At 52.9% G+C, this 60,948-nt stretch overlaps 2 protein-coding genes across 2 annotated transcripts; both read left to right on the forward strand.

The window, feature by feature from the left end:
- Positions 1-23,348: 23,348 nt before the first annotated feature.
- SPON2 (spondin 2) lies at positions 23,349-27,962 on the forward strand. Its single transcript, XM_028090303.2, has 6 exons — positions 23,349-23,566; positions 23,973-24,198; positions 24,422-24,645; positions 24,727-24,918; positions 25,986-26,166; positions 27,231-27,962. The coding sequence occupies exons 2-6, from the start codon at positions 23,976-23,978 to the stop codon at positions 27,413-27,415; spliced, it is 1,005 nt and encodes a 334-aa protein (XP_027946104.1). The 5' UTR covers positions 23,349-23,566; positions 23,973-23,975; the 3' UTR covers positions 27,416-27,962.
- Positions 27,963-37,718: 9,756 nt separating this feature from the next.
- On the forward strand, positions 37,719-60,429 carry LOC114198701 (transmembrane emp24 domain-containing protein 11). Its single transcript, XM_028090316.2, has 5 exons — positions 37,719-37,842; positions 52,294-52,394; positions 58,103-58,228; positions 58,941-59,087; positions 60,280-60,429. The coding sequence occupies exons 1-5, from the start codon at positions 37,719-37,721 to the stop codon at positions 60,427-60,429; spliced, it is 648 nt and encodes a 215-aa protein (XP_027946117.1).
- The last annotated feature ends 519 nt before the right edge of the window (positions 60,430-60,948 follow it).

Below are 60,948 nucleotides of genomic sequence, written 5' to 3' on the forward strand. Positions count from 1 at the left end.
TGAATGCCGGCTGGGCCCTGGGCAGGACGTGGGGGGACACTGTCCTGGGGGTGACCTGAGCAGGGATCGGGCAGGGAGGCAGCCTCCCTGCCTGTGACCTCAGCCCCACCCAGGCTGGCCCCCTCGTGCCCCTGCTTCCCCCCCTGCTCAGGCCCAGAGAGGCTCAGGGAGGACAGGAAGGGGGTGTCGGTCCACATCTGCCCAAACATCCGCTGCACCGCCCCCAGCTGCTCTCAGCCCACACCAGCTGGGTTTGCAGAATTGATTTTTCAGCAAAAAGTGTCAGGGAGAAAAACTGAGACAAGGGCCAGCTGTATGGCTCTTCCGGGCTCGCTGCCCTGGCGGCCAGTGCTCTCTGCATAAAGAAAAGCATCTGGTCCACTGAGGGGCTGGTGCCAAGCACTTGGAGGGGACCTTGGGTCCCCGTGACCAGCACCTCTCCCCATGCTACCCTGCAGACCTCTCCCCTTGGCACGGGGCATTCAGACAAGCCGGGGTCATGGGCATCGAGTCCTTTCTGCCTCACCTGGCAGCCGTGGCCCAGCCAGGGGCCACCACCCTGGTCTAACCCTGAGCACTCACCGGGACAGCGTGACCACCTGCTGCCAGTCCACCCGCCCAGGAGCAGCCAGAGGGGTGCCATGGGCACAAATGACTCGGAATGACAAGAGACACAAAAAGATGGGGTGACATTACAAGACCCTTCAGCGGCTGCCCTCAGTGGCCAGTGGGTTCTTTGTCTCCCTGCGTTCTTACACTTGGGAGCAGTAAGCATCAGGGTCTTCCACTCCCCACGGGCAGCACCGGGGTGTCTGTGTGGGATTCCGGTGCGGGGATGAGTCACTGCTCATTCTCCCAGGCCCTCCTCACGCCTCCCCATTTTTGGTGTTACGAACCGCGGTCCAGCCCGTGGCTTGTCCTTGGGTGGTTGTCATGGCTGAACACATTCATCCTCAGGTGGATTCCAGGAGTGGAGTCGCTAACCAAGGCATGTACCTGTGCAGTCTGGGGAGATATTCCTGGATTAACCAGTGTGTTCTCCCACAGCCACCCAGGCACTGCGAGATCAAACCATATAATTCATGCCAGTGGGGCAGGCGAGAAGTGGTGCCTCTATGTGGTTTTATTTGCTTTTCTCCTGGTACTGGTGAGATTGCACACTGCCCATGTCTCCATGTCCTACGAATTACCTCTTTCAAACTATTTTCTATTTGGGAAATTATGACTGGTCTTTTTCTTATTGATTTGCAAGCACTTTTTATTTATTAAGGAAATTCAAGTTTTAACTATAATATGAGTTATAAATACAGTTTCCTCATTTGTTGTTTGTTTAACTGTTACATACACATTTATTATCTTTCTCTGCCACTGGATGACCAGCCCCAGGAGGGCAAGGAATGTCTGTCTGCCCAAGCATACTGTCCCCTTCACCCAGGAGCCTGCCCTGGGCTCTCAGCTAATTTTGTGTCTCCCAGGGCATGGGCAGCCCCATGGCAGCCAGGCCAGCTCTGGGCTCTGGTCCAGCCCGTGTACCCCCCCCCCCATTTTGTGCCACCTGGCTGTTCCAATGTGTCCTCCCAAACCCCCCCCACACACAGCTCCCCGCCATGTGAGAGGGGAAGGTTCCCCCTCCCTGGCCATGTGTTCCTCATGGCTCTACTCAAAGAGGTGGCTTCTCCCTCCCAGATCCCCCTCCTCACCTGCCTCTGGCCCAGGGCTGACCATGCGTCCAGTGCCCCAGCTCAATGTGAGCCAGACTGGAGCTGGTCCAGCCCCCTCCCACCCACCTGCCCAGGTACAGGAAGGCCTCCATTATCTCGGGCTCCTGACAAGGCCCCCACGGCCTCGGGGCCCGGCTCTGGCGCGGTGGGGGGCCGGGGACTGCATCTTCCAGAGCCAGAATTCCATTCCTCAGAAAGCCCGTGCCTACGAAGTGGCCTCAACCAGGGGCCTGGCCACCTCTGTCCCCGCCAAGGCCATCTGGGGAGTCCAGGGGGCTGAGGGTTACTGCTCCCCTCCTGGGTCTTCCTGGCCAAGCCTGGCCAAGCCACGGACTATTTTTGTCCTTAGCCATTTCCAGGACCCTCCATTTGCTAAAACATCTACCACTTTTATTGGAAGGCTGCCCCCCAGCCCTGAGCATGGGCTACTGCTAATGGGCCTCCTCCTACCCGGTTCCCAGGCCCCGAGGGCAGCTACAGGGGCTGGTGCACTGAGCAGATAGCAATGGCCCTGAGGGCAGTGACTGCCCCCCACACGATGGGGACACTGAGGCTGGAAGCCAGGAAACTTGTAGGGGGCAGGGACAGAACCCTCGATCCCACCAACAGGATGGAGGGCGTCTCTGCCCCCTCAACGGCTCAGCCTGGACCACCCCCACGGGGCCCCCTCTGCTTGCCCCCGGCCTGCACAGACCCCTTACGTTCCCCACTCAGGCCAGGGTGGCCTCTGCAGCCACCCTCACCTGCCCCAGCAGTGGCTCCAGACTCCCGTGCCACCCCCTCAACACACATCCCAGGTCGGGCTTGGGGGGTTTGTGCTCCAGGCATGGGGGGCCTGGCTCTTTCACCCCCCGACTGGGACCCCCAGGCAAGGCCTGCTCCCCCTCAGGGAACCCCTCCCCCTTGTTTCCCCCAGAGCCAGGCCGAGCCCTGAGTCGGGGAGAGTTCTCTTCGGAGGGCACCATGAATGCTTGCTGGCCTTGTTGATGCTCCTGGGGGCCCATCTCAGGGGAGACCCCTCTTGCTCGGGGATCCTGTTAGCACCAGGGCACCTTCTCCACGAGGAGGCTTGCTGGGTCCCCGTGTCCCGGCTGAGCCCACTGCCCTGGGCCGGGCAGACCTGCAGCAGAGGGGCGTGGAGGCTTGCCTGGGGCTGGGGGTGTTTGCTGTGGGTCAGCGCCCATGCTCTGCCTCCCCATCCACTTCCTTCCGCAGCGGCTGTCACCTCCAGCCCTCATGGGGGGGGTCTCTGCCCCTGAGACGGGGTTCCCACGGCGGGGCGGGGCAGGGGCAGCCCTGTGTGGTCGTGGCTGCAGTCACTCTTGGTGGCAAAAGCAAATGGAAGGCTGAGTGGGGCCAGCAGCCCGTGGGGGTGGGGATGGCCACATGACCCAGGGCCGGGGTGCACACAAGCCAGGTGACCTTGCCCGCCGGCCTCCGCCTGTCCTGGCAGAGCCGTGGCAACCCTGCGTGGGCCCAGGGGTCAAACCAGGGAAGCAGGGCCTGGGTGGCGTGGACGCACCGGGGGTCTGCAGCTGGGGCCCTCAGCGGGGGAGGGGGGACAGTGCCAGTCCACCCTGTGCTCGGCTTTTTCTAGTTCCAGAGGCAGGGCTGGGCCGACCCCCAGCCCGAGACACCCTGTGAGGTGGCCAAGGCTGGGCTGCTGCCCAGGGCTCAAGTGGTGAGGCACCCTCCTGCTCAGGGCTGTGTGCTGGCCCCGGGCAGGGCACGGTAACCCTGGTGACCCCCGGCCCGGGGATGGAGGACGAAGGATCCAGCGGGAGGGGCCATCACACCCAAAATGAGAACCACATGCTGGGTCCTGGCCACTCTCCAGCCCCAGGCTCGTCAGCAGGCCAGGGCCTGGCCCCGGCTCCCACTCCCTGCTCTCGCTCCCAGCCCTTCCCTGTCTGGGCTGTCCCTGGGAGAACTCAAGGTAGGAGGTCAGGGACCAGGTCGCTTCCCACTGCCCTGCCCCCCTTGGGGCCCAGAACTTTGGAGACCCCCAAAACCTGCTGGTCACTGAGGCCTGAGCCTCCCCACCCCCCACCCCATCGAAGCCTGCCCAGTGTCAGAGCCGGGGGCCTGCGGGGTGGGGGCAACTTGTGGGGGCCTGGGCAGTGGGCAGCCTGGGGCTTTGGGGTGTAGTGTCCGGGTGAGTGAGGACAGGCGTGCCTGGGAGGGCCTGGACAACACCAGATAGTGGTCAGCCACTCTGTAGCCACCACCCCCCAGGCCACCATCCCCACAGGTGCCACTGGTAAATATATCAGGACATTGGCTGAGCAGGGTGAACCCAGCAGGTGTCCAGTGGGAGTGGCTGGAGACAGTCGGTGCTGGATTGCAGCCTGACCTTCCCGAGGGAGACTCGTGACTCAGGGGAGTGACCCTATTTCCTAACGGCCATCCCGTACCTCCAGCTGCCTGGCACTGCCCCTCTCGGCAAAGCACACAGCTCCGTGGGCACAAACTGCAACTCGGTAAAGACAGGGAAATGCGACGTGGGGCAGACAGGCATTTGCCCCAGGGTGAGGTACCTCCCGGTGACGCCAGCACCGGCACCAGCCTCTCCCGACCCCAGGCAGCCTCCTGTGGCCACAGCTGTGCCGGGCCTCCAGATGGTCCAGTGCCCCCCACACGGCGGTTTGTCCAGGGCCCAGCCTGGCAGCCCCGAGGGGCACAGATGGGGGCTGACCATCTCTCCTGCCTCAGCCACAGAGCCTCACCCGGCCAGGAGCTCCAGAGAGCTGACCCTGTGCAGGCCTAGAAACTGCCAGAAACAGTTCAGGAAGGTGGCCAACCCTAACCAGTATCTTCCCAATTCAAGCGGCTTCCAAGAAGAGACGGTAGAAGCAGTGTTTACAGCCGCCATCAGAATGATGGATTGTCCGGCGCCTGGGTGGCTCATTTGGTTGGGCGACTGCCTTCGGCTCAGGTCATGATCCTGGAGTCCCGGGATCGAGTCCCGCGTTGGGCTCCCTGCTCAGCGGGGAGACTGCTTCTCCCTCTGACCCTCCCCCCTCTCATGTGCTCTCTTTCTGTCTCTCATTCTCGCTCTCTCAAATAAATGAATAAATAAAATCTTAAAAAAAAAAAAAAAGAATGATGGATTGTCCAGGCATGATCTGGAACCACCTCTTGTCTATACAGGACAATCCTGCCGGACGTGGGACGCCTGAGCCCCACGGTGGCGTCACTTCCTCCCGAGCGAATCTGAGCGTGACGCGGGCTGGAGAACGTCCCTACCTAGGCACACTGATTCCAAGGTTAATACTGAGCAACAAACATGGACAAATAACTAAGACGTTCTGGAGGGGAAAAGGCAATAAGGAGAAACCACGTGTACCTGAAGCTAACAAACATCCTCCGGCTGCAACCAGTTGGTGCCGCGTGACGCTGGTGTGTGCAGGCACTGGCCACAGTCACCCGAGGGCGTGATGTGGGCACAGGCACAGGCGACTGACTTCACGGGGGACAGGACGCGGCTCAACCGTGTGCAGCTGTGGCGGGAACGGAGCTCGGGCGCGTGGCTGAACACAGATGAAGCTTGACAACATCATGTGAAGGAAAGAAGAAAATACACAGGCCACTTTGGTGTGACTCTGTTTACAGACACATCTGGGCTGGGGAAGTCCCCAGGCACAGAAGGCAGCGGAGTGGTGGCCAGGAGCTGGGAGGGGCGGCTAGGGGACAGTTCCCCTTTGGGAGTGATGGAACGTTCTGGAAGCAGATATAGACACGATGGTTGCACAACCTTGTGAATAAACTAAAAACCACTGAAGTAAACACTCTAGAAGGTGAATTTTATGTCATGTGAGTTGTATCTTAATAAAGCTTTTTTTTTTTTTTTTTAAGCCGGTGCTCTTCCTCCATCTGTCCTTTGGTGGCAACCATGAGCGCCCACAGTGGGATGGCGGCACGTGCCAAGGCCCTGCCCTGGTACGCTGTGGTGGAGCGCAGTTTCTCCAGGATATAAGGTTCCCTCTGACCTCCCTCCCGTAGGGACTCCGACCTCCCACGCGGTTTTGCAGGGCTGCCCCCACAAACATTCTCTCCATGCACACCCCCTGGACTGCTGGGCACAGGCCTGGCCCACTGGAGGACCCCACAACCCTGTCCAGGGAGTGGGCTTCGGGAGCTGCCCAGGCCTTTGCTGGGGCCCATGGAGGGGAAGCTTTGGGCTGGAAAGGGCCACCCCAGGGTGTCCACTGGGGTAGTCAGGGACCCCCCAGCTCATCCCAGCTAGAGTCGGCACGGCCCCTTGCCTGGCGGGAGCCCCACCATTTGTGCATAGAGCACATCCCAAGCGCGGTGGGGCTCAGGGAGCAGTGGGCTCACCAGCAGGGACTGGGGCTCAGCCAGATGGGGGAGGTAGGGGTGCCTCGGGCGGGTGCACCCACACGGCCCCCTGGGGGCAGATCTCACAGGGTTGGGAGGGGGTAAGGGGCGCAGGCTTAAACACAAGGGCCTAGTCCTGGGCTTGTGCAGAAGGAAATGAAGAACCAGGGAGGGACCAGGCCACACAGGGGCCTCTGAGCCATCCAGAACCTTCTGGCCGGTAGATGTGACTGGTGGAACCACCAGGAAGCCAAGATGCTTGGGCTGGGGAGGAACCCCACCTGGAGGTCCGATCAGTGGACTGCGATCATGGGGGTCCGTCCACCAGCAAGGGCTCAAGCTGCATCCCGCCCTGGGGGGCTGAGGGTCCCCAGTGCAGTGCCCTCCACAGCAGGTGCCCGAAGGGGACACAGAGCCCCACCTCCTCGCTCTCTCTTCGCCCCCCACCCTTCCCCCAGCTCCAGCCCGGGGCTGTGATGTCCACGAAGGTGGAAGGGCCCATATGTCCAGCCTCGCCCTCTGCCTGCCCAGGCCCTAACTGCCTTCCCCATGCATCTGGAGCTGGAGCCGGTCCTGAACAAGGGTGGCAACGGGAGGGGTATCCACACCTGGCCTGCAGTTGTGCAGCCTCGAGCTTCCTGCTGGAAGACAAGGGGCATCTAGAGCCTGGCGGCCGGCGCTGTCCTGATGGGGACCAGCTGTCAGCTGCGGGGCAGCCAGCGGAAACCACATTCCCCGAGCCTTTACGTCATGGTTTACATTCTCGGCAGACGGAGGACATGCCATGAGAGCTGGATGATCGTGGCGCTGAGCCAGCCGGCCCACCCACAACCTCCTCACAGTGGCCGCGGCCCCTCATCCTGGGCAGCATCCCGCAGCCCTGGCCCCAGCTGTCCCAGCACGCCCTCCCCTCTCCGCGCAGGAAACCCAGCCCGGGGCCTGGGGGCTGCTCCTAGCCCACTACTCCGCGGCACCACTCATTATGACTCAAGCCAAGTTTTTCCCCAGTGATGTTGACCTTTGGCGTTGTCATTCAGGACCCTCTCACATGTTCCCGAATCCAATTATGGACTCCGTTCCCGGTGCGCTGATCCGTGGATGGCACACAGATGGGCTTTGGGTGGGCTTCAGGGATGTTCTGACACCTGCAAACACCACTCAGGTGAGCAGACACTTATTCAGGGCAGGCACGTCTCACATGTTCACTCCCTCCCCAGCACAACTCCCATTTAGCAGGTGATGAAACTGAGGCACAGGGAGGCTAAGGCATCACGCCCCAGCCACGCACCTGACAACTGGCAGAGCCAGGACCGGAACCAGGGTCCACACCGGTCCTTTCCTTCGTGCAGGCCAGGCACAAACCCTTCCAGAGCCATCTTAAAGTAGCTTCATCCCATTTGAAAAGCTGGGATCCAACCGGGAGGGCGCGCCCACGGACTCTAGGCCCCAAGCCTCTTCCCAAGCTGTGTCTCTGCGTTCACTCAGGGCCCGTCTGCTCTGCACGGAGCTTGCATGGTGCTGCTCCTCTCCCTCGCCAAGTATCGGACGGTTCCTGTCGTCCTGAGAACACCACTGCTCACCAGGCTCGTCCTGCCCTCGAGGGGGTGCCCCTCTGTGACGCGCCGCCAGGCAACAGCCTGCCACGTGAGGGCCACGAGAATGCAAACGGGAAAGTGGGCCTTGGAGAAGGTGGCAGCGGCGTCCCCACACTCCGCCGCGCCGCGGGCAGCCCAGCCTGGAGACGGAAGCAGCCAGTGGCTCGCCGCCCTCCGGGGGCTCATCCCGCACCTTCACCTCGGCGCCCAAGTTCCGCCTGGAACCAAACGTCTCTTGCTCTCACGCTTAGGTGCTCACTGCTGAGAAGTGACAAGTTACTCGTTTCCATGTATTTATCTTTATCAATGTTAGGGTATAGTGTCTTGCGGTCATACACTACTCACACAAATAATTTTATCCATCTTTTTCAAATGTTTACATCATTTCTTTGATTTTCTTAATTACGTTTGCTAGAACCTCCACAAAAATGTTGAACCGTGGGCACCTGGGTGGCTCAGTTTGTTAAGAGACTGCCTTCGGCTCAGGTCACGATCCTGGTCCTGCATCGGGCTCCCTGCTCAGCAGGGAGGCTGCTTCTCCCTCTGACCCTCCCCCCCCACGCTCTTTCTCACTCTCTCTCTCTCTAAAGTAAATAAATACAATCTTTAAAAAAAGTTTGAACAGTAATGGCAGTGGGAAGAATCACTGTTCATACCTGTGTTTGTTGGAGGTTTTGTGTTTTCTAGGCAGAATGATCTCGGCCAGTGTTGTGTGCAAAGATTGTAATTTCTTTTTCTATTTTATTATATTATGAATAATGATTACTATTACATTATACTATAGTAGATTACACAGATTAATAATATTGTAATCAGTTATTATATAGGTTGATAATCTGTATTAATGATGATTGCTGAACTTTGTCACATTCACTTTCAGGATTTATTTTTTGGTTCTATGAATTTTCTGTGCTATTTTGTCAATGAACTTATTGAACTCAATCACTGAGCCACCCTTGGAAGCCTGGACCAGACCTACCAAGTCACAGTGTATAATTCTGCAGATTCTTTATTGGATTCTTCTTGCTATTCTCATATTTAGATTTTTTTCTCATCTTCATTTATAAGTGATATTTGTCTGTAGTCTCTTTTTTTTACATAAGGTTTTCATATTAAATTTTACTAGTTTTATGAGATGAATTACAGAGTTTTCCATCTTTTTATGTGTCTTGGAAAAGTTAGAATACAACTGGAACGACTTTTCCTCTGACTTAAGGTTAGAGCATACTCCGCTGTGGATGTCTCTTCCCGCTGCTTTCCTTCATTCCTTCATTTTTAATCACCTTTCCACTGTCTTACATTCATCTGTCCATGTTTCCCCCTATATTTTAAGTTATTTTGATAATCGGCTTTCACTAGAAAATTACCTGTTTGCTCCAGGTTTCCAGGCAGCTGCCCCAGATTTCGTGTTGTTATATCTTCCAGCCGTTCGCCCTGGCTCCCCTTCCAGCTCCTGGTTGCATGTGGGTTGTGGGTTTCTAAATTTCAATATACGCGAATTCTAAATGGAGACTGTCACTCCTTAACCAGGCTTTTAGGCAGGACTAGGGGGTTCTATTTTATTTTCTATTAGAAAAAATACTTTATCATCTCTCCTTTTTACTTGTTTTCTACTTAATTACTTTCTGGTTTTCTCTCCATAATTCCCTCTTTTCTGCTTTTTAAGACGTATTTTATTGTTCTCATTCTAATTTCCTAAAATGGGCACAAAATCCCTCACTTTTCATTCCTTCCTCTGAGCATCTGAGCGTTGTGTCAGTTGAGCCTCTGGGCTGTGCTAAGATGTGTTTACATTTTCATAGCTTTCCAGAGCTTGCATGTTCAGATTCAATTTCCTGTTTTATCTGAGTGTTACCTAGGAATGTGTTTCTTAGTTTCTGAGTGGTTAAAATTGGGAGTATGTATGTGACTTTTTTGTTATTTATTTCAAATTTTGTTAGATTATAAAAAGATCATTTTCACTGATCTACTTTTTCATTCAAAAGTTTTCTTTGTGTGCAAGTATGTAATGTGACGGCCGTGTAGAAAGTCCTATGTCTTCCCTCAGAGGAATGTGAAGATCATTGTCTACATCCATGTCTGTTATATTTTTCAGTCATTACTAGACCTAAAAATGAAGAGATTCAGTGAGAGTTCCCGTGTCTGCATTCCTCAATCCCTGTGCTGCCTTTCAGTTTAGCTTTATGTGTTTAGTTCCTATGTTGTGTGGTACATAGATGTTGATGACTTACGTTTCTGTCCTTGCCAACATGTGCTCACTTAGTGTGTAGATCAGTGTGTGCCAGTGTTTGTGCTCGGGCTCCTGCCCTCTTAGTGCTGTCTTGACATCAATCTTGCATCCTCTGTTCTGACTCACGGTCAGTTTTCTGGTCTTTTTCTGGTATTTCCCTCAAATGGGGGATATGACGACATGTGTACTAATACTTCCTGCTCACAGTAACTACTTCTGGGCTAGTATAAGATGCCTGGGGTGGAGTCCTTCTCTCTCCATGACCCATGGATGGCATTTCACGGTCCTCTGCTTCCAACATTGCAGATGAGATCTCCAGGCCTTGCTAAGATTTTCTCCCTTGAAGTAACACGTTCTTTCTGTCGGCACGCATGTTATTCCCCACCCTGGCTGCCCCATCCACCGACAAGGTTTCAGGGCTTCATGGGTTTGTGAGGGGGAGGGGAGGACAGGCAGAGGCTCCAGTGGAGTGCGTGGGTGATAGCGATGGGGGCTTTTGAGCCTCCGTTGTGCTCTCAAGCCCTCCTGAGGTCTTGGTCAGAAATGTTTTATTGGAACATAGCCGCGCACACTCATGCTCATTGCCCATGGTTGCTTTCTCAGTGAGAGGTAAGACAGAGCCCCCACAGTGCTTTAGAGACTGGCAGACCCTGAGCTACCAGGCCCCAGGAGGTGAAGTGACCTCCCTGAGGTGGAGTCCCCTGGCCTCTCTGACCCCAGGGCACTGGCCTTCTTCCCTTGCTGAGTACGAGAGAAGAGAATTTGGAGGGCCTCTCTGGGTGGAGGCTGGTGGGTTAGCTGGAGGGTGGGCAGCCTCCGGCCTCCATGAGCCTCCCATGGGGCAAGGGCACCAGGAGCTGCCTCCAGCTTGTCTCTTCCACAGGACCCCAATTCAGATCACCGCCGCAAAGGTGAGTTGCTGCCTTCCGCAATGGGCGTGGAAGGCAGGCCACCTCCGCACCCCACACACCATTCCAGGCCCTGCTAAATCCAGGTGCTGCTTCCCCAGGATGGGCTGCCCCCTCGGATAACTGACCTGGGAGCTGAGCCAGAACACTCACCAGTTGTCACCCTTCCAGACCCATGGGGCCTGACCAGTGGCTGTGGCCACAACATCTAGGGCATCCAATGCTCTGATTGCCAGCCCCACCCCCAAGGAGGCAGGACCCTCCAAAGAAGGGAGAAAGGAGACTGGATGGGGTTGCCTGTGGAGAACCCACAGAAGCATGGCTTTGCTCATTCAGATGGTGATCAGCGCTGTGGGAACATCCACAGTTCCAATTTGCATCCGCGGGGCCTGTGCCTGGCTGGACATCTCCCCACCCCACCCCCAGGTGGCTGACCTTGGGGACTCATTGCCCAGGCCTTAAGGTAGTGTCAGCAATAGGCACAACCCCTGACCTGGCCCCCAAGCACAGACACTCTCCTCCCAGGGATTCCTGCCCAAATCAGCTCCAGGAAAGAGGATCAGCAGATATATGCAAAGGTGGGACGCAACATGACCCCTGTCCAGTGCCCTTCAAACCCCACCGGCCCTTCTCCTTCTCTCACTTTCCGAGGTTGGGAGGAAAGGGAGGCCTGATCCTCTCTTTAAATCATTGAGAATAAGGCTTTCTATGCTTTTAAGATCTCTTTTGGGAATCCCTAGAAGGCAGGGAAGCAGACACCTCAGGAAGTACAGTTTGGCGGTGCCCAGCACCCGCAGGGCGTCCTGGCCTCTCCCCTGCCCACCTCCCGGCTCACCTCCAGGTGGGCTTTCCGTGGTCTGAACAGGAGAGTCCTGAAGCAGGGACTACAGCATGCTCAACTCCAGGGTGCCTTCCCGAATTTGGGGTCCATGACCCCTCATGAGGAGAGCCCCTGGAGGATTGTGGAGGATCAGGGAACCCACGGGCAGCTCAGGGGTGCTGTGACTCTGGGAGATGGTGCAGACACCTGGGAGGGGTGAAGGCGCTGGGCTCTGGGTGCTGGTAGGCAAGGGGCCCACCAGGTCGGCCTGCTGGGTGTGGTCTATAGAGTCGCCCACCAGGGGCCCATGAGCTCAGTCCAGCTGCCTCTGGGGGAGAAGAGGACCCAGGACAGTGTGGGGTCTTCCCTTAGCCACATGACAGCCAGGCCTGGGAATGAATAAGGATGAAGAGGTGGACAGCCTGGGCCCCTGCCTGCTGAGCAGCGTGGAGGTGGCGGTGAGGGTGGGGGTGCCGCTGGAGTGGGGCAGGCTGCTGTGGGGGTGGCCCCCTAGGCAGCCCCCAGGCTGTGTTTCCCCTTCCATCGGTTCTGGCCCCAGGCCAGGCGAGCAAGCGCTGACCCACATTTCCACTGGGCTCAGGCAGAAAGTAGGCCACCAGCGAGGCTGGAGCCAGGGCGTCCAGCCGCAAGGCTATGGGGCCGCCAGTGTTTGCTCAGAATTTCCAGGCTGGGAGGTAGGTCCCTGAAGTGGGGAGGAAGGCCTTCCCCTGGTCCTCGGGGGCAGCTGGCCTCCCTGGACTGGGGGGTAGGCAGAGCCCTGCTGGGAGGAAGCTGGATGTGTGCGTGCTGGTTCATTCGGCCCTGTCAGGGAGCCTGACCCTTGGCCTGCACCTCCAGGCCTCCCGGGGCGGGGGGACAGGGTGGGCAGGGGACAGCGACAGAGCCACTGAGCTGGGCGATGCAGCCCCTCCCCACTGGGGTCGGCTCCTTTGATGTTCCCTGCACCTCTGAAAGGGGGCCCCTCCCTGGGACCCCTTTAATCCCCCCACCCTGACAGGGGCAAAGCTGGACCACCTTCCTGACCAGACGGGAAGGGCCTGGACACGACGCCACAGACCCCAGAAGGAGCCAGTCCCCCTTTGCTGTGCACCCTTTTGCTCACCAGCCAGTCAGCCCTCGGAACCCTAGGGCCGTCCTTGGAAGGTGCTTTTCCTGAAGCCTGTCAGAGCCGGCCTCCAGCTCTCGTTCGGCAAATGGCTTCTCCAGCCCTGTGAGGAGCGAGGGAAAACCCACTGGGAAGAAGAAAGTGTGAACGTGAACGCCGAAGTCCCCACGTCTGAGCCCACTGCCGGGATGCACGGCCGCCTGGCCGCCAGCAAGTCCTGACTCAGAGCTTGGACGGAGCTCCTGGAGCAGCACAGCGGCTTGGCTGGCCTGCGAGGTCATGAGGCAAGGGGTGACCTCAGTGCTCAAGCCTGTGGGGGCCGGAGGGCCATCTGGTGAGCCTGGTCCCTCCCACACCCTGCAGAGGGAGAAACTGAGGCCCCCAGGGGGTGTGGCCCGCACAGGGTCAGGACTCGGGGAGCCAGGGAAGGGCTGGCTCTGGGCTTCCCCAGCCCAGCAGCCCCCTCGGCCCCGTGCGCCGACCCTGGTGCTGGGCATCTGCTGTTCCATCGGAGCCCAGGAAAGGGGACGCTTGTGGTGTGAGGCACACAGGCCCAGGGGTGGGGGCTGGCTGTCCCGGGGGTCCCTGCATCCTCCACCCGCTCTGGGAATGTGTGCTGCGGAGGTGGGCGCGCACAGTTCAGCATCCCCTCGGGCAGCACACACAGCACACACGGTCTCACCTTGTGCAGCCTTGGTTGGGGGAGCTTGTGGTCGCCCTCCCGACATTCCCCGCGCATTTCAGAGCCGGGCCCTGACGCCCAGGTCCGTTGGAGAAGAGGCGCTCTGGGATGGGTGGGTGTCAGGCGAGAGCAGGGAAGACCCTCCTGCCCCCACTGCGGGGTCTTCGGGGGAGAGGACACCCCTCGGTGCTGTGTCTGCTCTCCCAGACCACCGCACACCCCACCGGGCAGCGCTGGGATGGGGGCTAGGGGCACACCTCCACAGGGACCCCGCACCGGACTCCCACGGGGCTGTAGACAAAGGGGGCATTTGAAGGGGACACGACACCCCGGCCCCTGGGATATGGGCGTGTGCTGCCGGGACCTGGAGGCTCACACAGCCCCGGCCGTGAGCACCACCCTGTGCCTGCCCCTTAGCTGCCGCAAAGACCCAAGAGCAGCTTACCTGTTCCCCGAAGACCCTCCAGCCCCATGTCTTCTAGAGCCATGCCACCTCCCCTTGAGAGATGAGGTCCATTCCCCTCCCCGCGAACCTGGGTGGCCCCGTGACTCACGAGGGTCGGTTAACAACCATGCAGCCTCCTCCAGCTGGCGCTCTGGATGCCGCCCCAGAGCCAGCCGCCATGCTGGGAGGAGCGCAGGCCACGCGCAGGGGCCGTGGCCCAGCCGAGTCCCAGCCCCGCACGAACCCCTGGCACCGCACCAGGGGGCCTCCAGCGACTGTGGCCACAGCCTCCCAGCCACCCGGGGGGCACCAGAGGCGCTGGACCCCGCCCACGGTGCGGGCTCTCAGGCAGAACAGACGCCGTCGCGGTTCCCACGTGCGGGGTTTTGGGTGGTGGGTTATGCGCCAAAGGTCACTGGAGCTGACCCCACAGAGGGCCTGGCTGCCGGGGCTCCTTCTGGAGCAGTCCCTGCAGTGCTGGGTTCCGAGTGTGTACTCCAACCCAAGAAGGCTTCCTGCTCCGAGCCCAGCTCCACAGGGCTGCTTGTCTTCCAGAATATTCTGAGGGGAGGTGTGATCTGAGGGGAGGTGTGAGAGCAGTCTGGCCTTTCCCTGGGATCCTTGCCCATGGTCCACCGGGTTCTCAGATTTGCCCTCGGTCACTGCTCTTTGCCAGTCCCTGGGACACGGCGTGTCCTTTCTTCGCAGATTCAGAACTTTATTTAAGGAACATTTTCTTCTCCTGTATCTTGGAAAACATGCCCGTGTGTCTCACTCTCCTCCTCGGGAGATACTGGCCCTATTGGTTGTGAACTGTCCAATCTCCTTCCTTCTTTTCCGTCCTGTCTCATTCGGCTGGACACCCCTTGCCCCGTCCCCGTGCCTCTGGGTGCTGCGCGCAGCGCCGGGCCTGGAGCTTGGGAGCTCACAGTGCCGTTGTGGGCGAGTGAGATCTGCGTCCGCCTGCCTCTCTGGCGGGTGCATCCACTGCTGGCTGCCTCTGAGGACCGTCCCCTCCAGGCTCCTTCCCCAGGGGGCGGCCACTGGGTGGGCCTACCGACCCTTCCCCCCAAGAAGGGCTGAGTGCCATCCTTTGGTTTTCTCATCATAAAATAGGATAAAAACTATCCCCAGGGCAGTTGTGATCACCAAAAGGGCCAACACAACGAACGTCTCTTAGGACGGCGTGGGGCAAGCAGAAGGCCCAGCCGATGCAGCTCTTCTGCGACCCATCCGGACGGGCAGAGGACCGGACATCGACAGAGGCTTCCTTCTCACGCACACCCCACATGTGCTGTGCAGCCAGGGGCTTCCACTGCCCACTGCCCCCGGGACAGAGGCACAGGGACCTGGGATCCTCGCGAGTCTCACCTGGAGAGTCCAGCAGGGCTCCTGGTTCTGCAGCAGAGAGGTGAGGTTTCCCCATTCCCTAGTAATCCCTATTCCCCGCTCTCCCCAGAGGCAGCACATCCATGAAATTCCTGTTGGGCTCCCCAGCACTTGGGCTCTGCCCAGCCTTTGGGACTGGGGCCCGAGCCCATCCTCATGCCTGCCCTTCGTGGGGCTCCCTTCCCACCACCTGGCCAGTCCCACCAGGGGCTAACTGGCAAGTGGTCTTGTACGTGGTGCCCTTGCCCCAACTTCTCGGCTTTGCTGTTGCTTTGAGCTCCTGCTAGAGAGGCAGTGCTCAACCCCATTTCCAGCGGGTGGGGGTTCGGGGGAGTCTTGCCCCAGCCTGAGGGAGGCAGGTCAGGCAGAGGGTACACCTGGGTGGGTGCGGGTGGAGGGGAGCCTGGGGGAGGGAGGGGACCCAACTTTGGCCGGAGTCCCCGGGCCTTAAGCAGAGGTTCAGTCCCTAGAGAACTGGTGCCACCAAGGCTTAGATGGTCTGCAGAGGTACGGAACATTCTGGGGAGAGACGTGAGGCCTGCCCCCCCAAGGGGCTCCTGCTCACCTCCTCCCCAGGGCAAGGTCCTGCCGGCAGCCCTGCTGGACCACCCCGGTGAAGGCCGCTCACTCTGTCCCTGTAACTTCAAACCCCTGCTCTTTAGAGACCCCCGCAACCTCGGGCCCTGGAGCCCAGAGAGGAAAGAGATGGACGGGGTTGCCAGCCAGGGAGCAGCACAGCTGGGCTTTCAGGTGGGACCCCTGTCTCCCAGAAGCTCCAGGACAGAGGCTGAAGCCAAATTTCGTCTTAGTTTCTAATTCATTCTGCTGTGGTGAGAGAACTGACACACGATATTCCACTCACTTTAAGTTTATTGAGACTCGCCGTTCGGTCAGTTGTGGAGAAGGTCAGACTGCGAGATCCAGCTCATGGTGTTACTCCGGCCTCCTGGGCCCTGGTTGCGTGTTCTTTTCCTTCTCTTTCTGGTCCCGTTGCTCTATCCATTATTAAAAACGAGCTATTGGAAGTCGAAAGTCTCCAGTGACATTTGACCCTCGAACAACAGGGTGTGAACCGTGCAGATCCTGTCACAGAGATTCTGTTTCACAAACAGTCCGGTCCCGTATATGTGTTTTCCTCTTCCTTACGATTTTCTCCATGGCACCTTCTCTCGAGTGTACGTTACTATACTACAGTATACGACACGTAGAACGTACGCCGTCTGGGTCGAGCGACTGTTTATGGCAGCAGTAAGGCTTCCTACAAGGTAAGTTTGGGAGGCAGTCCAGGACTCTATGTGGATTTTCACCAGCACACATATGTTTATAATGGTGATACGCTCCTGACGGATTCACCCTTCATCATCGCCAAGTGTTCTTTGTCTCTAGGAACAGTGTTTGCCCCAAGGCCATCCTGCCTCGTTGGCATGGCCTTGTTTGCTGTGTGCAAAGTGCATCGCCCATCGTGCGCTGGACCAGCTTGTGTCTTGGAATGCAGTGCCTGTCTCCTGCAGACCGCATACAGAAACATACGGAAACATGGTGCTTTACTGTCCATTCTGCCATTTGCTTCTTGTATCTTTTTTGTTTCTCTCTTCTCCCCTATGGACTTCCTTTGTGTTAAACGGTGGTTTCTAGTGTCCCATTTGAATTCACTTGTCATTTTCTTTTACTGTGTTTTTTAAGATTTATTTTCTTAGTGGTTTCCCTGGGAACTGTAATTAATTTATAGCAAGCCCCTTCCTGATTAGTATCACTTTAATCTCAAGAGCGTACAAAAACTTGGCTGGTACACAGCTCTGTTCCCTCCTCCCTTAGAGCTATTACTGTCTATAAAGTACACATGTGCACGTTCCTGGCCCATCAGGACGTGTAACTGTTACAATCGCTGCTGTGCGCAGGTGCCTCCTAAGTCAGACAGGAGCAAAAGGAGCTCCGAGGCACAGAACACACTTACACGGTCTTCTGCCCTTGGCCGTGCGCCGTTCCCGGGGCCTGAGCCTCTGTCTGTGCCCCTCTCATTGCTGTCTGAGTCCTCTCGTATTTCTGCCAGGCAGGTTTCCTAATCCGGGAACGTCTTCATTTCTCCTTCGTTTTTGAAAGGGAGTGTTTTCCCCCATAGAATTCTCGGTTGCCATTTTGTCCTCCAGCACCTTGAACGTGCCATCCCGCTGCCTCTGATCTCTGCGGCCTCCGGTTCCAGAGAAGGCAGCTGTGAACCTACCTGCTCGGACTCATCTGCGTGCAGACCTCTCCCTGGGGATCCCTTGCACGTACCTGGGGGGCTGTTCTGTCTGTCTCTGTCTCACAGGGTTTGCATGGGACGCGTCTGGGGGCGGACCTCTCCCCGCTCCCCTCCTTGGGACCCGTGGTGCTCCCTGGGTGCACACAGGAGCCCCTGTTCGGTTCCCTTCACTGTTCTGTTCCTCAGGCTGGGCAGCCCCGGTCGACCTACCTCTTTCCCGCTGATTCTTTGCTGCTCACACGCTGTGGACTGGCTCCAGCAAATTTCTCAGTTCCAGAATTTCAATTTGGTTCTCTATCATTTCCGTTTATGCCTGGTGTTCTCTATTTGGTGAAACATCACCTGATAATTCAGTTCTCTGCACAGGCCTCCCTTGAACATACTGAAGACAGACACAGTCTTTGTCTGGCAAAGTGCGGCCCCTGGGACTCCTCAGAGACACCTGCTACCGGGTGCGCCCCAGCCCACTGTGGGAAGGGGCCACACGCTCGGCTCTTCACGCGTTACGTGGTTTTGGATGAAACCTGAAGATTTAAAATAATATAATGTGGCAATTCCGGAATCAGAGCCTACTGGCTCCTCTTGCTTTGTTGCTTTTGCTGCCTGTTTAGTGACTTTTCTGTGCTTTTGCCACATGTGGCCACTAAGTCTCTGCTTCGTTAGCTTCGCGGCCAGGTGATGACTGGACAGAGCCCTCCATCGTGGCCCCTGCTGCGGGGCACTCTGCAGGTGCTGCGCCGTGGCCCGCACTCCCCCCCATTCCTGCGGGCCCAGAGCCTCCGGCTAGCTGGAGGTAAGCTTGGGTCTTTCCAGAACACATGCTGCCCTAGGAATTTGTGTGGCCTTCTAGATCTCTGGGAGTACGCCGGTGCTTCCCAAAGCTCCCTGTAGACACCCCGTCTCTCAGACTCCCCTTCTCAGCTTTTTGGTTAGTCTCTCGTTTGTCCCCACTGTTAGCCACCACCTCAGGCCACTGCAGAGTTCATTAATTGCCTGTGATGGTTTCCAGCCATCACCCCTGGGGAAAAGGCTTGTCTACAGGGTCGGCTCTGAATCAAGTCAAACGTAGACAAGTTTGCTAACGGGGGCTTCCAGGAAACCATGAGACAGGTGAAATCATGACACTTTTCTAGGAATGCTGTTTTGAAAGAGCTCCGCCCAGGGGCCAACTGGCTGTTGGTTTGCACTGTGAACTTGGGCTGCTCATTTTTAGGCTACCAGAGAGCTGAAGAGTGGGGGATGGACCACGTGAAAACACCTCGTAGCTTAGTGAAGACATGGGGAAAATGGAGCCCTGTGCCCCATTGGTGGGAATGTGAAATGGTGCAGCCACTGTGGAAAACAGTGTGGAGGGTCCACAAAATATTAAACATGGAACCACCATACAGCCCACCCATTCCACATCTGGGTATACTACAACCAAAAGAAATGAAAGCAGGGATGTTTGCACGCCCGTGTTCGCTGTAGCATTATTCACAGCAGCTAAAGCACAGGAGCAACCCAGGTGTCCATTGACGGTTGAATGGACTACCCGTGTGTGTGTGTGTGTGTGTGTACATCGTGTATTCAGCCTGAAACAGGAAGCACCATCTGCCACCTGCCACCACATGGTGAGCCTTGAGGACACTGTGCTCAGTGAAAGGAGCCAGCCACAGAAGGACAAGACCTATATGGTGCCACTTGGATGAGGTACTTAGAGTAGCCAAAATCACAGAGACAGACGGGGCTGCCAGGTGCCGGGAGGAGCGGGAACAGGGACTGATTCCTGGACGGACACCGAGGTTGAGGTTCACAGGAGGGGTGAGTCCTGGGATGGACGGTGGTGATGGCCATTCAGCAACGTGAGCGTGGGTAATACCACTGAGCTGTGCACTTAAAAAGGGTCAAGACAGTAACAAACAAAACACCTTATGGCTTGCTGTTCTTACCAAGATGCAGCCAATTTTCTGGATTACAACAAAAAACAAGAAACTCTCCAAAGCCTGCTACAGCTTGGTTAATTTCCTGGTGCTGAAAGGTCTGTGCCAGCCATTTTTGCCTGTTTTCTCACTGCTTTTACAAAGGAGAGCATTTCCAGAGGTCCTCACTCTGCCATCTTAATTTGGATGAAGACACCATGGCAAACACTGAGAGCAGAAGCCCGTGTTCATGGGAGGCAGATGGTTCCCCAGAGCAGGTAAAATCTATGTCTATAGCCAGATGGAAGTGGGTCTCCTCCCAGACCTGCCCCTCAGCTGCCGTGGCCCCACCCCCCAACAAAGTGGGCCCAGCAGTGTGGCTATGATGCCCGCCAAGAGTCCTGGGCTTGCAGGCCCCTCTGCAAGTCGGGCATGGTCACAGGGGGCTGCCTGCAGAGGGGAGCCCACTGGGCAAGGCCCCCACTGGGCGTTGGCCCAACAAGACAGAAGGGCAGGCGCGGAGCTGTGGGTGTGGGGCTCAGCTGGCTAGCACTGCCCCTTCTCGTGCCTTCCTGGACTGCAGAGGCCGCAAAGCTAAACCCGGGACCCAGGATTCCCAGACCAGTTCAGGCTCCACATATCAGAAGGGCTCGGAGAAACCTGGATCCAGAGCAGAGCTCAGTGGGTGCGAGGGAGGCAGGTGGGGCCGGGCAGGTGGGGCCAGCCCCTGGTCAGCAGCCATGCTGCGCACAGTCCTGGAAGTCATTCTTGGAAGCCAGCAACAGCCTTCTTAACGGCTCTGGAAGCCACACCCTGCTTACATTAGTCAGATGCTCTGCAGGAGCCCTGACTGAAAACAAAGCCATGACAAGACAGGGCGAGACGGGGCTCCTCTGCGCCAAGCGGTCAGGAGGTGCTCCCTGAGACTGACACACAGGGAGGTACAGGGAGCTGCCAGTGCAAAGGCCCTGGGGCGGAACAGGCGGGGAGTGTCTGGGCACAGGGAGGGGTGCTGGGACAGCAGGCGGGGGAGAACCCCTGGACTGCCAGGGTGTTGCTGGAATAGTCAGCCCTTCAGGAGGCGGCCATTGGAAAGGGTGTGTGTGCAGAGTCTGTGGTGTCTGGCAGGAACGGGGCCCTTGGTCAATGTCTGGTGAGTGGGCAAATGAGCAGACAAATGTGTGCCTGTGTGACCGGCGGGATCCCCCTGGGGAACCAGACACCGGCGCCTGAGACAGCCTGTCCCCGGGTGAGGGCTCTGAAAGGACCCTTGTTACAGCAGACCTCAAGGGCCCCCGGCACCCCGTGGGGGCATCCTGGGCTCTGGGACCCGAGGGCACAGGGACACAGCCCGGGGGGGCAGAGGATGAGGGCGCAGAGCTCACCCAGCACTCCCTTGCCTGCCAGGCCTATTCTCAGCAACCCACAAACACAGACTTCTGGAAATCCCACACAGCCCTCAAGGGCCAGTGTGAGCCCACAAACCCCACCCCTCACACTGGATGGAAAGGACTTCACAGCTGCCCAACCGCAGCAAGGAGGTCAGCCCAGCCATTACCCCTCCTGTACCCGATACTAATTTGAGGGGTCCTTGCTGCAGCCATTTAGAGTGGAGGGGCAGACAGACTGCTCTGCCACTGGGGCAATGGGGGTCTACAGAGAGCACAGGGGGTGCAGGAGGGTGGGGGTGCAGAGAGCGTGGGGTGCAGACAGGGAGGGAGGGTGGGGGTGTGGAGGCCTGACCGGCAACCACAGTCCTGAGCCCCATTGCCCTGAACCAGCTGAGGAGTGACTAATCAAGAAGTGACTTCCAGGAAGGGACCCTGGAATTAGGGTCAAGCGATTAACGGAAGCACTCGCTGAATAATAGAATCTCATCTACAGACTGTATCCTGTCTGCCCAGCCCCTGCCCCACATCCAGGGCAGTAGCGCTTGGTGGGCAGGCTCACTTCTGGGTCCCCAGCACTGAGATGCTTGCTGGAGGTAGTTATCCAGGTTTAATGAATGGATGGCTTTCCTTTGGTGGGGGCGGGGGGGCCAAGGAGGGCTGCCTAAGTAGGGCAGGACCTCTGTCGGTGGGGGTCTCCGTGAAAAAGTACTCCTCAAAGCTACGTCACATGATTCTGTGATTCTCGAAGGGAGGCAGGACCTGGCAGAACTATGTCTGCAGCTGAGCAGACTCTCTACTGGCTGGGTCCCCACCTGAGGCCCAACCCAGGCCAGGGGGCCACAGGTCGCCTATCCTGGCCTCCCCCTGTGCCCCTTCCCAGGTCCCATTGTGCCCCAAGAATCCCACCAGGCATGCCCTTGGGGGGCTGTCCACCACCAAAGGGAGTGGAGCCCCTCCCAGCGGAGCCCAGGCAAGGAAGCGGGGGGGGGGGGGGGGGGGGGGGGGGGGGCTGCCCCAGGGCTCTAGGCCTGGGGCTCCAGTGGCCTCACATCACGCCCTCCCTCCCCAGGATCCTTGAGCTGCAGAGGCTTTCCACATGGGTGTGCGGGTGCTGGGACCAGAGCCCCCTGTAAAATGGGGCAAGCCTGAGGCCACGGCCACCACTGAACAGTGCGTGAGCAAACCACAGCAGGAGAGCCGGCTGCAACTCAGCCCTGGGCCCATCTCCTGTTTTCTCTCCCCAAAAAAGGCCACTGCTTCTCAAGGAGAACAAGACACAGGTGCACAGAGAACATCTGCCTTTTCTGCTCACATTCTCTCCCACAGGTGCGGGACTTTTCCAGGCCGCAAGGCCTGTCCTCGCCGGGGCTGGGCTCTGCATAGACACCAGCCAGCACTGCACCTCCCGCCCGCGGGGGGCGGGTCACACACGGAGGCCCAGCTGTCTGCCCACAAAGCCAGGCAGAGAGAGATCTGTGCAAATGTAGAACCAGACCACTCTTTTTGAAAAATGTACTTGTTTTTCATGAAACATTATGCTATTTACGTGAACGAATTTTCATTTGTGAGTTACTATGTATTCTGAATGTTTCTGTTAGGATTTCAAATATGGTAAGTATTGACAGCTATAACCCGCACACACGAAAGCTCTTTGGGGCTCTCAATGATTTCTAAGGGTGTCGGGGGTCCTGAGACCAAAAAGTTTGAAACCCCCGCGTGAGGATGTGTTCAGCCTGAGGACCTGCCATCTATATGCAGGCTCCTCTTGCGGCCGATGTGTCTGAAATAGAGCTCAGGTCATTTGCTTTTGTTTGCATTCTATTCCTGCTGATTCTATTTACTCCGTCCCTCTCCCCCAGCCCCACCCCCAACCGCGCGGGAATGTTAACAGTTCCAAAAATCATAATGCTTTCTGTTTAAGCTTGAAAGCTCCCTGGGCAGTTCTGATAAGTAAGAGCTTCCCTTCTGTTCCCAGACCCCACGATTAGGGTTCTAGAAATATTTTCCTGACCGTGAGCAGTGACCAGCTTTGGTCATGTTCTTCCCCTGCGTGCCAGGCGTCCGTGGAGCTCTGCCCCACGGACGGAAGTGGGGTGGGGGCCCTGGGCCACCTCTCTGCCCCAGTGAGTCTTTCTGGAGCTGGGACAACTCTACCCTAGTGGTTCTGGCTCCCCTCTGGAGGGACAGCCTCGGGATGCCCTGGCCAGCCCTGTGGAGGCGGCTCTGTGCATGCTGACAGGCTGTGTGTGCCAAAACCCAGCGCCCCAAGGCCAGGGATGCCTGAACTGGGAACCCCCACTTCTCCAGCTCCTCTCCAACACTTGGACTAGCGTCAGGCCAGGAATGTGGCCCCCGGGGTCCCACCCTGCCCAGAGGGTGTAACACGCTGGTGCTCCCCAGCCCTGCTCCCCTCCTAGCTGAGACTGCGACAGTACCTCCTGGAAGACACTAAGACGGGTTTGTTGGGAAGGGGGAGCGGCAGGGAGAGGAGCCGAGGGCGGGGAGGCGGGAGGGAAAGACAAAGAAAGGGGTGCGGCAAGTGGCAGGCGCCCGAGGGAGGAGAGTGACCTCAGCGCCAGAGAAGCATCTGCTCAGCGCAGAGCGAGGGCGGACCGCACTGGAGAAGCCCCTTCTCTCCCGCTCCCCGTCCGAGCTTCGGCTCTCTACACCGGCCGTGGCCGGCCGGGGGGCTGTCCTGGGTGTAAATTGGAGCTCTGGGCTCCCTCGGGGACCATCTGCTGCCGACAGCCCAGCCGCCAGCCCTCCTGCCGCTCCTGCTGGGTGAGTACGCGCGTGTGCGCCCCTGTCCCCATCCGGAGGCGCTGGGCCTCCTGGCACTTTCCCAGGCCCAGCAGCCCGCAGCATCCCAAGAGGGAGGCCTGCGTTTGCTCGCGTCATCCCGGGCACAGCGAGCCTGAAGTGTACCCTCCAGGTTCCCGGGACTCAGGGATGCTGCCCGGGGCACGGCTGAGACCAAGCCAGGGCTCCGAATCTGCTGGGCTTGGGATCCAAGTGTAACCTGACACGGCTTGGCTTTTGGGGGCGGGACAGGGGTCCCCCTGAGCCTGATGGAGGTAGGAGTGCGAAGGGATGTGTGGGAGGCGACGCACTCTCCGGGAGGCCCCTGCCCCTCCCCCCGCCCAGGGACCAGGGGTGTCAGCTGGTGGAGCTCTCCCTCTGATCCTAGGTCATGGGAGCCCCAAGTCACACCACCACCTGGGGCAGGGCCCTCTGGGCCCTCCTCCTGACCACACTTGGCTCCGTGGCCAGCCAGCCGCTGGGGGGAGAGTCTGTCTGCACGGCCCGGCCACTGGCCAAGTACAGCATCACCTTCACGGGCAAGTGGAGCCAGACAGCCTTCCCCAAGCAGTACCCCCTGTTCCGGCCCCCCGCACAGTGGTCCTCCCTGCTGGGTAAGTACAGCGCCGCTGCCCGGTCCCTCCGATCCGGCAGTGACCACCCCCCTCAAGCGCTCCACCACACTTCCCAGTGTGCAGGGTGGGCACGCTCATCCCAGTTTCCGGCAGCGCCAGAAATATCTGCGGAGCACATCCTGCTGTGCTTGGGCCCTGCCCCCGGGGCGCCGTGGATGTGCGCTCCCTCGCGCGGCGGCTCACACTCCGGCCTCGCGCACAGGGGCAGCGCACAGCTCCGACTACAGCTTGTGGAGGAAGAACCAGTACGTCAGCGACGGGCTCAGGGACTTTGCTGAGCGGGGCGAGGCCTGGGCCCTGATGCGGGAGATGGAGGCGGCCGGGGAGAAGCTGCAGAGCGTGCACGAGGTGTTCTCGGCGCCCGCCGTGCCCAGCGGCACCGGGCAGACGTCCGCGGAGCTGGAGGTCCACTCGCGGCACTCGCTGGTGAGCCCAGGCAGCGGTGGGGGGAAGGGGCTGGGCCGCCGGCTGCCAGGCCGCCGGGCTGAGCACCCGCCCTCCCTCCAGGTGTCCTTTGTGGTCCGCATCGTCCCCAGCCCAGACTGGTTTGTGGGCGTGGACAGCCTGGACCTGTGCAATGGGGACCGCTGGAGGGAGCAGGTTGCCGTGGACCTTTACCCCTACGACGCCGGGACCGACAGCGGCTTTACCTTCTCCTCCCCCAACTTCGCGACCATCCCGCAGGACACGGTGACGGAGGTGAGGGGGTGACGGAGGTGGGGGACGAGAGCCCTCCACCAGGTGGCTCTTGGGCCAGTGCGCAGCCTCATCCCTGACCACAAGACGCCTGTCTGCAGGCGGCTGCTCTTTGGGGTGGAGGGCCCAGGCCGCCACCCAGAGGCCTGACCCTTCCTGCTCTGTTTCCCAGACCTTGGGCCGCCTGCCCCAGGAGCCTGCGGGAGCCTGGGGGGTGGGGAGTCCTGAACTGCCCGGGCCCCACCCCGAGGCCCCACCCCGAGGCCCCACAGCACGGCCCCACCCCCGAGACCCTACCCCGAGGCCCCACCCCGAGGCCCCACAGCACGGCCCCACCCCCGAGACCCCACCCCGAGGCCCCACCCCGAGGCCCCACAGCACGGCCCCACCCCCGAGACCCCACCCCGAGGCCCCACCCCGAGGCCCCACAGCACGGCCCCACCCCCGAGGCCCCACCCCGAGGCCCCACCCCGAGGCCCCACAGCACGGCCCCACCCCCGAGGCCCCACCCCGAGGCCCCACCCCGAGGCCCCACAGCACGGCCCCACCCCCGAGGCCCCACCCCGAGGCCCCACCCCGAGGCCCCACAGCACGGCCCCACCCCCGAGACCCTACCCCGAGACCCCACCCCGAGGCCCCACCCCGAGGCCCCACAGCACGGCCCCACCCCCGAGACCCTACCCCGAGACCCCACCCCGAGGCCCCACCCCGAGGCCCCACCCCCGAGACCCTACCCCGAGGCCCCACCCCGAGACCCTACCCCGAGGCCCCACCCCGAGGCCCCACCCCGAGGCCCCACAGCACGGCCCCACCCCCGAGACCCTACCCCGAGGCCCCACAGCACGGCCCCACCCCCGAGACCCCACCCCGAGGCCCCACCCCGAGGCCCCACAGCACGGCCCCACCCCCGAGGCCCCACCCCGAGGCCCCACAGCACGGCCCCACCCCCGAGACCCTACCCCGAGGCCCCACCCCGAGGCCCCCCCCGCGCCCCCCCCCCACCGCAAGCGCACGCAGGCGGCTGGGTGTCCTCTGGCCGGCCGCCGCCCACACCACTGCTCTCTCCGCAGATAACTTCCTCCTCTCCCAGCCACCCCGCAAACTCCTTCTACTACCCCCGGCTGAAGTCCCTGCCCCCCATTGCCAGAGTGACCCTGGTGCGACTCCGGCAGAACCCCAGGGCCTTCGACCTGCCCGCCCCAGGCCCCGCGGGCGCCGGCGGGGGCAATGAGATCATGGACAGCCTCTCAGGTGAGCGCGTTGCCGCCCCGCCGCCAGGACCACTGCAGGCTCCCGCCCGTGGCACCGCCATCGCCGTCCGGGGCGCCCCGCGGGCTGCAGGGGGTAGAAGCGCCACCCAGGTTTGCGGGCCACACAGGGACCCGTGACAGGGCAGCTGTCAATGCTGACCCCCGTGTGTGAGGCCCTTCAGTCCCACCCTCACAAAAATCCTTAACGGTGAGTGGCCGCCACGTTGAAGCAGGAAAGGACACTCCGGGCCAGAAACTGCCCCAAAGGGACCGTCTTTGAAGTGTCAGTGACACCTCAACACGCTCCACTTTCCAAGGCCACACTGGTCACCTGCTCCCCACGAGGGCCAGTGGCCCAGGGACCAGGCCGTGTCCGTCTACCCCGATGATGCCCCGCAGGGGAGTCCCACGTTGAGCGGAGGTGGCAGAGCTGGGGAAGGTGCTCCATCCAAAGCCAGGCTCCTGAGTGTGATGTGCCCTCTAGCAGGATGCTGGGGGTCCTGGGGGTTCAGAGCACTTGGTGCAGGACGATGGGTGTTCGGAGAGATTTGGGATTTGGCTGACTGACCAGTTAGCTCTTGTACATTGGCCCAGAAGTGAGTGGTAAACCAGGCCTCTGTCAGTGGCGTCCCCGCGTGTGGCCTGTGTCACAGCCGTCACTGAACGGATCCCTCCGTGCCCCCCACCCCACCCTGCCACGAGCCAGCGTGGGGGCGCTCCCACCACGGTCTGAAACACAGAGCCCCCTGCAAGCCTGGCTGCATCAGAGCGGGTGTCTCAGCAGTGGGATCCTTCCCTGCCTCCAGGGGCCTTGTGCTCCCACTCCCCACTGCCAGATGTCTCCCCGGGTCCCTGATGCAGGAGATGCAGGGGCTCCAAGCATGGAAATGTTCCCTCCAGGCGTCTCGGTGGGGTGTTGCAGAGGTGTGATTGGTGGTCTTGCAGCTGGCTCTTAAGCGCACTGATAAATCCAGCGCTCCCTCCTGACTCAGAGTGTGGGCCTGTCTCACACAAGGAATACACACACACGTGTGTATTCACAGGCCTCTCTTGTGCTTGGTCCAGTTCCAGAAACTCCGCTGGATTGTGAGGTCTCTCTGTGGTCGTCCTGGGGGCTGTGTGCAGGTCCCTGCGGGAAGCTGGGAGTGAAGAGCAGGACTCGCTATGTCCGCGTGCAGCCTGCCAACCACGGGGCACCCTGCCCGGAGCTCGAAGAGGAGGCCGAGTGCGCCCCGGACAACTGTGTCTGAGACCAGAGCCCTGCAGGCCCTCCACCCCGCGTGGGGGCCATGCCCGGTGGTTCAGCGGGCCCAGCGGGGCTTTGTCCACCAGGCCTTTCAGCTCCAACGCTGACCGACCCCTCCGCATAGACGTGCGTTCAGCTGCTGGATGCAGCAGGACGTGGGGAGAGGCATCTCCTCTCAGCAAGCTTTCCTCTCGGGCACCCGGTCCTGGGACCCACTCTCATGGGTGAGTTACAAGTCTCTGCGATAAATCCACTTCCTGCTGGTTGGGGGTTGTCTGTGTGCAGACGGTGTGCCCACAGCGCCCACAGGGCCACCTGCCGGAGGGCCGTGCACCCCAGGCCCAGGAGCCCCAGGACAGTGGATATGAAATACCTCGGACCTGCTGTCCCCAGGGTACAGGCGCCCACACGCCCGCCTGCCCCGCAGGCCGAGGCTGCCCCGGACAGGTCAGGCAGGTCAGGTGGATAAAGGAGAGCAGGCTCGGACACCTCACCTTGGCATTGTCACATGACCCATCTCCCCGCACTTGAATAAAGACTGTTTCCTGACATCAGGGGCCCTCGCCTCGCATTTCCTGGCAGGGCGCTGGGAGGGCCACCCTCCCACCCCCGAGTAGGGTCTCCCCTGCATGGAGGGCATGCCCGAGATTCCCGGGAGGGCACTTGGCAGCCTCTGAATGGTGTGAAGGGGTTCAGACCCACCGCACACACGCAGCACACACGGCTGGTGGGACCGGTGGGGAGTTGAAAGGAGCACATGTGGCTGCCTGCAGCCGGTCCCTGACCTTGGCCACTGACTGCTGAGCCCCGTGGCCTCATAGAGATGCCCTGAGGGCTCACTGTTCATCGGCCCGGGCCCTTGTCAGAGCTCAGGGGTCCCAGCCTCGCCCACCAGCACGGATCCCATGTGGGCCCTGGGACTGGGCTGGCCCCTCAGAGAACGACCAGGAGACGGGGAAAGCCTACTCTCTGTTCCTTGGGACCCTTCCAGAACATTCTTCCTCCTGCTTGGACACATGCGGAATCAGATCCAACAACTCCCCCCTCCCCCTTCCTGCGCTCCCCCTCCCCCCACCCTCCTGCCCATCCCCCCACCCCTTCCCCCCTCCTGTCCACCGCCCCGTCAGTGCTCCTGCTGAGTCTTGGTCACTTCCATACAGAGACCCCTCTCACCTCTGCCTCTCTGCTTTCTCAAGGTCACATCTTCCACCTCACACGTCTCCCATCCACTCTCTCTGAGGGGCAGTCTTGGATCCCCGAACGCTCAGACCTCCTGCTGAGGAACCATCTACACCCCGTAGAAGCTTGTGCAGGACACCACACCAGCCTTGCACACATCCGGGGCCGTCCCTGTGTATTGTCTCCCCTCTCTTGTGCCCCACTTGGTCATTCTCAGGAGCCAATGTCTCCCCCTCCTATCTTGGGGGATTTTTCTCTTGGCCTCCCCTTCCCCCTCAGGTCCTCCGGCTCCTGTGCCCATTTCCAGCCACACGCCTAGAAAGGATTCTCCCCATTCCCTGTTCCCAGTGCCTCCCTCCACATGGGAGTCCCTGCTCTGCTGCCGTGGGGGGCCCCATGTCCACTGTGCTGCTGCACCCGGGGTCCACGCTCCTTGCTCTCTGTCCTCTCCCTCTCTCAGCAACAGGAGGTTTGACACCCACCCTCCACCCCCACCCCCCACCCCTCCTGCCACTGGATAGGTGATGCTCCTCCCCCATCTCTTTTAAGATGGTGCTCCTCTGGCCCCTGACACCCCTCCCCTTGAGCTTGATCTCAGACCCCTCTGCCCTCTATTGTTGCTCACCTCCTTGGACCCACTCCTCTCTCCAGAACACATGTATATCCCTAGTGGTCGACTTGACCCTTGACCTAGGGGAGGGAAAAGTGAAAAAAGCTGCTTGTGGCCCCTTTTCCCCCAACGGGGAGTAGATTCTCAGCCAATACCGTGGGTGTGTCCTGCTGAACAGACTGGGGGTGTTCACTAAGAGGAGAGACTCATCGGAGAGATGTTCTTAGCAGATGTTCCCTGTGGATCTCTGGACATGTCATCTCAGGGCACAGCTGAGATGCTTCACAATACCGCACTTTCCCGCAGTGGGCTGCCAGCCTGCATTCCTCAGAGGCAATGTAGAAACAAACACCCTTTACATCACGTGCTCACGTTAAGGACCACAGCAAGGAGCCAGAAGACAAGGGGATGATGCCAGGGTGGGAAGCATCTGTGAGGGGAGAACCTGCCTCCCGACCTGGGCAAAGGATGCAGGGGCAGAATGTGTCTGACCCTGAATCTACTGAAGGCTTGCAACCCCCGGGGAAGGCTTGGATGGCCAATGGTGGCTCATTTGGGTCATTTTCAGCTCTCGGTATAGTAGCAGCTACCCATTCGCGTCCCCCGGCCCCACCCCCATAGCCTGCCACCACGCACATGTTTTGGGAGCAGCTGGAACCCAGCTTGCAGGAACCACGGTGGGCAAAGAGACCCTGTCCTTGAACACTGGGGATTTGTTCTGTGACAGCTGATTGCTGCTTCTAATAACAGAAGTGCAGACAGAGGTGGGCACCATTGTAGTTGCCCCCCTGCCCCCCACCCACTGCAAAACTGTCCCCCTCCACCTGGAGTAACTTCCAGGGAATTTAAAAGGAGAGCACGCTTTCCTCCCCACTCCCCCTATATTTTTCACTTTTTTCCTCTTTGGGGAGCTAAATACTAAAGACAAGGACATTCAAAAACAACTGCATATAAAAGGGAAATTAGAAAGTGACCATGCATATTTAGGGAAAGTCTCAAAAAGACCTAGAAAGACCTTAAGTTACCCTTAGACTGATCCTCAGCACAGAAACAGCCTATGGCAATCAAAGGAAAAACAAAAGAGTGGCTGAGTGGCTCAGTCAGTTAAGCATCTGACTCGATCTCAGCTCAAGTCTTGATCTCAGGATCATGAGTTCAAGCCTTAGGCTCCACACTGGGCATGGAGTCTATTTAATAAAAAAAGAAAAAACATAAACCTTGGGAAAGGGGGAGAATCTGATTTTCAGAGTTACCACATTATTACATTCAAATGTCCAGTGCTCAAAAAATTGCAAGGCATACAAAGACAGAGGAAAGTATGGCCCATTCAAAGGAAAAAAGTAAATCAATAGGAACTGCCTCTTGAAAAAAGTCTAATGGCAAACATGCTAGACAAAGACTTTAAAACAACTGCTTTAAAGACGCTCAAAGAACTAGATAAGACTCCCTCCTTATCAGCAATTACTTACATATAAATGGATTAAACTCTCCAGTCAAAAGACAGAGATGGGCAGAATAGATAAAAACACAGGATGCAACCATAGGTTGTCTACAAGAGACTCACTTGAGATCCAAAGACACAAATAGATTGAAAGTGAAGGGATGGAAAACATACTCCATGCAAATAGTGACCAGAGGAGAGCAGGGGTGGCCACACTCACATCAGACAAAACAGACTTAAATTCAAACACGGCTACAAGAGACAAAGGACAGTATATATTAATAACATTTCAGTAAAAGAAAATATAACAGTTATAAACATTCACACACCCAATGACAGACCATCAAACTATATGAAGCAAAAGCTGATGGAATTGAAAGGAGAAATAGCCAGAAGTACAGTAACAGTTGGAGATGGCAGTCCCCCACTCTCAGTAGTGGATGAACAACCAGACTGAAGATAGTAAGGGCCCAGAGGACTAACCCCAAGCAACCGACCAGATGCAGCAGACACAGCACCCGCCCAGCGACAACCCCACACGCGTTCTCACGGGCACTCGGGACAGTTTCCGGGACAGACCATGTGTGAGACCACGTGGTAAGTCTCAGTAGTTTTTATTTATTTATTTGTCCGAGAGAGAGCTAGAGCGAGTGCACAAGCAGGGGGAGGAGCAGAGGCAGAGGGAGAAGCAGACTCACCGCTGAGCAGGGAGCCCGACGCGGGGCTCGATCCCAGGACCCTGAGATCATGACCTGAGCCGAAGGCGGGCACTTAACTCACTGAGCCACCCAGGCACCCCAGTCTCAGTAGTTTTTTAAAAGGTCGATATCATACAAAGTGTCTTCTCTGGCCACCACAGGATGAAGGTAGAAATCAGGAACAGAAGGAAAACTGGAACATTCCCAAATTTGTGGAAATTAAGTAACATATTCTTTTTTTTATAAAGATTTTATTTATTTGACAGAGAGAGACACAGTGAGAGAGGGAACACAAGCAGGGGGAGTGGGAGACGGAGAAGCAGGCTTCCCGCGGAGCAGGGAGCCCGATGAGGGGCTCGATCCCAGGACCCTGGGACCATGACCTGAGCCGAAGGCAGACGCTTAACGACTGAGCCACCCAGGCGCCCCTTAAGTAACATACTCTTAAATCAATTGATCAAAGAAGAAATCACAAGAAAATTAGAAAATACTTAGAAACAAATAAAGATGAAAAGTCTTCGGGCGCCTGGGTGGCTCAGTTGGTTAAGCGACTGCCTTCGGCTCAGGTCATGATCCTGGAGTCCCGGGATCGAGTCCCGCATCGGGCTCCCTGCTCAGCAGGGAGTCTGCTTCTCCCTCTGACCTTACCCCCTCTCATGTACTCTCTCTCTCTCCCTCATTCTCTCTCTCAAATAAATAAATAAAATCTTTAAAAAAAAAAAAAAAGTCTTCAACACAACAAAACTATGGAATGCAGTGAAAACAATGCTAAGCGTTAGGGGAAATTTATAGCTATAAACATATTTAAAAATAGAAAAGATTTCAAATCAACAATCTGAGTTTACTACTTAATGACCTAGGAAGAAAAGAACAGACTACACCCCAAGCTAGTGGAAGGAAGGAAATAATAAAGATGAGAGTGTAGATAAACAAAATAGAGAATGGGAAAACAATAGAGGAAATCCATGAAACAAAAAGCTGCTCCTTTGAAAAGATCATCCAAGTTGACAGACCTTTAGCTATACGGGCTAAGAATAAAAAGAGAGAAGACTCTGATGACTAAAGTCAGAAATGGAGTGGGAACATTATTACCGATTCTACAGAAATAAAAAGGATTGCCAGAGTCCTGTGAAGAGTTGTACACCAACAAATCGGATAACTTAGATAAGTGGACAAATTCCTGGAAACACAGAACCTACCAAGACTACATCACGGAGGCACAGAAAGTCTGACTAGACCTACGACTAGTAAGGAGACTGAATCAGTAATCAGAAATCTCCCAACAGAGCAAAGCCCAGGACCTGACAGCTTCACAGGTGAAGTCTACCAAACATTTAAGAATTACACCAGTCCTTCCCAAACTTTTCCCAAAAATTGAAGGGGAGAGAAACTTCCCAACTCACTCTATGGGGCCAGGCTTACCCTGATACCAAAGTCAGACAGAGACACTGTAAGAAAACAAAACTATAGACCACCATCCATGATGAACACGGATGCAAAAATCCTCAACGAAATACTAGCAAACAGAATTCAGCAGCACATTATAAGGATTATATACCACAACCAAGTGGGATTTGTTCCTGGAATGCAAGTATGGGTCAATACATGAAAACTGATCAGTGTAATATGCCACATCAACAGAATGGAGGGGAAACCACATGATCATCTCAACCTGATGTAGGTCTGCAAAGCATTGGACAAAAATCAAATTTATGTAGAAAAGCATTTGACAAAATTTCATGATGAAAACACTCAACAAACTAGGAACAGAAGGGAACTACCTCCCCATAATAAAAACCATATAAGAAAACCCACAGGAAACATCATACTCAATCATGAAAGACTGAAAGCATTTCCTTTAAGATGAGGAAGAAGGCAAGGCTGCTTGCTTTCACCACTTCTATTCAACATGATACTGGAAGTTCTGGTCAGAGCAATTAAGCAAGGGGAAAAAAGGCATTCCACACTGGAAAAGAAGAAGTAAAATTATCTCACATATAATTTTACATGTATAAACCCTAAAGATGACACACACACAAAGCCTGCTTAGGACTAATATATGATTGCAGCAATGTGTCAGGAGACAGTCAACACACAAAAATCAGCTGCATTTCTGTACATGAACAATGAACAATCTGAAAAGGAAATCACAAAACAGTTCCATTTACAATCGCATCAAAGAGAAGAAAATGCATAGGAATTACCTCAACCAAGGAAGTGAAACACTTGGACGGTGACAAGTACAAGCCCCTGCTCAGGGAGCTGGAAGACGTAAGTAAATAAAGACACACCCCATGTCCATGGTTCAGGGGACGAGATGCTGCTGCAACATCTGCGTGACCCTCAGTGGGCTGTAGATTGCGCGCCACTCTTGTCGAAATCCTAATGGCATGTTTTTCAGAAACAGAAAAACCCATCCTAAGTTTCATATGGAATCTCAAGGGACCCGGAAGAGTCAAAACAATCTTGAAAAAGAACTCACACTTGTGACTCCCACTTAAAAGTCTGAGCCTCGGTTGGATGAAGCCTCCGCCACACACATCGGTCTCTGGGGAAGCGACAGGGAGAGCCAGCGAACCCTCGCCGTTCAGGGTCGCAGCGTGGGGCCCAGCGCCCAGAGCCAAGGAGTACACGTCACCCAGGGCCCCTGAGATGTGTGTGCACATGGAGTGTGTGCTGGGCGCTGTGCCCGCCCCCGGGATACAGCCTTGTCCTTGGGAGTGCTTGGAAGAAAAAAGGCTGGTTGAAGGGAAGGCAGGCCCAACAGAATAAAAGGTTTAAGAGACAGCTGGATCCTGTGTAGACCAGATTCAAGTGCATCAGCAGCGAAAGACCTTCCCAGTCAGGGAAAATGGACTATGACCTGGCTACTGGATGACAGGAAGGGTTATTATTAATTTGTTAGGCAGTCACAATGGCTTGGTGGCTGAGCTGGGCTTTTTTTTAAGTCCTTACGAGTTAGCTCATCTGGATAACGGCTTCAAGACATCAGGCTATAAAACAGTAGTGCAAACATTCTTGCAGTCAGCACTTTGCACACACATCACTTGATCTCTACAAGCCCTCGATAACGTGGGTACTACTATCATTCCATCTTCACAGATGAGGAAACTGAGGCAAAGAGCAATTACGGAGCTTGCCCAGGACCACACAGAAGGTCCGTGGCCAAGGAGGTGAGCCCAGACAGTGGTCCTGGAGTCCAGGCGTGGAAGCACCACACGATAGTGCTTCCTAAAGGGAGAGCATCGATAATCACTATGACCTAAATGTGTCTCCTCAAATTCATATGTTGGAATCCTAGCCCCCATTGTGGTGGTGCTGGGAGGTGGGACTGTGGTCGGTGATGAACTCATGAACATGGAGCCCCTGAATGGGGCCAGTGCCCTCACAAAGGACTCACAGAGCTCCCTCGCCCTTCCCACCACAGGAGGGCATGGAGAAGGCTGCTGTCTGCAACCCAGGAATAGACCATCCCTAACCCCACCATGTTGGTACCTTCTAACCTCCTGAACTGTGCAAAATAAATTCCTGTTGTTCTGATATTTTGTCATAGCAGCCCAAATACATTAAGATGATGGCCAGGGAGGGAGACCGAGGTGGAAGGCACAAGCCAGTAGGAAGGAAAAGGCTGTCTTGCACAAGGGAGGCCTCAGTGTGGCTCCACCCAGAGCCAGAAAAGCCAACAGCTGCACCCCCCTCGCCCCCATGCCTGCAGGGTACCAGGCACAGAGCTAAGGGCCTCTGTTGCTGGTCCCATCTAAACCTATCACAGTGCTGCAAGATGGCCTATACCACCATTTTCCTGTGTCATGGATGACAACCAGGGTCAGCCAACCTGTCCGTGCTCACACCAGCTAAAACACAATTCAGTGCATAGCAACTGTTTTCTCGACACGTCTCCTGAGGCAAAGGAAACAAAAGCAAAAATAATCAAAATAAAAAGTCTCTGCACAGCAAAGGAAAGAATCAACAAAACTAAAAGGCAACCTACAGAATGGGAGAAGATATTTGCAAATAACATATGCAATAAAGGGTCAGTATCCAAAATATACAAAGAACTGAAACAACTCCACACCCCAAAACAAATAATCCAATATAATAATGGGCAGGAGACACGAACAGACATTTTTCCAAAGAAGACAACCAGATGGCCCACAGACACATGAAAAGATGCTCAACATCAGCCATCATAAAGAAAATGTGAATCAAAACCACAATGAGATACCACCTCACACCAGTCAGAATGGCTAAAATTAACAAGTCAGGAAACGACAGATGTTGGTGGGAATGCAAACTGGTGTGGCCACTCTGGAAAACAGTGTGGAGGTGCCTCAAAAAGTTGAAAATAGAGCTACCCTACGACCCAGCAATTCCACGACTGGGTATTTACCCAAAGAATACAAAAACGCTCATTCCAAGGGATACTTGCACCCCAGTGTTTATAGCAGCATTATTTACAGTAGCCAAGATGTGGAAATAGTCCAAGTGTCCATCAACTCATGAATGGATAAAGAAGACGTGATACACACACACACACACACACACACACACACACACACACAATGGAATATTATTCAGCCATAAAAAGAATGAAATCTTGCCATTTGCGGCAACATGGACGGAGCTAGAGAGTAATAATGCTAAGTGAAATAAGTCAGTCAGAGAAAGACAAATATCATATGATTTCACGCATATGTGGAATTTAAGAAAAAAACAAATAAGCAAAAGGGAAACAAAGAGAGTGACAAACCAAGAAGCAGACCTTTAACTATAGAGAACGTACTGACGGTCACCGCGGCGGAGGTTGGTGGGGGGATGGGGAAACGGGGTGGGGATTAAGGAGGGCACTTGTCGTGAGGAAAAAATAAAAATGAAATGAAATGAAAAAAAGAGGATGTTACAGGAAGAAACAATGGAAAGATATCTCTGAGGCTGAACATAGACTTTTAATAGAAATTCTATTTTTTCAATAAATTCTAAAAATTGCTAAATACATTCAGAATGAGGATGCTAACACATAAGAACTCAAAGGTGACTAAAAATAAAAAGGAGAAGTATTTCAAGAAATGACACTTCCACATGCCAAAGTCACTCCTACCCATAATCGAACAAGAAAGTCTCTCCTATTCCAAAATATCTTCCCCACCCATTTGGCCACCCACTGCCTTCCATTTTCGCATCACATTTCTTTAATTTTTTAAAATTTATTTTTGTGTTTTATTTTTTGCCTTTTTTTTAAGTAGACTCCACGCCCAGCACGGAGCCCAAGGTGGGGCTTGAACTCACGACCCTGAGATCAAGAGTCGGATGCTCAACCGACTGAGCTACACACGTAACCCACCGATTAATTTAATATGCTTCGGGCCCCTTTAAAAAATAAAAATGAAAGTAAATAAAATAAAATAGAATTCAGTGAAACATCCCAGGGCATAGAATGCCAGTCTTTTACCCCAAACCATAATGCTGTACTTCTCCATTTTCCCACTTGTCTCAAGAGTGTTCATAATTACTTGCTGAAGCATCCACTTGACAGTGCACCCATTCTTTTAAAAGAAAGAGCGTGAAATCCGTGTAAGCTCCAGTTTACCTAGCTCTGGGTCCAGTTCACTGTACTCTTGATGCGTCAAATTCCCAGTTTGCAGGAGGCAGTTACTACCCCCCTGAGCTCCGTAAGGCGTCACCGCGGGGCGGGGGGGAGCTGGGTGATGGGTACAGGGGAACTCTCTACTATTTTTGCAACTTTTTCTGAGTCTGTAAATATTTCAAAATAAAAGGTTTAAAAAGAAATCATTGTATGACAGAGCTGGAAGGACCTATAGGACCACACTTGGTGATTTCAACTCCCTCCTTCTTGCAAGAAAACAGACTTAGAGTCTCATCTGTGGCGAGGCCTCGGTTAAACTGGGGCTCCCACCTCTTCCTAGTCCACGCTGACCTCCCCTCCCCTGCACCCCTGCCCTTGGTTCTCACCCCCTGGCCTGATGCTCACTTCCTCCTCCCTCACCTCCTGCCAAACAGTAGAAACAACCACGGAACGGCCATCTCGGTTGGGTCAGGATGGCGCAGCATGGGCCGGTGCTGAGCACATGCTGGGCTCGGTAGTTAGGGCTTCTCTTCCAAATCCTTAAAAAAAATAAGAGATCAGAAGAAACTTTGACATCACCATGCTTGGAAAGGCCCCAAGGCTCAGACACTTTTTTATCTTGTTCCCTGGGATTTGTGGCAGTCACCTGCCTATGTGTTGCCACCATATGCCCCTTCTCACAGAAATCAATTTGCAGAATATTATCCAATGAACTACAAGCACTCCATGGGCAGTACCACTTGTAATTGATCCATTTCAAGGAAAGTGCTATGAGAAGTGGCTAAAGCCGCAGAAATGCAAATGTTAACATTTGTCTTAAGTTTTTATTTTTCACTTTCAACTGCTTTTTATTTCCACGTAGGGGAACGCGAGGAGAAATGCATACTGGAAGACGTTCCAAGCGACACACTGGTAACAGGTACGTACGACGTGCTCCATTGAATGTTGAACTCAATATGTCACTTTATGGTACGACACTAATTTCTTGGTGCATATATTACTTGGTGGTGAGTTTCACGCTGTATGGTTTCCTCTTGAGAGAGTTTATCGAGTTATGCAAACCTAACATGAAAATAGCCTTTGGAGTGAATTGCATTAATTCATAAACCGGGAAACAAAGATATACCACCACAGAATCCAAGCCTGATTTGTTCAGCTTCCCTTAAGTAAAAGAATTTCTGATACCATTAATCATGCTAATTAGGGTTGAATTCTCAAAAGATAAGTGATGTCTCCGGCCTGGTCCGGTGCAACCGTGCGAAACAGCAAATGTTAAAGAGTCTCTGAGCCTCAGCTTCTGCAGCCCCACAGCGCCCGCCTGACAGCGAGTGGTGCTGGGGGTGCACATATGTGCCGAACCGAGACTACTTTCCATGTGAAGTGCCCGCGAATCCGGCGGTCGGCACAGTGACTTCTGCCCATTTCCCACACTGCCACGAAGCACATCGCCATATGGCTGAGCTTAACTGGCCTCCTGAGAAAGAAACAGGCACCCATGGGTTTCAGAATTGTATGGCAAATACAGTATATTTAACATTCCAATGCAATTGACATCAAATTCCCTGATTTTAATGCAAACGAGGAAAAAGCAGCAGAATCTAAATCTAGGAGTATTCCCCATAAGAGCCGATCGTTATTTTTGCATCTAATTCTATCTTACATTAACTAGTGCCAGGTTCCCCTCTCCACCTGTCTTAGCCATTACATTTGGGTGTTTTATGGCAGAGAATATGGACCCATCCCGCAGAACGTCAAACACATACAGAGAATCGTGGTGCCAAAGCCGGAGACGGCAGCGTGAGACCGGGCTGGGGAGGAGCAGCATGGGCAGGAGGGTGGTGTGGGGACGCCCACGGCCGCTGCAGGAGGAAGCAGCGTTTGGGACTGTGCGGTGCGAGCAGGGCCGCCTAAGAACCCTGTGCCCTTGGGCAGGCTACTGAACCTCTCGCTTCATTTGTCAAATGGGATAAAAATAATAATGATACCTGCTTCCTCTTGTCGTGATAATGATGGAATTAATATTTGCAAAGCTCTTAAAATGCAGCCAGACACACAGAACATACTGTAAGTGTCGGCTCAAGCCCCCTGACCCCAGCGCTCTCACCCCAGGGGACATGTGACTCGGGCGAGTAGCTCCGTGGCTGCTGGCCATTTTCCTAGTAGTCTGTGAATTTCAGCCTGCGTTTGAAGGGGCGGAGGAGTAAGAGGGACGGGAACAGCCTGCCCACCCTTCCTGCTCCTTGTGGCCCACCAGCTGGAGGACGCGTCCCAGGACACGCCCGCAGCAGTGAGCCCGAGAATCACCTGACCCACCGGAGCGGTCTGAGGCAGGAAGGCGAATGCAGCCAGATGGTGCTCTGGCTCTGCGGCTACGTGGAGGACCGGTCTCGCGCCGCGGCCGGCGTCAGGAGCCTCGCCTGCTCCTCGTCCAGACCCTCCCGTACTGGTTCTTCCCAACTCCAACTGCCCCTCGCCTCGCCTCCTCCAGCCTCCCTCTGTGTTCTGCCCACTCTGTGGTTTCCTAGCCATCACCCATGCAGTTATTTAGGGCTAGAGCTCGGCCCCTGAAGTGTGCTGTAACTACAGGGAAATTGTGGAAACATGTCGGTCACACGTTTCAATATTTTTAAAAAGAGAATATGGTCCTGGGGTGCCTGGTTGGCTCAGTCGGTACAGTGTGTGACTCTTGATCTCAGGGTCGTGAGTTCAAGCCCCACGCTGGGTGCAGAGATGACTTAAAATAAATAAATGAAATTTAAAAATTAAAAAATATTAAATGCCATCAATTATAAAACAATATTATTAAAAAAAAGGAGAGAAGATGGTCTTTAAGTCCCATAATATGCTAATGGAGGAAAAAATACTTGATTAACCCTCCACCTGAAAAAAGGCAAGAAAAAAGGGTAAGGAACAGGAGCAAATAGGGTAAATGTAAAACAAATAGCAATATGGCAGCTTAAACCCAACTACATTTTATGTTACACCAAGTGCAAATGGGCAGAACTCTCCAATTAACAGAAAAATATCATCAGACTGGACTTAAAAACAAAACAACTTTATACTGTTCCCAGATGAAATGCTTTATTTTTTTGAGGGGAAAGGGGCAGAGGGAGAGGGAGAATTTCAAGCAGCCTCCAGGACCAGCACAGAGCCCGACTTGGGGCTCGATCTCACGACCCCGAGATCACAACCTGAGCCAAAATCAAGAATCAGACTCTTAACGAATGAGCCCCCCAGACGCCCCCCCAAATGAAACACTTTAAATAGAAGGCAAGGTTGAAAAAGACATACATGTAAATATGAGAACCAAAAGAAAGTATAATCAGAGCAGACTTTAGGACTCTAAGTTTTACTGGAGTAAAAGACACACCAGGACCAGTGTTGGGTTTAATGACAGAAAGATGTTTTGCAGGTGCTTCCTACTTGACTGTTTTCAGTTTCCCCTAAAAGAATTTTGATCATTTGGGCATGCCAAGCCATCAATTAGGTCTCTACTCTTATTATTTTTTCCTTTAACTATGATTGTATCTTTAATCATCAGCCCACTACTTTGATGTGCCAAATAATGTGATAGCATACCCCAAAATACAATTCTTAAACGTTTCTTTTCAACATCCCTTTTATGAGGAAAGTTCATCGCACGTGTACGCTGTGCTTTCTTGTTCGTTATACGCAGCAAGCTCCCTTATCTACAACCAGGACCTTGGCTCCGTTCGCCTGCCCACAGCATGAATACACTCCTGGCGGCTGGGGGCAGCTTCTCTGGAGTTCTGAGTGCCTGGGCTGCCTGAGCCAAAAAATGACTCTGTGTTTCCACTCCCCACCTCACCGAACTATTGCAGAACCTCCACTGTCCATGAAATCCCTGACTTCTACTGGGTGCATACATGATTGCAAACGCACATGCCAACTACCTGCTTAAGGAGTGCTGATCCAGAACATGCTTATATTTAATTTTTAGATCACCATTAAAGTGAAAACACAAATTTTAAGTTTTTCTGGGGATCTGTGGGGATCTGAGACCCGGTCTGATATCCTTGGTCCGGGAGAGCACGCACCAGCGACATCTCGTTGTCTCTTCACCTCTGAGGTACAATGGAATCCCACGAGAGACACCCACCTAGGAAGTTCGAGAGAGGGGACCTCAGAACCAGTCATCCAAATCTACCTAGATGTGTGTTTTTGCTCATTGGGACTACAAATAAAGAGAGGGCAGTGGCTCTGAGGACTCGGCCTGCTGCCGTGCCCGGGCGGAGGCTGCTCAGAGCGCCCCGAAGAACAATGACCAGACTCCCGGGTCAAGGAGGCATGCTCTGCAACCACCTTCGTTGCCCAGTAGCTCGGTTTCTTTGAGCTCTGTTTCCTTATCTGTAACCTGGAGCTCACCCCTGCCCTGCAGCTGCACCGCACCTGTGTGGCCCTCACCGCTCTGTCTCTAGCCTGGCCCCAGCTCTGGCTCAACCACCACCCTGCCCCCCATCCCAAAAGGAAGGACACTGCCTGAGAAGCAAAGAGGCTCGTGTCCCCCTAGGGCAGCTGGGAGGGGGGCGAAAGAGGCCCCGGGCACCTGTGTGCCGCCAAGTCAGGTCAAACAGACACAGGATGAAAAATCCCAGTTCCGTAAACTTGCTTAGAAACTTCAGAGTAAAAGATTCTGGTTTCTCTTAGTTCTTCTTAGTAATGTCCTTTGGTAATAAATTCTAGATGGTCACGAACGGAAAAAGGGAGTGCAGCCTTTCTGGGGGAGAGATAAGAGGGGAGGGAGGGGACTTGGCGGGGCGGCTGCTCTGATGAGCTTTAAACCACCTGCCTGCGGGTCCTTGGGGACGTTCTTCAAACAAGGCTGTTGGTCGTTTGTAAGGGGCAAGCACCAAGGGGAAGAGCAACGTGCCAGGGAGCACAGTAACCACAACGTGGGAGACTGCTCATCAGAAGGAAAATGATTGGGATTCGGAACCGATGAAATTTTGCTCCTGGGTTGGTCCCGCTCAAAAGGTCCCTGGATTTAATTCACTTTGCCGAAATACCCAGGGTTTCTGTTTTTCCTTCAGAGTACAGACCCTGTTGGAAACCGGAGGCAGGAGAGGAGGGAGGCAGCCCCAGGTTTCAGATCCATCTCGTTCGTCCACTGGAGCAGCTCCAACCTTGTCTTGTTTTTTGTTTGTGTGTTTTTTTTTAATTTTTATCTATTTATTTGACAGAGAGAAAGAGAGAGAGCTTGAGTGGGGGGAGCGGCAGAGGGAGAGGGAGAAGCAGGCTTTCCGCTGAGCAGAGCCCAACTCGGGACTCGACCCCGGGACCCTGGGATCATGACCTGAGCCGAAGGCAGACGCCCAACCCACAGAGCCCCCCAGGCGCCCCATCCAACCATGTTTTCATGGGAGACCACACCACTCCTCAGGGGTGTCTCAGGTCAGGCACCCTCAGAAGCCGACCCTGAGCCAAGGATTCTAGTGAGGAGATGCTCTTAGGAGACGGAGGGAAAGTAGCCAGGCCAGGTGACATTTCAGGTGAAGCCCAGAGTCAGGCTGAGCCCGGGGGGCCCAGGAACTTACCGCGGACATACCACCCAGCTCTTCTGTTGCTGAGGAGACACCCACAGCAGCGACGGCAGGCTGTCAGGGGCAGGCACCCCCATGGTCACGGCAGCACCGTCCACAACAGCCAAGCGCGGAGGCTCCCAAGTGTCCACCGGCAGATGGACGGAGAGACAGAATGTAGTATCCACACAATGGAATGTGATTTAGTCACAAGAAGGAATGAAATAAATAACAATGAAATTCTGATACTCGCCCCCAGGGGATGAACCCGAAAGGCATCGTGCCTGCTGAACCACGTCGGCCACGGAAGGACCAGCCCTGCGCGGCTCCACGCATGTGAGGCCCCCGAGGGGAGCTGGATTCAAAAAGCCAAAAGTAGAGCAGAGGGGACCAGATGCCAGGGAGGGGCACTGCTTAAACGGGGACAGAGTTTCTACTTCAGAGGATGGAGACGTTTGGAGAGTGACGGTCGTGATGGTGGTACCCCAGTGTGAACACATCGGATGCTACTGAGCTGGGCACCTAAAAAATGGTTAAAATGTTAAATTCTGTTACATGTATTTTACCATGATTTTTAGAACATTAAAACAATGGATGAGTGTCCCCCGTGGCGTGTCCCACCTCCTGGCAGATGCCCTCCCACACCACCCACTGCGCAGGGGTCTCTAAGGCTCACGGACCCTTCCCGCTCCCTGCTCCCCTGCACAAGGCGCTCCTCAGAGCTCACAGGTCGCAGCAGAGCCCGGGGCACGCAAACGGCTGGGAAAGGGGCGCGGAGGGTCCAGAGTGGGGCGGCAACAGCGTCATCCGTGGCTGCATGCACACGGATCGTGGCAGCTGTGTCTCCTGGTCGAGGAAATGCGCTTCTGCCCCCAGACTGTTACTGATTTCACTTGACACCTTGCCACAAGCGCTTTGCAGACACCCACAGTTTCTACCGACACCAGTTCGGGAGAAATGCCTGCACTTCCAATCATTTCTGCTCAGTGACAAAATGACAAGTACCCAAGAATAAATGTAAAGGTAACGATGTGCACGACCTCCACATTGAAAACCGCAGACCCGCATGGAGGACGAGCTTGCGCTCATGGGACAGAAAGACGGGCAAAGATCAACAGACACTTCTTAAGGGAGGAGACCCAAACTGCCAGGAAGTAGATGGGAAGGTTCTCGACTTCACCGCTCGGTGGGAGAACACAGAGCAAAGCCCAAGGAGATGCCGCACCCCTACCAAATCGTGTGGCAGCAGATCAGAGCCCTCACACACCAGGCCACGGATGTCACCACCAGTACCGGTGTCCCTGTGGCCCAGGTGAGCACAGGAAGCTCGCGACAAGAGATGCAGACGTGTGTCCACATGCCTCAGAATCCTCACGGTGGTACGATCAGTAACGGCCAGAAACCGGATGCGGCTCAGATGCCCATCAACAGACAAACGAAAAATAGTCACCTCTCCCAACAGCCGACTGCTGAGCAGCGGCACAACGCGTGGTCCGCACGCCGGCGCCAGCACACACGTGCTGGCCAGGAGGGGCTGACGCAAGCGTGCACACACAAAATGCCTCTGTCCTCACAAGGCCCAGTGCCGGTTACCTTCGGGAGGCAGGCGGCGAGTGGGGGCGGTTGGGATGCTGACGATGTTTCGAGCAGGGCGGTTCTGTGGTGGTAACTGGTTGAGCTACACTCTGATGTGAGCGTGGGACGTGCGCCTCCTGCCAGCCACACCTCACCTCACTGCGCTCCCTCGACACGGAATCTCTGAACGGTTCACAGGTTTGTAGGGAAACAAAGGGTCCTCAGGAGCGTTCCCCTGGAGCGTTCCCCTGGAGCGTTCTAGAACACACCGCTCTACATTCATAACCACTCCTGAGGGCACTGGGAGTCAACCAGACGATTTGGCTTTTAAGCACCACCCATATGCCTTCATTCCTTTGCTCACGCATCAAATGCTGACTGCAAAACTCTGGGCTCAGCCCTGGACAAACAACACTGGATCTTTCTTCAGCTCTCTGAATACACTAGACTTTAGGTTACAGAACAATGTTTAAGTACATAGAAAGATGGTCGCAAAAAACTGGGTGGAAAAATCAGGTTACAGATAGTTCGTACAGTATGATTTCACGTTTTGTAAAACAGGTAATATGCACTTATAGGAAAAAGACTAAAGGATAATTTTGAATACCAAAAACCTCTAGAGGGGATTTTCACTTACTAAAATTTTACTAAAATGCATTTTACTTGTCTGAAACCAACCCAGTGGTCCCCGGTCCCAGCCCCAAGGACTCAGAGTCTGGGGCGGAACGCACAACCGCATCAGGGGTCATGGGTCAGGGCTGCGTGTCTGACCAGGGTGTGCTCCGGGTCCCCAGGAGACCAGAAGAGGCAGGTGCACGCGGCCTGCCTGGCACCCAGGGGCTCCCGACCAGGACTCGCTGAGAGAAACAGCCACGGAGGGCGCCTGGGAGGCCGGCTCTGCACAAACCACATCTGGCTTTAACACGCACGCACGCACGCACGCACACACACTCCAAGACCATGGGGTGAGTGGTGTAGTTTGAGGTGAGGGGGCCAAGGCCCTCGATTTGGAAATCAAGCTGAGTTTTAATCCTGGCTTGGCCTTTTATTATCTGGATGGTTTCTGATAAGCCGTTTAGTGCCTTCAGCCTCAGGCTCCTCACTGGTACACGTGGGTATCGTTCTCCTGACGTCATAGGCTTGTAGGGTTCAGTGGGAGCTGAGGGAAGACAATGCGCATTAAAAGCCCAATAATAAGGTCAGAAATCATTGCTCAAGCGTTTACACAAAGCTCAGGACATGACCCGCTAAGTTCTGCATTAAACACGGACTCTTCACACGCTAAGAGACCATTACTACCCTGGCTTCATCCAAGGGGACCGTGAAGCGCAGGGCAGGGCCTTGCCCGAGTGTCCCTGCTCCTAGCCCGGAGCACGCGTGGTGAGAAGCAGCACAAGACAGCCTGTCCCCTCCGGAATGTGCTCATCCCCACGCGGTGACCAGTCCCTCGGCGGCTCCTGGTGAGCGGTGCTTCTCTGCTGCCATCTGGTGGCAGCCCAGGGCCACGACACCTCCCGCCTTCCCTCCCCTCTGGCTTCGGGGGCTGTGGGGGGCATGCTCAGGGCCAGCAGAAAATGGCAAAGCAAGCAGAAGCCACTCTCACTCATTCTGATAACTCAAGGCACTAGGCAGGAACGCTGGCGTTTTAACATGGGCCCGACTGGCACACATTCATTCAAAATCTCCACTGAACATGTCCTGTGGGACACTCACTCATTCACAAAACCTTACTGAGCCAAACCCTACCCTCAGCTTCTTGTCAGGCCCAAGAGGCCCACGAGGGAGGAAGGCAGTGCCCCCTGAGCTCTAGCCCCTTACAGAGTGCAGACGAGGGGACTGCCCGGCCGCTAGAAGACCCGGCATGCAGACAAGAATAGCCCAGTATGGGCAAGTGTGAGGACAGCAACAAGAAGAAAGTCCCAGAGGAATGGGAGGGGCGCCCCCACCACCCCAGCAAGAGGCAGGGTGCCAAGGGAGAGTTGCAGGGGGTTAGGGCACTTGGCAGTGTGAAGACCATTCCCATCTGAGAGGCGGCGGGAGGGCGCTGGAAGTGGGCCAGGAGGAAGATTTGGCATGTTTCACGGAATGGGAAACACAGGAAACTGAGATTTCCAGGTGGTCAAACATTTGCAAAGTGGTCCATCCGCCTGGTTTGTGCTCCTTCCAGGAACAGTCAGCTGCTTCGGCAAAGGTGCCTGATCAGGTTTGGGGCTTTCTTGCTCCAGTTGGTGAACGTTCCATTAAGTCCTGGAAAGGAAATGCACCTTCTGCTCTTGTTGCGGGGCGTGCTCTGTGATGTCAGGTGGGTCCTGCTGGCTGGGGTGCTCAGCCCTTCTACATGCTGGCTGGGTTTCCCTCCATTACTGACTACAATTGTGCATTTGTCTACTTTTCCCTTCAGTTGTTTTACTTCATGTGTTTTCAAACTGTTTATGCCTTTACGATGGTTGTCTTCTGCGTGAAGACAACTTTATCGTTAGGGAACGTCCCTCTTTGTCCTTGGTAATTTTCATTGCTCTGAAGTCTACTTTATCTGATACTTACAGAGCCACTCAAGCTTTCTTTTATTAACACCAGAATGGTATGCCTTTTTTATCCTTTTACTTTTAACTTTTTTATATCCAAAGTGACTTTCTTGTACACTACATAATAGTTGGGTCATTAAAAAAATCCACTTGGACAATCTTTGTCTAATCTCTGTTTAGACCATTTTCATGTAATTATTACATGTATATTGTTAGGATTTAGGTCTGCTATTTTTTTTTCTTTTTGCTCCCTCTGCTTTTTGTTCCCATTTTCCATTTCCTAGCTTCCTGTGGGTCACTTGAATGTTTTGTAATATCCCATTTTTGCTTTATCTATAGTAATTTTCACTATATATCTTTGTATAGTTTTTATTAGTGGTTGCTCTAGGGATTACAATACGATACGCATACTTATCACAGTCCACAAGGATCCATATTTTGTCATTTCAAGAGGAATGTAGAACCTTTGCCCTCCCCACCCTTTATAATATTCTCGTCTTAAATATAATCTCCACGATCGTCACAGCCCGGCCAATGCGAAGCTACTGCGGTTCCCGCGCTCAGTTTCCCCGAGCGGACTTTGTGCCGCGGGCGCCCGCCCCGCCCCCCTTCCTCCCCTGCTTAGCTCGGCCGGCAGCCCTGCGCGTTGGTTCCGGTTTGTCCGCAGCGGCGCGCAGTTTGGCCGAAGTCGCTGGAGCTGTGCTGTTAGGTCCCGAGAATTTAGCTGAGACACGCTCTTCCGCAGCCGGGCTGGGAACTCACAGCACAGTCGGAGCCTCCGGGCCTCCGAGCAGTAATTCCGGGGCTCCGTGCGCGGCTGCCCTGAGGCCGCTGGGACTGCCCAGCCGACTGGAGGGTCCGGTCTCCAGCGCCCTCCTCCCTGGAGCCCGTCGGTCCTGCGGTGCAGGGGTGCTGCCCCTCTTGTCCTTCGCTCAGCGCAGCTTCCCCCGCGGAGCTCAGGTGGGGCAGGCTGCGTCAGCGGGGCCGATCCCGGGCCGGATCCCTGGGCCAGAGGAGGCAGCCTCCCTCCCGTTCTTTACGTTCGGGCACGGAGTGCGGTGCACAGGAGGCAGCGGAGGCGCATGGGGGAAGCACTGCGTTGGGCTGAGTCCGCTTTGAGTCCCCAGGGTTGCAGCCAGCCTCCTTTCCCACCTTCCAGAGGCTTGGGGTTTCACACATTGAAATTAGAGGAGGCATGCGGTGGAGTGGACTTAGTCCATCTTCTTTAGGACCCTCAGCGATACTTTTTTAAAAATTTTTTATTTATTTTTTATTTTTATTATGTTATGTTAATCACCATATATTACATCATTAGTTTTGGATGTAGTGTTCCATGATTCATTGTTTGTGCATAACACCCAGTGCTCCACGCAGAACGTGCCCTTTTTAATACCCGTCACCAGGCTAACCCATCCCCCACCCCCTCCCCTCTAGAACCCTCAGTTTGTTTTTCAGAGTCCACCCTCTCTCATGGTTCGTCTCCCCCTCCGACTTACTCCCCTTCATTCTTCCCCTCCTGCCATCTTCTTCCTCTTTTTTTTCTTAACATATATTGCACTGTTTCAGAGGTACAGATCTATGATTCAACAGTCTTGCACAATTCACAGCGCTCACCATAGCACCACCCTCCCCAATGTCTATCACCCAGCCACCCCATCCCTCCCACCCCCCACCACTCCAGCAACCCTCAGTTTGTTCCTGAGATTACGAATTCCTCATATCAGTGAGGTCATATGATACATGTCTTTCTCTGATTGACTTATTTCCCTCAGCATAACACCCTCCAGTTCCATCCACATCGTTGCAAATGGCAGGATCTCATTCCTTTTGATGGCTGCATAATATTCCATTGTGTATATATACCACTTCTTCTTTGCCCATTCATCTGTCAATGGACATCTTGGCTCTTTCCACAGTTGGGCTATTGTGGACATTGCTGCTATAAACACCGGGGTGCATGGACCCCTTCGGATCCCTACATTTGTATCTTTGTGGTGAATACCCAGTAGTGCAATTGCTGGGTCATAGGGTAGCTCTAATTTCAACTGTTTGAGGAACCTCCATACTGTTTTCCAGAGGGGTTGCACCAGTTTGCATTCCCACCAAGAGTGTAGGAGGGTTCCCCTTTCTCCGCAACCCTGCCAACATCTGTCGTTTCCTGACTTGTTAATTTTAGCCATTCTGACTGGTGTGAGGTGGTATCTCACTGAGGTTTTGATTTGTATTTCCCTGATGCCGTGTCATGTTGAGCACCTTTTCATGTGTCTGTTGGCCATTTGGAGGTCTTCTTTGGAAAAAATGTCTGTTCATGTCTTCTGCCCATTTCTTGATTGGATAATTTGTTCTTTGGGTGTTGAGTTTGATAAGTTCTTTATAGATTTTGGGTACTAGCCCTTTATCTGATACGTCATTTGCAAATATCTTCTCCCATTCTGTCGGTTGTCTTTTGGTTTTGGGGACTGTTTCCTTTGCTGTGCAAAAGCTTTTTATCTTGATGAAATCCCAGTAGTTCATTTTTGCCCTTGCTTCCCTTGCCTTTGGAGATGTTTCTAGGAAGAAGTTGCTGCGGCTGAGGTCAAAGAGGTTGCTGCCTGTGTTCTCCTTTAGGATTTTGATGGACTCCTGTCTCACGTTTAGGTCTTTTCATCCATTTTGAGTCTATTTTTGTGTGTGGTGTAAGGAAATGGTCCAGTTTCATTCTTCTGCATGTGGCTGTCCAATTTTCCCAACACCATTTGTTGAAGAGACTGTCTCTTTTCCATTGGACATTCTTTCCTGCTTTGTCAAAGATGAGTTGACCATAGAGTTGAGGGTCCATTTCTGGGCTCTCTATTCTGTTCCATTGATCTATGTGTCTGTTTTTGTGCCAGTACCATACTGTCCTGATGATTACAGCTTTGTAATTGAGCTTGAAGTCCGGGATTGTGATGCTACCGGCTTTGCTTTGCTTTTTCAACATTCCTCTGGCTATTTGGGGTCTTTTCTGGTTCCATACAAATTTTAGGATTATTTGTTCCATTTCTTTGAAAAAAGCTGATGATATTTTGATAGGGATTGCATTGAATGTGTAGATTGCTCTAGGTAGCATTCACATCTTCACAATATTTGTTCTTCCAGTCGGTCAGCATGGAACATTTTTCCATTTCTTTGTATCTTCCTGCTATTCAACATTGTACTAGAAGTCTTAGCCACAGCAATCAGACAACAAAAAGAAATAAGGCAACAGGATTGGCAAAGAAGAAGTCAAACTCACTCTTTGCAGATGATATGATACTTTATGTGGAAAACCCAAAAGACTCCCCCCCAAAACTGCTAGAACTCATACAGGAGTTCAGTAAAGTGCAGGATATAAAATCAATGCACAGAAATCGGTGGCATTCCTATACACCAACAACAAGACAGAAGAGAGAGAAATTAAGGAGTTGATCGCATTTACAATTGCACCCAAAACCATAAGATACCTAGGAATAAATCTCACCAAAGAGGCAAAGAATCTCTACTCAGAAAACTATAAAAGCGATACTTTTTAAAAGACTGTCGGGAGTCAGTACAGAATATACATTAATACCGGTTAAAAACCGCAGGGACAAAGGACCAGTACCGGTCAAAGATGCCTTCAACTAAGCGCAGGCCCAGCCGAGAGGTTGCTGCCGATGCTCCCCTCCTAGAAAATGGGGTCTGTAGGGCTCCCGACCCCAGTGCCTCACTTTGTAGGGGCGGCCCTACAGTCAGCACCCAAGGGACACTCCTGTCTGAGGCCCCTGTCAGAGACTAGTGTCCTTGCCTTCCAGGGAGGCCCCGTAGCCCCGGACCCAGGGCTCCGGGCTCTGGAATCAGACTAGCTGGTGCTCATCTGGCCTCTACAGCTCTCGAGCTACATGACCTTATCCGGGATTCAGTTTCCAACCTGCAAAGTCGGGACAATAACGCAGAACACAGCACCTTTTACGACCTCCTCCACTTGTGCCTGGTCTGAGTGATTCCGTTCTGGATCCTGCATGCTTGTCCCCGCACAACCAATATTGCAGACTGAAAGCCACATCATTCCACTCCGACCAACCGCTCCCCCAGACCCTTACAACGAAGGTGCAGGCCCTCCGTGACCTGGCCCCGGCCCACTCCCACCACATCTCACACCATCCTCTCCCCGCGCTCCTCACTGCAGCCACTCCGCAGTTCCTTGGGTTCCCAGGCACCCTCTTGCCCCAGGACCTTGGCATGCGCCCCCGCATGGAACCATCTTTCCCCAGAAGGAGCCAGCATTGTGTGGTAGAAAGGGGAAAGCCATGACCCTGCTGCGTTGAATCTTGACTCGGCCACTTGCTAGCTGTGACCTAAGCAAATTACTTTTTCTATCTTTTGGTTTTATCATAGGTAAAATTGTCATAAAAATAGTATCACTGGGGCGCCTCGGTGGCACAATCAGTTGGACATTGGACTCTTGGTTTTGGCTCAGGTCATGATCTTGGGGTTGTGGGATCGAGCCCCACGTTGGGCTCCATGCTCAGTGCAGAGTCTGCTTGGGACTCTCTCTCCCTCTGCCCCTGCCTCCCCCCTTTAAAATAAATAAATAAATCTTTAAAAATATATAATGTCACTTACATAGTGTTGTCATGAAAATTCAGACTATGTGTATAAATTCCTTAGAATGCTTGGCAAATCGTTAGCACTGAGTGTGATGTAGAGATATAATTTAAACATATTTGTAAGTATACTTAGTGTAAAATATATACATATTTTCCTCCCCTATTCCTTTGGGTCTTTTCTCAAACTTCAGAGAAGCATTCGCTGACTTCCCCATATAATACTCAAAGTCCCTTATCCCTTTTTCTTGCTTTCTCTCACAGCATTCCTAACATTAAATACTTATTTCCTTGCTGTCTGTACAAAAGCTCCATGGAAACAAAGATAGTGTCTATTTTGTTCACTTCTGTCCTCAGCTCCTAGAACAGTGCTCTTGCTGTGGGAGGAGCTCATTATATACTTATCAGCTGACTTGGTGAAGGAATAAAATGCCTCCCGGGAGCACATGTGAAGAATTAATGGGACGACATGTTAAGTGCTCAGCATGGTACCTGGCATGCACAAGGCAGCACCGTTAGCTATTTTTCAATGGCTTTCAATAAACATGAACTCTTTTTTCATTACCATTGTACCTTGCAAGGGCTCAAGGGGCAAGTTAAGCCATATGATGCTCCCATATACTAAAAGGAGGAAGTGGGAGGCTCTTTCGGTGACAACGCAAACTTTAGCAGGAGCCTCCGAAGGCAGGCATAGGAAGGACTCAGCAGCACACAGCTAGGCCTTAGGAAGGGATCGTGCGGGTGAGTTAGAGGAGGAAGAAACCAGAGACGATCTACCAGGCAACCCCGGGAAAGTCCTGACCCACACGAAGTTTACACTCTAGATAGAAAGCTTGCACAGGCTTTTCAGTTTTTCAGTAGTCCTCGAAACTCTGAGACTTGGGAGGGATACATATCATCCCCATCTTCCGAGGGAGCTGAGTCCAGAGTGGAGCAGTCAGAGGGGAGCAGCAGTGAGGGCTGGACCAAGAGCCCACGCCTTCCCCTTTACCCCGGGATCTTCCCACTTGGCTATGTGACCTCATCACCATGCTCACAGTATTTTGTGATTTGGATAATTTGAATAAAGTAAATTCATTTATCAGTAATCATGTGCAACTCTTTCCTCCACCTATTTTATAATAAATGTCTTATGTTTTTGAAACAGGGACTTTCAAGATACAGCAATGGGACATGCGCAAACAAGATTTCCTTGAATCTGCTCCTGGCTTGGGAATGTTTGTGACTGTTAGAACTTACAATGATGAGGTAAGACATTCTTTTATGTTTTGCTACTCAAACTTTTAATTTGCTAAAATTCATATATCATGTATCCCCACAAACTTTAAGAAAAACCTCTGTACAAGCACTCATTAACCAGAACTGACAATTTTTAATGTGTCTAGTCCTGAATAGAGGGACTACACAGAGATGCGGAAAGTGCCTGCCTTCAATGAGCCTATCGTCCAGCTCAAGAGCAGAGACCTTAACATAAAATATTTCAGAACAATGTAAATGATAGGCCTCATGCTCATCATCCTGAGGTTCGCCGGTCTTGCTGGGCCACAGTCTTCGCCTCCTCCCTGGCGGCCTCTCGGTCTGTTTGGTCTCCCTGGCCGCTTCCTCATTAGGGGGTTAGCAGGAGTAGAAGAGGCACCAGGATCCAGTGGAGAGAATGTGAGTGTTGGAGTCAGAGCCAAGTTCAAGTGTGGACTGTCAAGCTCAATCTTCAGCAGGTTGTTGACTGCTCCAGCCCTCAGTTTTCTCATCTGTGCAGTGGGTGTTAACAGTGACCTCCGTTCCCCACCGTGCCAGCTCAGGATACTGGCTTGCTCAGTCCAATCACTCAAACACTGTTGCGAGGACGACTTCCCTTTGGACTTAGAGCTGCCCTGGGGATGTGCCCATGGGACAGCAGGATGGGTAGCAAAACCTCACAGACCGGAACAGGCATCTCCTCTGGGGAGGAGAGGCTACAAAGTTCCTGTTCTCATTAAACTGGATGATTTCGCCTGATCTGAGCTCAGGAGACATTCTGACACCTCCACTCCTGTGGGGACTGGGAGTGGGGTCACTGGAGAGAGTCCACTCCGGCTGGATGGATGGGACCCTTGAGCCTGGCTGCTACAGCACCTTCTCCTGGCGCACCTAGCACCTGCCTGACGGTGGTTCTGCTGGGGCTGGTCCGTGTAGCTACCTCCCCTCCCTACAGCCCGCCTCCTGGGCTTTTTGCCTGGTTATACAAAAACCCAGTTCTCCTCTGTTCTTTCATGAGCAATCTGGAAATGTCTCCATGGCTTATTAAATGCTGAATCCAAATTTTAACTGAGCTAAAGAGCATCACAGAACATTCCAGTCACTATTTTTAAGACAGAGAAGGTTCATTCTTCAAAAATATAATTGCCTGATCTAATACCCTCTTCTACAAGGGAGGAAAAATATTTTAATTCATTCTGCATTCAACAAATATTAAATGTGAGCCTAATATATACCCTACCCTCTTCCTGACCTAAGGGAGACAAAATTCTCATCCCATAGGCCTGATTTTCAAGAAAGCTCTCCCCATTTTGAAGAACAAGAAACAGCTCTAGTTTCAAAATGTCTTACGAGATCTCCCTTTAAGGTCCTTATCAGCACCTCCACAAGGTCTCTGTTTTTTCTTGGGTTAGTGTGTCTGGGGGCCTGGGGTACTCTAAGTTGCCCACCTTGATCGTATGTCCATTCCTATGGCATGTGATTGACAGTCCCAGGGAAAGACATGGCTGGTGGGGTAGGCAGTACAGACAGTAACAACATATACATACCATACAAACACATGCTTTTGTATTCCATCATTTCCCTAATGATTAGTGATGGTGAGCATCTTTTCCTGTGCTTTTTGGCCTTTTTTTCTTTTAGCACTTTGAGTACACCCACCCACTGCCTTCTGGTCTCCAAAGTTTCTGATCAGAAGTCTGCTGTGATTCTTTTTTTTTTTTTTTTTTTTTAGAGGAGGCTCCATGCCCAGCATGGAGCCCAATGCAGGTCTTGATCTCATCATCATGAGATCAAGAGTCGGATGCTTAACCAACTGAGCCACCCAAGCACCCCGAAATCTGCTAATATTCTTATTGAGGATCCCTTGTGTGTGACAATTATGAAGGTCCTTGATATTTGGAGGACAGGGTCCTTTTTGCCCACCCTGGCTTCCATATGCTGTGTGCAGGCTGTCCAGCAACTCATGCACATCAGCCTGCCACGTGGCTGGGGGTAGGGATGAGGAAGGGTAGCTGCTCCCGTGCTATGAGCTGACACCGACCAAAATTAACCACAATTTACCACACAAGGCTTCCCCTGGAAATTGCGAGCCTTCAATAGACTCCATGGTTCCAAAATAGCTACATCAGACAGATTCTAACAGTGTAATTGTGGTCTGGATGGGAAGACAGACTCCTGGCGCTGCTTACCTCACCATCTTCCCAGAATTCCCTCCTAGTTCAAAATGTTTTTAAATTTCTCTTAGGATTTCTTCCTCAACCCATGTGTTATTTAGAAATGTGCTTAATCTCGACATGTTTTGGGATCTTTGTTATTGATTTCTACTTTAACTCCATTGTGTTCTGAGAGCAGACTTTGTGTGGTTTCTGTTACCATTATTATTTATTGAAATACAGTTGATGGGTTTCTACTATTTTAAATGTGTTAAGGTGTGTTTGGTGGCGCAGAACGGGGTCCGTCTTGGTGAGCACGCCAGGCGAGCTTGAGAGTGTGCGCACTCTGCTGCTGCTGGATGAAGCAGGCTAATACTCGTACGCCAGGTGCAGGTGACTGACGGTGCTGCCGAGTCCAGCGATGTCCTTCCTGACCTGCTGCTGGATCTGCCCGCTCCTGACAGAGGGGTGTCGGAGACTCCAACTCCAACAGCAGACTCTGCTCCTCCTCCTCCAGTCCTGTCAGTTTTTGTCTCATGCAGTTTGGCACTGTGTTGTTCGGTGCTTACATATTAAGGATAGTTTTGTCTTCTTGGACAATGACCTCTTCGTCTTTATGTAATGCCCCATTATGTAATTATCCCTGATAATCTTCCTTGATCTGAAGTCTACTGTGTCTGACGTTAATATGAGCACTCGGGCTTTTTTGTAAGGTTAAAGTTAGCATATACATCTTTCTCCATCCCTTAACTTTTAATCTACCTGTGTCTTTCTATTTAAAGTGGGTTTCTTGTAGACAACATAGTTTTGTTTTTTGATCCACTCTGACACTCTCTTTTACTTGGTACATGTCGACCACTGACATTCAAAGTGATTATTGATCTCCCATCCAAGGACTAACGAGGCCCGACCAGGCTTAGCTTCCAAGATCAGATGAGATGGGGCGTGTTCAGGGTGGTATGGCTGTAGACATTCAAAGTGATTATTGATATCACTGGATGAATACGCACGTTTGTTCCCATTTCCTAGTCTCTGCTCTTGTTCTTTGTTCCTATTTTTGTCTTCCACTTCTTCTGTCTTTTGTGATTCTAATTGAGTATTTTAGGTGATTCCACGTTATCTCCCTTCTATATATTATACTTTAACTTTTTAAAAAATGGGTGCCCTAGAGTTTGCAATATGTATTTGCAACTAACACAAGTCCACCTTCACGTAACACACCTCTTCACAGGGAGTGCCAGCACCTAGAATAACAAAGCATTCCGAATTCCTCCCTCCTGTCCCTGGTCGGCATCCATTTCACTTACACATCTGCTATGATCAAATACACTTTTGCTATTATTTGAACAAACTATTATCTATTAGATCAACTAAGAAAAGTTAGCTTTTACTTTATCTTCACTTATTCCTTCTCTGATGCTCTTCCTTTTTTTTTTTTTTTTTTTATGTAGATCGGACTTTCTGGCCTGTATCATTTACCTTCTCTGAAAAACGTAACAGTTCTTGCAAGATAGGCCTATCAGTGACAAGTTCCCTCAGTTTTTATTTGAGAAAATCTTTCTCCTTCACTTTTGAAAGAGAATTTTGCAGGACACAGAACTCTAGGTTGGCGGCTTTCTTCTCCCCACTGTTCCCGCCTGCGTGGCTTCGGGGGATAAGTCCGGCGTCATTCTCACTTCTGCTCCACAGCGACGGCGTTCTCCCCTCTGGCTTCTTTCAAGATGGTTTTATCATTGATATCTGCAGTTGTCTAGGTGTAGAGTCTTTTCTTGGTTTGGTTTGGCATTTATTCTGTTTGGTGTTCTCAGAGCTTTCTGGCTCTGTGGCTTGGTGTCTGACACTAACTAGGAGGAAATTCTGTCCTTAGTGTTCTTTGTATTTATTTTAAAGATTTTATTTATTTGACAGAGGAGAGGGAACACAAGCAGGAGGAGTGGGAGAGGGAGAAGCAGATTCCCCGCCGAGCAGGGAGCCCGATGCGGGGCTCGATCCCAGGACCCTGGGCTCATGACCTGAGCCGAAGGCAGACGCTTAACGACTGAGCCACCCAGGCGCCCTGTTCTATGTATTTCTTACATTACTTCCTCTTTCTTCTCCTTTGGGTATTGCCTTTAAGAATTGTCCCACAGTTCTAGGATCTTCCATTCCTTTTTCTCCCCCCAGTCTTTTCTCTCTTTGCTTTTCAGTTTTAGAAATTTCCACTGCCATATCCCCACACTGGGAGAGTCTTTCCTCAGCTATGTCCAGTCTAACCAGCCCATCAAAGGCATTCTTCCTTTCTGTTACAGTGTTTCTGATCTCCAGCATTTTAAAATTTTCTTCTAATTTCCATCTCTCTGCTTATATTACCCATGTTGCCTACTCCTTCCTTTAGAGCCCTTAGCATATTAATCACAGTTTTTCTACATTCCTGGTCTGATCATTCCAATATCCCTGCCATGTCTGAATTTGGGTCAGATGCTTGCTCTGTCCCTTCAAACTATTTTTTTTCCATCTAGTATTCCTTAAAATTTTTTTGTTGTTGAAAGTTGGACATCATGTACTAGATAAAAGGAACCCAGTACTGGTACCCCCAGTTTCTGCTCTGATAAGTTGTGATTCTTTGTATTTGCTTGTCTGTCTCTCCAATTTGGGGGGCAGTGGTTTACCCTGTGACCTCAATTCTCTGACAGATCTAAAAAGAATTGGTTTTCGTTGTGTTCGCCCTTTTACTTGTTAGGACAGAGTGGCGACTTCCAAACTCCTTGATGACAGAATAGAAGTCCTATACCTGTTTTTAAAATGGCAAACAATATAGAAATTAGCTAAATAGAAAATCAAAGTTGCCCAACAAATAGAACCAACTAAAAGCTTGGTGTGTATTCTTCAGAATCTTCTTCTAAACTTATAGAAACACATACACACACCTGTACTTTGACAAATGATTTTTTTTTAATAAAAAATAGGGCCCTATACACACTACTCTAGTGCAGGATACCGTGGACACCTTTAGTACAGAACACATGTGGGTATAATATTCTTTTTTTTGCCCCATAACATTCCTTTATTTGGATTTGCCTAAATTTAATCAATCCCCTACTGAAAGGTACTAAAGTAATTTCAAGAAAGCAACTTTGCCATTACAAAAAACACCACACTGAATATCACTTTACATATAATTTTGTCTACTTGTGCATTTCCATAGAATAAGTTCCTGTAGGTAGAATCACTGAGTGAATGGTCACATACCTTTTAATTTTTAATACATATTGCTGAACTGCTTTCCAAATGGTTGTTCAACTTACGTTTCCAAATCAGTGTTTAGAAATAGTATTTCTCAATACTATCCCTGGACACTTTTATTTAAATCTTTGCCAATCTGATGGTAAATAAGGGCTATCTTACTCTGGGTGTGTGTGTATGTGTGTGCGCATTGTTTTTACCAACAAGGATAAATATTTTTCATGTTTATTAACCATTTCTTCTTTAGGAACTGCACAGTTTTTACTAAACTAACAGGGGAGATCTATTTTTAAGAAGGGAAAGTAGAGAATAATAAACTTAAACCATGGAAATCCTCAATCCTAGGTATTATTGTCCAAGCTATATGGCCCACAAGGAAGGTTCTATTTTACTTCACATTCACCTGGTGAACACATCATTTGCTTGGAATCTAATTCTACGAGGCTTGTGTCGTTTGGTGGGAGTAAGCTGGTGAGTATACGCCGCCCATGTCCTTGTTGATGAACAGAGCATCAGCACTATTCAGGCATGACGTTGGTATGCAGAACCATTACACCCGGACTGGCTAGAAACTTATTAAAGTCCTGTGCCCAGATCTCAGTGCAGCAACCAAAGAGGGAGCTGGAGAGCTTGGAATGGGTTCAAAGGAGAGCTACAGCGTTGATTAAAGGCCTTGAAAAACAAGAACCATGAGGGAAGGTTAAAAGAACTGTGATTACTCAGGCCTGAAAATAAGCAAAGACTGGAGGGTAAATTAACAATGGAATTCCAATAAATAAAACTCTTATATGGCAGATGGTGATTGGTTATTTTCTAAATGGGCTGAGAGAAGACGAAGAAAATCTGTACTTTAGGATCAGAAATTTAGTCATATGTAAAGAAAATTTTCCTAAAAGTAATCAAATTCTTTCAGTGCCAAAAGCATTTACCTCGTAGTAGATTTGATGTTCAGGAGGGTCTAAGTACTCTCTCAGGGCCGTGGGTCACCATTTAATGATTATTACAAAGGAAGACTGCTGAGTAGGGCAGGGGGTAGACAGGCAGTGAGAGATGGAGAACGAAGTGGGGCCTGCTCTCGAAGGTGGGGGTGGAGAGACGCAGGAGAGGGGTTGGGGGACACAACAAGGGAAGCGCAGAGTGGAGCGGTTTTAAGAAGGCTTCTTCCTTTTTCCTGTTTGTACAGCGGATCCACTTAGAGATTCGAGTTGGACAACATAACCTTGATGCAGCCATTGCTCAAGCAAAGGACAAAGTTAATGAAGTTAGCTTTAAGCTGGAACATCTAATTGAGCAAATTGAGCAAATAGTCAAAGAACAAAACTATCAAAGGGTCAGTGTGCCTATTCAGCTTATTTTATCTCTTCCTGCCAGGAACGCAATTCTGGAGACAAAGCCCCCAAATTCTGGACAGAAAGGATAAACTGCCTGTTCCTCGGTCATTCTCTCTGAGCTAGCACTGTGGGGACACTCGGGGTGAAGGGAAAGAACAATCTTTCACTATCTGGCAGACTGTGAGCTCCTCTAGGAAGGGGACTGCAGCTCATTGGCCTCTGGGGTGTGGGCTTAACAGAATGAATAAATGCTCCCAAACACACTCAACATGTATGAAGAGGCTCAGTATGCCCATTTTCTAGATCACAGTTTTATTTTTGTGACACTGCATGTTTCCTGGGTCACTGCGCTCAGTGGACTCTGGTCAGACATGGGCTCAAATCCAGACTCCAGCTTCCTTACCTGGAAAATAAGGAGGACAGTGCCCAGCTTGAAGTAAAGTAAGGACACCAATTTTGAAAATCTATTACTGTTGGCTGACATTCACTTGCTCGATAGTGAGAAATAAAACGAATAAGATAATAGATCAAATAGCATCTATTTTCCATCAAAACACAAAAATATGCTTTCTTTAAGGTTGATTCTTTTTTTTTTAATGATAGGATATTATTTTATTTTTTTTTAAAGATTTTATTTATTTAATTGAGAGAGAGAGAATGAGAGATAGAGAGCACGAGAGGGAGGAGGGTCAGAGGGAGAAGCAGACTCCCCGCCGAGCAGGGAGCCCAATGCGGGACTCAATCCCGGGACTCCAGGACCATGACCTGAGCCGAACGAAGGCAGTTGCTTAACCAACTGAGCCACCCAGGCGCCCCTCTTTAAGGTTGATTCTTAATCCTTTTTATTTTTTTAAAGATTTTATTTACTTATTTGTCAGAGAGCAAGAGAGAGCGCACAAGCAGAGGGAGAGGGAGAAGCAGGCTTCCCACTGAGCAGGGAGCCTGACATGGGGCTCCATCCCAGGACCCTGGGATCATGACCTGAGCCGAAGGCAGACGCTTAACGACTGAGCCACCCAGGCATCCCTAATCCTTGTCTTTAGCTAACATACCCTGACTTAGAAAATCAGATACTGCACTTTGGTATATTAACTGGGAAATATTAAATATCTTCAAAGCATAGCACCTTCCCCTCAAATTCACAGTTAAATACTGTAAGAAACTAAACCTGCCTATTTCTCTTCCATGTAGGACCGCGAAGAAAATTTTCGAATGATCAGTGAAGATACAAATAGCAATGTTTTATGGTGGGCTTTTGCACAAACATTAATCTTTATCTCAATCGGAATTTTCCAAATGAAATACCTTAAAGACTTCTTTATAGCTAAGAAACTCGTTTAAAATGTTAATAAAGACAAACAACTACCTGCTAATTTACATAATGTTTGAGTAAACCAATCAAAATACATTCATAACCATGTACTGCTTTTATGATTTCAAAGATGATCAGAGATTGAAATTAATGTTACACTGATAAAATATTACTTTAACTATGTAGCCTTTGAGCTTGATAGAATAAGCACATCATCCAGTTCTTATTTTAACTTGGTGTAGATCAGCACTGTCCCATGGAAATAAAATGTAAGCTACATATGTAAATTTTAAGTTTTCTGGTTGCCACATTAAAAAGGTTTTTTTTAGAAGGGTAAAATTAACCCTAGTGATATGTATTTAACCCAAAACACCAAAAATATTACCATTTTAATTTGTAAACAGTAAAGTTACTGAGATAGTTCACGTTGCTTTTCTGATACGAAGTCTTAGAAACCCAAGCGCGTGCTACACTCAAAGCACGGGTCAGTCTGGCCCAGCGCATTTCAAGGGCCCAGGGGTGACATGACATTCACAGCCAGGACACTG

The sequence above is a fragment of the Eumetopias jubatus genome, unplaced genomic scaffold, assembly GCF_037043125.1.
Source record: "Eumetopias jubatus isolate StellerSeaLion01/CBP00866 unplaced genomic scaffold, mEumJub1_p1.0 scaffold_2, whole genome shotgun sequence".
NCBI lineage: Eukaryota > Metazoa > Chordata > Mammalia > Carnivora > Otariidae > Eumetopias > Eumetopias jubatus.

Coding starts and splice junctions, on each gene's coding strand:
- LOC114198701 (XM_028090316.2), top strand. CDS start 37,719: ATGCAAATGTTAACATTTGTCTTAAGTTTTTATTTTTCACTTTCAACT. Junction 58,229..58,940: donor CGTTTGGTGGGAGTAAGCTG/GTGAGTATACGC, acceptor CTGTTTGTACAG/CGGATCCACTTAGAGATTCG. Junction 59,088..60,279: donor AAGAACAAAACTATCAAAGG/GTCAGTGTGCCT, acceptor TCTTCCATGTAG/GACCGCGAAGAAAATTTTCG.
- SPON2 (XM_028090303.2), top strand. CDS start 23,976: ATGGGAGCCCCAAGTCACACCACCACCTGGGGCAGGGCCCTCTGGGCC. Junction 24,199..24,421: donor ACAGTGGTCCTCCCTGCTGG/GTAAGTACAGCG, acceptor CCTCGCGCACAG/GGGCAGCGCACAGCTCCGAC. Junction 24,646..24,726: donor TCCACTCGCGGCACTCGCTG/GTGAGCCCAGGC, acceptor CCCTCCCTCCAG/GTGTCCTTTGTGGTCCGCAT.